The sequence below is a fragment of the Chelon labrosus genome, assembly GCF_963514085.1.
Source record: "Chelon labrosus genome assembly, chromosome: 8".
NCBI lineage: Eukaryota > Metazoa > Chordata > Actinopteri > Mugiliformes > Mugilidae > Chelon > Chelon labrosus.
Window position 1 is genome coordinate 2,361,856 of NC_140358.1, and position 72,089 is coordinate 2,433,944.

Genomic DNA, 72,089 nt, shown 5'->3' on the forward strand with positions numbered 1-72,089 from the left:
CCGACGCTGCAGCGGGTCCTTCATCGGGGCCACCGCCTCCTCCTGGTGGCCCCGTTCTGGCCAGGGAGGCTTTGGTTTCCACTGCTGCGGGAGCTTTGCTGCAGCTCGCCATGGCGTCTCCCAGGGAGGAAAGATCTCCTATCACAGCTGGAGGGCCGGGTTTGGCACCCCGACCCCTGCCGTCTCCAGTTGTGGGCCTGGCTGTTGCAGGGCCCGACACGCTGCTGAGCGCTTGCACTGAGCCTGTTCGACGAACCATCTCGCATGCTCGTGCATCGTCCACCCGTCTCCAGTATGAGAGCAAGTGGAGGAGATTCTCTGCCTGGTGCGCTGACAGGGGGGAGGACCCCACTTCTTGTCCAGTGGCCACCGTTCTGGACTTTCTTCAGTCTCTCCTGGACGACGGCCGAGCACCTTCCACTTTGAAGGTGTACGTGGCAGCGATTTCTTGGCAGCATAACCTGATAGACAATGCTACCGTAGGGAGCCAGCGGTTGGTGTCCCTATTTCTGAGGGGGGCATTGAGGCTGCGGCCCTCTGTGTCCCCCAGGGTTCCAGCGTGGGACCTCTCCCTGGTGCTGGAGGCTCTGTCTTCTTCACCCTTTGAACCTCTCGCCCGGGCTGACCTCAAGTGGCTATCATTAAAGACAGCCTTTCTTCTGGCTATCACCTCAGCGAAACGGGTGGGGGAGTTACATGCTTTGTCTGTCAGCGAGTCCTGCCTGCGTTGGGGGCCTGAGGGGTCAGGGGTGACCCTGTGGCCTAATGTTGCGTTTCTGCCGAAGACCTTGCCCCGTGACCATGTCAACCGTCCTATCCGCCTGGCGCGATTTGATCCCCCAGTGGCTGATGATGGGCTGCGTGTTTTATGTCCTGTGCGGGCCCTGGTTGCCTATATCAGTGCCACTGCACATGTGCGGCAGACAGAACAGTTGTTTGTTTGCTATGGGGGGCATAACAGGGGTTGTGCCCTCTCCAAACAGCGCCTTTCCCATTGGATTGTGGACACCATCTCTTGTGCTTACAGGGTCAACGGTCGAGCGTTGCCGGCGGGGGTCAGATGCCACTCCACTCGTGGTGTCTCCACGTCCTGGGCTGCCCTGAGGGGCGTACCCCTGGATGACATCTGTGCAGCAGCTTCTTGGTCTTCGCCCGGTACTTTTCATCGATATTACCGGCTTAATGTGGCCGCTCCCCACCCGCTGGGCGTGGTTCTTTGCCCTGGGTCTTCGACCTCTCGTTAGTAGGTGGGTTGTGGGATTCTTCATGACACTGTTGGTATATGTCATCCAGTGCTTAAAGCACCGCCTCTGGCGGTCAGGAGGGACGAAATAGAACGAAAGTTACGATGTAACTACGGTTCTATGAGTCCCGGATGACCGCCAGAGCGCTCTGTCACTCAGAATCCTTGCGCGCTCACGTGAAGATTTTGGGAGCCGATCACCTGCTGACACCGGAAGATATAGCCTCCCGGGGGTCATGCAGGGGTCACAGGTGACGTTGTTGTTATTCGTACTCGACATGCGCTAGCGCGAGCGGAGTTATCCAGTGCTTAAAGCACCGCCTCTGGCGGTCATCCGGGACTCATAGAACCGTAGTTACATCGTAACTTTCGTTATTTATATTACAATTCCTAGCATCCCTCCTTTCGCTTGTTGCTGGCTTGGCTTCTCGCTCCTCTGCTCGAGTCCGGACGAAATAAAAAAAGTTAAAGGGAATTGCGATCAGATTCTCTTCCTCAGTGTCAGGCTGAACGTGACTTCTAATTGGCTGCCTACTCACTACGTGCCCTAGGATACATTAGTTTTATATGCTGCCTCCAGGTACAGTCAGGTTATTCAGACATTTAACAACAAACAAAATAAACCAATTTCTGTCTCTTTTTAACATTCGGGTTATTTGCGCAGTGTATTCAGAACATAAAGTCACTTTTTAATAATTTCCTTAATGGAAAATGAAAACTGAGGGTTTTCTTATTAATTTTGTCTGTTGACCTGGTTTTACACCTGGGTTACACATATATAATCAGACTTTACCAAGTCTAAGACATTAGGTCAAAGTTGAACTTCCCTAGCCAAAGAGCTGTGAAGTTCTTCAAATGCACTGTAGTGCACATCCAGTTTCCACTCTGGTAATAAAAGCTGACTCTAGCATGCACACTGTTTCTTCCTCTCTTCTTACTTCGTCTAATTTTAGCTGATTCTTAGTTCTAACTGTAAACAATCACCCAGTTTTAATCAAATCTATGTTTTCAGAGATTCCTCTGCCAGTGTAGCTTGTGTTAGAAAGTAAGTTTGAGTTTTAGTCCACAACACACACAACAGACCAGAGGCCCAACAACAGCTGTTTGCTTGACGAACTCTGCTCAGAAGTCTGATCTTAGCCTGACAAATGCATGGAGAGAAGGCCCAGAGAGAGCTGTACACCGGCTCAATACAACAGCGGCGGTTCTGAAGAGAATCCAGCGTGTAACTATGAGTAAATGGAAAGAAAATTGTCGACCTTATTCTGAATTTCCACAATCAGTTGATTAGTTTTCCCCTCATTCCATTCCGTTAGTAACTTAAAAGGACAGGCCTAGTTTTCCATCACCGAGTGATTAATTTATTTTTATTGTATGCGAAAGAACTTTTTAATTTATGAATTCTTTATTTAATAATCTGCTGTGACCATGTATAGCTTGTGTAGACCTTAGTAAATTAGTACCTCAGTATATAACAGAGTCTTGATATTTGGTGTTCCTTTAATACAGATGATGGAGGCCACTTAAACTGATGAAGAACCTAACAACAACAGATAGTGATTGTGCTACACTGAGGACAGGATATGATTGGCCTTGCTTAGGATAAAGAGTAGAAGCTGTGTAAGATAGATCGTCTAGCTCTTCCTCAAGAAAATACACCTATAAACTTTTAAAACTAGTATTTTCCTTTCGTATCTTCTGTGCGCAACTAGAAATGTAAAAACAACATAATGTGATGTTAGGGATTTAATTAGAGACTGGAAAAGATTCATTGTAGTCAAGATTACTATAATAAGTGATTAGAAAGGCAAGTTGTCATTGATTCATTTAATAGTTTTTTCACTAAAATTGAAAGACTGTTTAATTTTTTTAGTTCAAACTCTTACCAGAAATCTCCACTTCAGTAGCACTTTATATACCAAACCCTCCATTTATTTTTAAAGATATACTGAAAATTGAATTTCCCTTATTAAAAAAAAAAAAAAAATACCCTCTGTAACAATGTTTGGATATATTCTGTAAATGTATGGATATATTCTAGTCTGTCAAACAAAATGAAACAGTCATCTTATAACCTGGCTTTGTCCAGTGGTCAAATTTCTCTTTTGGAAATGCATACAAACTAGCAAATTACTCAGTTACATAATACCTTATTTGCATATGTATATCCATTCAGTTTCAGCAAACTCGTAAAGTAATCAAATAATATATGTTAGTTCAGATTTCTGTTCACCTGAAGGGTCTTGCCCTAAATTGTTCAGTCATTTGACACAGTGGTGAATGCTTTTCCAAGTTAAGAAAAAAAAAAGAAAAAAAAAGAAAAAGTGCCTCAGCTTTGTAAATTCTCCTGGTTCAATGAGCCAGACAAGCCTTCTGGCGGCAAGTTGCTGCCACTGTCTATGCTATTTATGCTAAGCTACCATAACCATGTCATGACTTCAGCTCTGTAGTTAACACAGATATGAGGCTAAGATTTAATCATCTCTCAACTGCAGAGAAAGCATAACATACCCAAAATGTTAGTGAGAAATGTAGTGTAGTTTCTTGTATATTTCCATTTAGATGCATGTTAATCTGGGCTATGTAGGAATTAAAAATGGACAAGTATTGATGAAGGATATACAATTAGTTCCATTTATGTATAGAAACTGTGCATTTATTAAAAACTTTCTCAAAACCCATTGTTAAGACGTACCCTGGTGTGACTACAGGGTGTTATGCATCTTGCTATTGTCTGCAAATTCTATAATACATCGCTGTAATTCTGATCCCAAACACAATATTCATAATAAATGAATACATTTGAGAGATATGGTAGGAGATAAACATGTGACTTATACTTTAACACTTGGCTTACACTTAACAGTTTGGCTCAGGCTTGGGCAAAACAATTAGTATTTGTCCAACGCACACTCTGAAGCAAATTGATGGTATCAGTTAGATGAGCCAGCGACAACAAACAATCAAAGCAACACACACACACAGTGCACATCAGTATAAACACCTTATCTCCTTCTGGGCTTCGGGCAGATTTTATCACTCAGCGATTTTGGGAGACTATCTCGTTCATCACACTGCTCATTGGCGTCTTTAAAGACCATTTGCTTCACAAATGAGAGCTGTCTGACAGCAGCAAGATCACATTTGTATGCAACAAATTATCGACACAAGTACAGGCTGCTTTGCCAGCTAACGTGTAGGATTACATGATTACAAGCTACGTGAGTGTTTGTGTGCATGTGCGCGTGATTGTGTGAATGAGTGGGTGTGAGTATGTATGCGCATGAAAGGACTTGGCGTCATCACGTACTGCTGTTAGCTGCTGACTGATTCGTCTGACTTCTTATCTGTTTTTGTAAATGTTAACTTCTCTCTCATGTTACTCATGAGGTGACAAATGAAGCTCAGCGTGAGTCCAGTCAGGAAGACTATCTCTGTCGTCAATCATTCGCAACTCTCTTCCAGTTTCCGGTTTATTCATTCAGATTTTGCGACAATCTCGATCAGCCAATCATGTCTCTGCAGTCAAATTTTAAGATATTTCTCCTCTGCTGCTGTCAGATGTCATTTCAGTTAGAATGCTACCATCTGCTTACGTTCTACTGACTTGTGTCACAGATGTCTAAACTGATGTATGACCGCGATCAGGTCAGACATGCTGCAGGAGGCGGTAGTCACATTGTCAGAAGACCATTCGTGCTTTCCCTCCTTCGTATTGGAAAAGATTCAGCTACTTTTGCCAGCTACCCCATAGTTTTGGGGTATAAATGGACAATAAAAGTAGGTTACATAACCCTGGCCAACTGAATGGAAACCACTGATGCCCGTCTCTGTAAACTGAGTTATGTTTACTGTCCGCCTTATCTCTGACCTAGCCTGGCTCCGCCTGCCCACGTACTTCCGCTCATTTGCATTCCCTACAGTACTCCGTCTGGAATAGCTTGATCCGCTAACGTTTACTCCGGCCAACTGGTTGGCGAACCAATCAGCGAACAGAGGGCGGGTCTGAGAGTGATTACGTTTCAGTTGCGCGCCGAGTTTGAAATGTTTACACGAACGGAGACGGATATACTCGAAGCCATTCGCTCCGTTGTGGATATGCTTCCTGGCATTACAGCACTTTTATTCCAATTTCGCGTCCTTAATTGCAATTGATGGTAGAGTAGCGATTTGTTTACTTGTTGCGTTCTTGAAAGCGGAAGTACGAGGCAGCAGAGCCTGAAGGCTCCGGCGCATAACATACGTCATTACCAAACGTTAGTGATTGGTTAAAGGAACTCCGATGATTTTAAACCTCAAACTGTGCCCTCCCACCAGGAAATAAACGTTTGCCAATGGAGCTAGGCCAGACTCTCTGCGAAGTCAGAGAGTCTGGTATCCAGGCTATCTCTGACCATCTTCACAACCAAGAGCTGCATGATTCAAGCATTCTTCACGCTCAGTCAGTCCACTCAAACCCACTGAGAAGTTTTTTGGGGTTTTTTGCATCAGGTTTTCTAGCTGTCATACACCAATCAGGCGTAACATTATGACCACCTTCCTAATATTGTGCAGGTCTCCCTTGTGGCTCCATCAGAGAATGGACATGGTCCTTCTGAGGGTGTCCTTTGGTGTAACAGAATGTTGTTAGTGGGGGCTTTTGGGTCCTATGGGTTGACGGGAGGGGAATCTGTGGATCATCCCACAGATACTTGGGGATCTAGTGAATTTGGAGGCCAGGTCAACACCTGCATCTTTTTTGAGTTGAATCTCAAACAAACAAGGCTACGATATCTTGAACTCTTATTATTTTCATGTAGCATTTTCTACTTACCACAACTACCACTTTCTCCACCAACTATGCCATTACAAAGTCAATCCTGAATACCTCCACATCAAGACACTAACAAACATCCCTCTATTCAAAATGTTAAATATATAGCATCATAATTGCCATTTCAGCATTGCGTTTTTTTATTCAGTCTTATTATGTAAAAAAAAAAAAATGTTCTAAAAATGGGCTAAACACATTGTTCTTCTCCAGTTAGGGGTTTCATTCAAGCCTCATCATCCTACAGAACATTTATGGATGAGCCCAGCCTTTTCACTTTCATTGTGCTACTTTTGTGATATCAGTATGAGCAGGAGAAGCTCTATGGTCTTCTTGTATGAAGAGTCATTTCCCTTTATACATTCTCAGAAAGCCTACCAGCTTGCAGAGTCGTCAAGGGCAAATTTTGCTCACGTTTGGCAACTTCTCAGTCGGCCTGTGTTGCCATTCTTTGATGTCGGCTTTGCTGTCTGTACTTTTAAACAGTTGGTCATGCTAACGTTTGCTACTGCATCATCCAACAAAAAAAAAAAAAAAAAGCATTTGCGTAATCTCATCCCCCATCTCTCTGAGGTAAAGGCATCACTCATGCGCAATGACAGTCCTCATCTAAACTTCAGGCAGATTCAACTAACATCTTGTTTGTTCAAAACCTTTTTTATTTAGGCGGTTTAGAGAAGATGTCATTTAAATGTGATTCACCAATAACAGCCACTTTGCAGTGCATTCCTGGTAGGAAACAGTTTGTAAATCCACCCATCCATTACACTTATGGTTCCAGTATTTTCGCTGACATTGTAATACCATGGTTTAATCCTCATTTGTAGAGCATTAGTATAGGACAGGGGGGCTGCTGCGAGAAGGGGGAGGGTACGGTGACGCCATCACTGGTGTTATTAATAATTAAATATAGTGCAAAAAACTGCTGAAACCAAATGCAGGACACACACTAGGCCCAAGGCAGTATGAATATCGAAAGTCAGTTTTGAAATGACGTTAAATAGAAGGCTCTGCAGCGACTTGGCAGGATAAATCTAAACAGAGTCCAAATAAAAGGTAATCTAAAATGGGTGTCAAACTAGAGAATGAGTCAACGGTGGATAGCCATTTGAATAGGAATATAGGAAAATAGAACAAAATAACAAAAAATAATCCAAATCCTAGATAATCCTGAAAAAGAATGAGCCAAAACTACAAGGAACAAGGAGTCGCATGGAGAATGCATAACATAACAGATAACATATGGGGAGACGACAAAAAGTTCACATCCTGATGTATCTATAGTTATAATTATCTGTTTTTATTCACAGTGTGTTTCTGCTTACTGTTATCTTATTATTTTACACACTGCTGCATCAAAAGGTAAGGGCTGAATTAAGTCAGTGTGGTGTGTAACACCTGTTCCTCCACTCTCCATTTCTCTCCTTGACTGTGTCCTATACTAAGCAGGCCCTCATCTTCTAACCCTCGTCTTCTTTGATATCTCTATTGAGAGAAAGATTTTAATTTTTTTTTTTTTTTTATTGTGCACATTATTTAATAAAATCTTCATTGTTCACCTCAGAACAAAGTCTCTCCTGATTGAAATAATTTTACACTTGTAGAGTTCGGACAGGCCTGTGCTCTTCATATGTGGTGAATAACATTTGTGTGTTTGTGCATCCAGACATGGTTTGTTAAGGACCTCTAAGTCCTCTACCACTAAGGACCACTGTGCCAAATTGCCATGAAATATTGTAATTAGACTGTGCAATATATTTATCTTTCATTTATCTTTTTATACAAAAGGTTTTGTATATTTATTCTATTTTTGTATATATTGTTTTGTCAGTATTCCTGCTATGCTCTGAGCCATTGCACTGAAATTTCATTTTGATGTAAATCTAAATGACAAATAAGTCTTTCTTATCCCATAATCCCTTAAATTATATACTGAGAGCAGGAATTCAAGTGTCTAGTCTATATGAGCTACTGTGACTTATCCTCCAATAGGGAGACACCAAAACAATGCATATTGAGGACACTAGTGCAAGGAACCGCTAAAAAAAAAAAAAAAAAAGTTTTTTTAAATCAATAATTTTCAAAGTCATTTTCCCAGTCTGACTGAAAATAAACACAGAATCAATAAGGTTTGTTTACCTGCATAACGATTCTGCAAATTGAGCAGCTAAATCCTACAATTGTAGGCTACCTGGCATTAGAAACAACCTCTACATGTTATTATAAACTGTAAACACTGGTTCGCACAAATAATTAGAAGGAAATGTGTCATCATTAAGGTCAAGCAGCAGACATGTTCTCTACGTGCTTATGTGTACAGTTGCCGCCCCAGTTTGATCATGTCAGCATTTAGATTGACTTATTTTTAAACCCTTGTAAATCACCAGAAACTGCCCATTTTTGATAAAAAGTTTACTCTTACTGTACCATCTATTGCCCCAACTACCATGATGAGACATTTATAGATTCAGTGATGGCCTCTTGACCCAACCTTAACAGACACACACACAACTCAATCAACTTTGAGACTGACCCAATTCTGGACAGATCAGACTTTAAACACTGCTAATATTATAGATCCTTGGAGACCGGCACAACTGACAAAAAGAAAACATTCCTTTTTCTCTAATCTCTTGCACAATTCTTATTCTAAAATAATGTGTTCAAAGATGTTACTTGTATAGATTATAACGTAATTGTTTTATCTGACCATGCTCCTCTTAAACTACACTTAACCTTCCCTAATAGGCATATATCCAGAATCTGGTGAGCAGACAACAGTTTACTGCCTGACGGAACACATTTATGAAATCCCAAATAGCCTTTTATTATCAAAATAACTAAGCCCTGAACATCTAAAGATATACTGTTGAAAACATTTTTTGAATCCTATATCCAGGGCCAAATCATTTCCCATCTTGCACATGAGTGCATGAGAACAAAAAGACAAAAGACTAAAGATAAGATAAATCATAAATATGCATCATCTCCTACTCCTGAACCACTTGTGAAGAGAATATGCAAATTGGGTTTAACCTTCGCTCTTAATCAGAGACTACTGAATTAATAAACCACTCTAGACTAAACATTATGACGATGGAGACAAAACGGAACAATTTCCCGCATCAAGTCTAATAACTGAAATTTACATGGGTTTTAGCTGTGTGACAACAGATAATTCAGAAATTAATTATTAATTCAAAAATGTTATGTGAAGTTGACCAACAAGAGGAGCTAAGTGTATGGATGTATTTATTTTTTTTCCTTTTGATACTCAGAACAGCAGCACAGTGGTAAGGTGGGCTGCACTGATGCCTCACAGCAAGAAGGTTCCGGGTTCGTATCCATGGGCTGACTGGGCCTTTCTGTGTGGAGTTTGCATGTTCTCTCTGTGTCTGCGTGGGTTCTCTCCAGCTTCCTCCCACCTTCCAAAAACATGCTCATTAGGTTCATTGGTGATTCTAAATTGGCCTTAAGTGTGCATGTGAGTGTGAATAGTTGTCTGTCTCTCTGATGGTGTACCCCTCCTCTCGCCCGATGACAGCTGGGATGGGCTCCAGCCCCCCGCGACCCTTCACAGGACAAGCGGTTACAGAAGATGAATGTATGAATGAATGAATGATACTCAGAACAAACCTTCCTTTCCTGAAGTAAATAAAAACTGTTTAGGGCACCAGACACGTTTGAAAGACAGACAAGTTTATATCTGTTTACCACAGAAATTGCTGATGGTAAGATATTTAAAACAACCTATAACTTTAGAAGAAGTTACTTTGGCAATACATGGCCAGCACCCAGTCAAGATGGGTTCAAACCTGAATTTTACAAGACATTCAGCACAGAAATCACTCTCCTTCTAAGTATGCTTAATGTGGCATCACAAGTCATCCTCACAATTACATTTCACCAGACAGCAATTTCTTTATTACATCAAAAATAGATTTAAACCCCCTAAATCCAGCTTCATATTGATGGTTAGACAACTTAATGTTCATAGATACTAAGATTCTAGCTGAAGAATAGGCATTAGATTGGAAGGTATAACAATAGTTCATGGGGATCAGAAAGGATTTATTAAAAACAGACAAATGTAGTTGCAGACTATTTAATATCATATATTCCTCAAACTTCAATACCCATGCTGAAATACTTACATCCATAGATGCATAGAAAGCCTTTGAAGATTAAGCTTCTATATGACTCTCCAATGGCCTCAGTACAAATAAATAAGCTTAGGTCTGACCTCTCCAATTTAATGCGATTTACTAGACAGGGCTGTCCTGCTATCCCCACTGCTGCTGGGAATAGCATTAGCAACTGAACCTGTGCCATTTTTATTTTTTTTTTACAAACCTTGCATGACTGCATACGGGTCTCTAGAGGAACGGGGAGCACAGCATCTTGTTGTATGTAGATGATTTATTACTGTCCATTTCCAGTGTCTTTCCAAGTCCTTGCAATAACTTCTGTATGAAAATCATTTGGATTAATATGAGGATATAAAGTTAATATTAGTGAAAGTATATTGTTCCCAATTGAATACCCTTTGTGATGATTAATGATTTGAAAATCTGTTCAAACACTTAGAAGACAGTGTCTCAAAAACATCTTTGTAAGTAGTCCAACTCTGACCTTTTTTGTATACTGAGTCTATATTAGCCAACCAGTCCAGGATGGATATCAGATTACTGGAGAAATATTTTTTCACTAAGTCTAAAATTTTGTATAGCCACCTTTGATTGAGATACTTGGCAATTCTGGGACTTCCTAGATCTTACACAAAACAATGAGTGTGAAACCGGATATACTGTGGTATCATTTGTTAGCCTGCTGGCATGAAGATAGATCTTACTCAACTGGAAACAGAAAACTGAACCAACACACTCAAACCTAATGAATGAGGTCATTAACTACTTGGAGTGAGAGAAGCTCAATGTGTGAAGGTTCAGATATGTTTTGTTATAAGTTACAAAAAGCGAAGTTAAAAAAAACAAAACATCAAGTACAAGTTGTTTTACTACTACAGTTCTATTTTTACTTAATTTCAGTTCAGTTAAATTGCCTTTATATAGCTTCAATGACAAGCCTGAGAAAACCCAGAGGCTGCGACAGGGCAAGGACATACGCATTTTTACATGAAGAAGCTTTGAGCAGAAGCCACTTCAAATCACTGTTGTGCCATCTGCAAACCTAATGATGGTTTCAGAAGTATACGCAGGCAAAGAGCCACAGGAGAAGAGGATATAGAGAAAGAGGCTCAAAACACAGCCTTCTGGGACTCAGTTTAAATACATTACCGTGAACACCTCCCTCTAATTTATGTGATAAATCATGAAAATCTCTTACAGATTAATTGACAGTGAAAAAAACCCTAATGACAATTTATCTGTGCTTTGCACTTGGCATCCCTACATTGTCATTAAAGTGTTTTGTCTATTAATTGTGACAATATAACAGGTCAAAATTTTATATATTACATACTGTACACTCACTTACCAGTTCATTAGGTACACTAGTGAAAACAAATGCATTCTGATATAACAGTCCTGCACTAAATTCCTATTCATGACTGTCTTAATGTTCTGCAAAAAAAAAAAAAAAAAAACTCTTTGTCAAGATGAATAACAGTAGCAAATCTTCACACTGGAGAAGCCACAATCTGGTTCTGACTTCTATATTTTGCAATTCATGCTTAGAAGACTAAATTACAATAATTAACTAGATGATCGCAAGCGATGATAAAGGGGTCCATGCCCTGGCAAAGTCGTCCCCGAGCGGGACGCAGAGGCACGAGTCACCAGTGGCGCCACCAATTGCCCATATTGCTCAAAACTTGGTGGACTTGGTGGGCTTGTATTATTGTCAAATTTCAAGCAGTTTACTGTGGTGGTTTGTGAGATATAAACATGTAATATTTTACATATTGTGTATGTAAAACATTGTGCAGACGCCCATCAAGTTGCGTGACATTACGTCTACAGGGGGCGCTACAGGTGACACGGAAACATTTCGTATGACTTTAAGGCCTATAACTTTTGAAAGATTCACCCAAACCTTATGAACACACACAGTATTTTACAGATTGTGTATGCCAAATTTCATCACGTTAGCTATTGCAGTTTTCGAGAAATTGAAATGTTGCTTTTGTAGCGCCCCCTACAGACCAAGGGTCACCAAAGTTGGGGTGCTTGTACAGAATCATATTATTATCAATGATATGAAGTTTGATTAAGTTTGGGTATATACTTCACAAAATATTAGCTTTGGATTTATACTGTGGCACGCCGTAAAAATGAATTAGCCATTAACTTTGTAATCAATAACCCTGCTAAAGTTCTTTTGAAGAATTTTAATTACCTTTGTCTATAGGGAGAAAGAATTCTGTTTCTAGGGTACACGGTTCTCGAGATGACCCCTAATAACAGGGCCGTAGGTGTGCATGTGAGCGTGAGTGGTTGTCTGTCTCTCTTAGCCCTCTCTGTGATAGACTGGCGACCTGTCCAGGGTGGAACCGCCTCTTGTCCGATGACAGCTGGGATAGGCTCCAGCCCCCCACGACCCTTCACAGGACAAGCGGTTACAGAAAATGAATGAATGAATGAAAAACAAACAGCTATTTGGATCAGCCTACCAGTGCTGTTGAAGTCAATAGTTTAAACTAGCACATACAGCCTCCTGTCTTTGTTTGCAGAAGGACACTAATGTGTTGTTTTTTGTTTTTTTTGGTTGTTGTTGCTTTGTTGACTGTGGCTCGTTTATCTAAAATGAATGCCAAACAGACATTTCAGTCCCTGAGCAACACTACGAGAACACTGATGGTAACACAAGCTGACTAGATCATCTTTTTAAACCTCTTAGCCAGAAAACAAGGAAACAAGTGCGTGCAAAGTGACTATCAAACCAAGAAAAAGCTTGTCATTATGTCCTAATCGCCTATACCCTCCAGACTTACACTGGGCGCTAAGTGACGGAAATGTCCAAGTTCAGAAACATAAATCCTGACCTATGCCAATCCTAGGCTGCATACTGCAGGAAATGAGAGAAAGCTTGATGGGTTAAGAGCGTGTGGTATTGCACCCACAGTTCAATACCTGTGTTAGATCCCCAGTGTGCATTATTCAATTATCTCTCATTGTTTGAGCTAGCCCCTGTGGTACAGATTTTAAATACATTTTTAAATTGTTCTTGAGTATTCAGCTTACTTAATTCCTATTGGTACTTATTTATTCTTATGCTTTTGTACTCCAGTTACTTGTTACGGTTCTGTCCCCTCTGCTGAAGATAATCTTCTCTTATTTGCCATGTATTTTGTATGATACTGTCCTACAGTCACATCTTCACTCCATATTCTTCTCCCACATTTCCTCCCTCCCTACATCATCTTCCTCCTCCGCTCCCTGATGGCAGTATTTTACATTCAAGCTGTGATGTTCTTCTCATTTCCATATTCCATTTTTTCTTTGCTGGAAGTGGTAAATGCTTGGTTTCCTGGAAATGTGTTGAAAGCCATAAACAGAGATGACATTAAGTATTTTTTTTTTTTGTTTCATGTTTATTTATTTATTGTTAGTTTGTTGTTGTTGTGTAGCCGCAGTGTTGCAGTGGGGTGCTTGTGCTAGATACAGACAGCGAAGCGGTAACTTTGCTTTGAGAAAGATCTGTACAACTGGTTGCAGCTAACAGAGTCATCATTATCATATTTATAGCAAGTTATAACCAGCTTAACCAACATTAGATCTTACAAATGCAGCAGATACAGCAGGTCACTGGTTTCAATCACCTCCTGGGAACCATGGTGGGATATCATTTCATTTGTTTTAATTCATTTGATTTCAGTACATTTCAACTGATTAAGGACAAGACATAAGGATGGGACTCAGTACTTACCCATATGGAATCCAAAGATAGAAATACATATCAGTGTCCCAACATCATGTAGTGCTCTCTTTGGTACAAACAGATATGACATCCATCAGAGCTTTTGCAGCTTCTGCTGGACCATGACACAATCAACAGCTTTTGTGTAAGTTAACAAAGAGTACATACAGTGTAGTTTTGCCCTTATCATTTGTACGCAATGAATAGCTGTGACAGTGCTATGTGTAGCTCTGAAACCGGAATGATGCGGACTTAACACTAAATTTCTTGAATGATTAGAGCTAATTAATAATCAATGACTGTATGAGCATTAGCAAGACAGGACAGTTTGGAAATTGAGTAGTAATAGTTTTTAGGATAATGTTTTTATCACCGTCCTTCTGGAGTGGTACTATATGAACAGATTTCCAACCCAAGAGACCAGTAGATGGAGAAATGTGTTATTTTTAAAGCCACTGAGTCCATTAAATTGCTGATCAAAATAAGGGCTTTTTAAGAGCAAATCCGTAAAATGTCTTGTTTGATTCATCCTATGTCATAATTGTTTTTTGTTTTTTTTGTTTGTTTTTGAGGATGATGTGCATTTATTTCTGAGTTGCACAAAGTCAGATAAAGGGCTGTTTCACCAGTGCATATAGCTAGAGCCCAGGCTTTGTCTCTTGATTTGAACATCATTTATAGTTTTTTTTGTTTGTTTGTTTGTTTGTTTTTTTTTTTTAAAAAAAAGGTGAATGCTTATCAATGATAGTTAATAAGGAATTCATTAAATATTTCAATGTTGATTCTACATTTGGTATTTCAGAAGTGCCATGCATTTTTGGACATGTTTACCAAGTTACAGTATAGTATAGGCATTCAACTTTAACTCTGAGATTTAAAAGCTTTGTCTATTTTTATACAGTCCCATATTTTCGAGGGATTCATTCATTCATTCATTCATCTTCTGTACCCGCTTATTCCTGTTAAGGGTCGCGGGGGTCTGCTGGAGCCTATCCCAGCTGTCTATTTTCAAGCGATGAAACGTAATTTGTTGTATGCTCATTCAGATCGACATTATTCTAAGGCCCTGCATTAATATGCATAAATATGATCTGATAGCGAGTGGCCAGCTTAGAGCGTGAACAAACCCAAGATGCACTGAGGATGTACTTGAGAACACTCAGACCACATTAAGAGGTGATCTGGGCCACTTGTGACCACATTACTTAAGCAGTGTGGACACAATGTATCCTATCCACGTTGACAGACCACCTACTGAACTGATGTTCTCTGTATAAGCTGAGTTTTTCCACATTCATTCAGAAAAAACAAACAACCAGTATTTTGAATGATCAGCAGGATAGACAAAAGCACCGTTAGCGTTGTATGTTCATTATTAACAAGAGCATTTTAAGATAATTTATCCTTGTAGCTGTTAACTAAAGAAAAAAACAATTCAATTTTTTTACTCTAAAAAAAGCTATGTGTATATCTGCCATACAAACTGAGTGAGCAAATTGTGTTAAAATGTTTGTACCTCTTTCTTGATGGAAGTATATTGCAACTTTTGCTGTATTTCTTTCATTAGCTTTGACTATGACAACCCAGTGTTCCCACAGGGATCGATAGAGTTTAGCTTGATCCTATAATGATGACAAAGTGAGTGAGCAAATTGTTCAAAATCGTTTCTCTCAGTGTCCATTTTATGGTTTTTATAGACACTGTAATCAAATGTGACAGAAATAGATGAAGCTCCACAGCGGAATCAAAGTATCCTACAGAATAACACCCCAACATTACACTTCAAAGCAAATATTGTGTAACTTTCAAGTTGGTCTGGCTTCCAGGTTACCAATTTCCTTTTGTCCCTTGAAAATGAGAGTGTTACACCCTTTCTCCAATTTGTGTGTGAATACCCTCAAAGCTGCGAATCTCCACTTAAGTCCATATTCATTAAATAGCTTGTATTTGTTCTGGTGAACAGTTAAAATAATAAAGATGTGTCAGTGTCCATAAATAAATATATGGACCTAATTGTATATTTCTGTCAGCAGTTGCCTCATGTTGGGCGAATCTAATCTATCACTGCTGATTTTGAAGGTTCCTTCAGATTAGGTCTTTTTACATAATTCATTGTGAGTGAGATTGTATCTTTTACACCATTAGAATCATAAGACAACTCACTGAGGTTAAAGTCACTCAGAACTAGCATCCCTGAGTTATTGTACTGATTAATTGCATAATTAATGGTGTATACTTAAAAGTAATGTTCAGTGAGTGACAGCACAAAGCGCACAGAACTGATCACTGATTTGTATCATCACTCCTATTCTCGTCTACTCTGCCTTGTTTTTGATTGGAGCACATTGCAATTTTTGCCATATTTTTTCATTAGCTTTGACTATGACAACCCAATTTTCCCACAGAGATCAATAGAGTTTAGCTTGATCCTATAATGATGACAAATTGAGTGAGCAAATTGTTCTAAATCATCTGTCTGAGTACCCATTTTATGAATTTTATAGACACTGTAATCGAATGTGACAGAAATGGATGGAGCTCCACAGCGGAAGCAAAGTATCCTACGGAATAACACCCTGGCGTTACAATTTAAAGCAAATACTTTGTAATGTAATTTAATGCTATCAAATCCGACCTGATACAAAGATCTAACAGGAAAGAGCAGTGCACGAAAACAGAGGGGTGATGGGAAATCAGTCTGTGCGTGTGTGTGTGTTCTTGAGTGCACACTAAGACATTCAGGAAATACAGTAAAAGCAAGGGTCAGGCTACAATTGTCCATTCCATCTGGCTGAGTCATCCATTCAGTCATCTATATATCCATCCAGACCTTTCACTATCCAAACTTTTAGATTTGTTTTAAGTTCACATCTGCACAAAAGTCTTTTATGAATTTAACCTATCTGAGCAATCTGTGTCTCCCAGCTTTAACAGCCAAATCTGAATGTCACTCAGTCAGGAGTCAATGCGATCTGTACCATTTGGGCAACTTCTTAAGAAAAACATCCAACCAGCTTGTTCAAGGTTCAGAGAACTGATTTCCTCCTCTCTCCCTTTCTCCCTGTGATATAAAATTGCTTGCCTTAAGCCCTTCTCTGGAAAAGGAAATTATTAAAGCCCAAAAATATGCATCAACTCAGAAGACTCTTATGCAACTGAAACTATTAGCAGGTTTCTTTACTTCCTCTGACTGTAGACAACTTAAGTACTAAGGGATTTCTACTTGCTTAGGGGTTATGCCATAATATTGTAGCATCCTATTTTAGCTATCTGTGGGCCTTAATTTGTGCTTTGTCTTATGTCAGTGTTTTTGCTTTTTACATGCTTTATTTGAGTTCTTTGTTTTAATTCATTTGATCTTTATCTGAGGTATTTTTTTTTTCTTTTCATTAATTTTCAGACTGATCTGATCACAGCGTGGAGATGATGAAGGTTGTGAGAACTTATTCTTAAATGAGATCTATTGTGCTCATTTCAAGTATTCTCCATTTTCATTCTGTGACTCCACTGGAGTAGCTTTGCATATTTCACAGTGCAAAAACAATGCTCATTTATCTCATACTGCTTGCTCACTTCAGCCTTTGAAAATGGGTAATATAATCCTTAAGGCCCTCACTTTAAGCCCCCTTTTTCATCTGATTGGAAGGCTTTTCCAAAGCCTTTGCTTACTTATGATCTTACCATAGTGGAGGTTTTGAAAGCAAACTGTAAACCTAATAAGTTACATTATTTTTCATTCTTGGTATGAAATGGCAACTTTCCAAATCCATCTGTACCTGTTAGTGCCTAAATCAATACTGGAAAATGAGATTGGACAGCACAAATACCCGTAGCGACAAAGCAATTTTACACACTCATTACCTGTTTATTGTGTGACATAATGGTTATGTGTATGCTATGCTATGTTAACATGTGCAGAAATGTACAGCTGAAACCAGAACTTTATATATAAAAAGATACATAACCTTTTTTTCTCACTGTGTGACATTAAATCAGACTAAACTTTTTAGTTTTAGGTCAGTTAGGATTACCAAAATTATTTCTAAGCTAAATGTCAGAATAATAAGCGAGGGGATTAACCTGTATGACTTGGGTCAGTCGTTTTGGGTATCCTTCCCAAGCGTTCTCACAATAGTTTGCTTGAATTTTTGCCCATTCTTCCTGACTGAACTGGTGTAACTAAATCGGGATTGGAGACCGCCTTACTTGCACATGCCTTTTTCAGCTCTGCCCACAATATTCTATAGGCTTGAGATCAGGAATTTGCGATGGCCACTAAAAAATGTTGACTTGTTGTCTTGTCTTTAAGTCATTTTGTGACTAATTTGCCAGTATGCCTCAGGTAATTTTCAATTTGGAAGTTTTAACTTCCTGGCTGATGTCTGGAGATGTTGCCTTAATATTTCTACATAATGTTCTTTCCTCATGATGCCATTTATTTTGTGAAGTGCACAATTCCCTCCTGCGGCAAAACACCCCCACAACAGGATGCTGCCACCCCCGTACTTCACAGCTGGAATGGTATTCTAATGTCGCAGTTTCAAAAAAACAAAAAAAAAAAAAAATAAATAAAAACGCCTCCTCCATTCCAAGCCTGGTTGCATCACTCCGGGTCTCACGGTGGTCTTTATTTTCCCCATTTCATGTTCCCTGAACATATATTTTTTGTCCTTTGTTTTCGTTGTGTTTTTATTTGTGTGTGCATTGTGTATGTGCATAACACACTAATCATCCATATCCATTGTTTATATTTATACCATGTTCTTTCTATATGTTACTAACTGTATGTTTTTATCTTTCATGAATTTATTTATTCATTTACTTGCACCCCCTCCCGGATGACCAGTTTCAATCTGCACCCACACAACACAGCGCACCCTTACACACACACAGATTACATGACCTCTAATGTTTTGTAGATGTCTTGTACCAACTGTTCTGACCCTGTCTTGTTAGTGTTTCTGTTGCTTGTGTTCATAAAATGAAATAAAAATTATATTTTATCAACACTTACACTTGGCTCTTGGGCTCCCCGTGCTACAAAAGCATACGTGTGTGTGTGCGTGTGTGTGTGTCTTAGCTAAGCACCACCGAAGGAAAGAGTTTTTGTTCTGCTTTCTTCTTTTCCTCCAGAGATAAAAGGAGGACGAGAGCGAAAGCCAGAGAGAGAAAGGAAAGCGTTTGAATGTAATGCTGTTATTAAGAGTCAGGAAAAAGACAGGAGTAGAGGCAAGAGGGAGGAGGAGGAATGTGTTTAATCTCTGTAGCTCACTTTCCATATATTATGTGCATCTGTAAATTTAACAATGTTAAAAAGAGTACATAGCAGGTCACACAATGGATTTATTGAACTTCTTTTTCGCTATGGATGAATAACAGACTGTGTTGACTATATGACCAAATACAGTGTTTTTTTTATGATGTGAAATGTAAATCAGCGTACTGTCCATCATATCATATCAACTCTGTTGTTTCCAATGGATTTCTCACAAAGTGCTAAACAATGTGGCATACTAAATTCGACAATGGTCCTGAAACAACATCAGTCAGTTTATTTAAAGAGAAAAGGTGCCTGTGTCCATTGCAGTTTGTCATATTTGTGTGTAGTTTTGGCTATATTCCATGCACAAATTCAAAATATACATGAAAACAACTGTAGTGAAACTCCTAATACCAACAGAGCTGCTATATGAAGAAGCAGTTACAAGATGCAAGTACAATTTAATGAGAAGCGACTTAATTCAATGTGCACCATAGAGATTTTATTTATTAGGTGCACAATAAAAAAAAAAGTGAAATCAAATGTCTGTCATTAGATTTGAGGGAGAGAATGTAAGGCTCTGTTAGTATAGGAAACCCCATTGGGTCTGGACACTGGTGATGGTGATGAGGGAAGAAGAAGAGAAGAATGCTCAAGTGGACTCAGATGAGCTTGATCTGGGCCCTGAATGTGGACACTGGCGTTGGATAGGCTGAAGGAGGGTTTCCAGCATTTCAACTGAAATGGCATCTGACAGCAGCAGAGGAGAACATTTTTATATAGGTTTGGCAGCAATGACATGATTGGTTAATCGACACTCTGGCAGAATCTGGATGGATGGGCTGAGAACTCCCATCATCATCTGATTAGAAGTGTGAGAGGAAACAGAGAATTGAGAATGAACAATGATAAAACTAGTCTGATCTTACACTGGGCTTCATTAAATGACTGAGTGGCTTAAACCCATTGGCTATGGGATATAATCTTAAGATAATGTATTTAACATTACTTAAATTTTCTGTAATATAAAAACTTGTTTGATGTGTACAATATACACTGTGTTCATGAATGTCTCTCTTGACCTCAGAAATATTTTGACAAAATAATCTTGTAAGTAAGCAGCAAGGCTTTTGGGGTGATGGTGAAAAGAAATGAGTACCTGCCAACAGTAGCCTGAGGAGGGACACATCATGAACTGGCAACAGGGTTTTGGACATGGTTGAACAAATCTGAACGACAGTATCTCACACTTTGAGTTTAGGTTCTATCTCTAACATCTTAGTGCCACAGGACAACTTCAGATAGATAGACTGAGAGATAGATGACAGGTGGTCGATGGTCCTGATGAAGTGTCATGTTGTACTTTTGCAAACTGGATATGAAAAGACCGAAAAACTGTTTGCTGGTAGAGGTAGTGAAAATGTAGTAAGAGGAAAAACACCAGGCATTGATAATAGTTCTGTAATTGGTGGGAATAGCAGTGAGACCACTGGTTGGGTGTATGCTTGTTCTCTAACATCCGCTCTGTATTTAGGTATCATCCCACCCTTGCTTCTGACAACAGTCCACCTACATAGTGCCCCTCCCCAAGAAAAACAAAACGACATCACCCTCATTTCAGTGTCCTGTCCCACGTCAAAGAGGCCTTCCCGGACACATTAGACCACCTGTGATTTACAAATCGTTGCAACTGTTCTACTGACACAGGTGTCCTTGTTTTCGAGGTGTGAAAGGGCTGTATGCATGGCTGCATTAACTAAGTTTGGATGCTGTTCATAGACTACAGTTCAGCATTTAACTCCGTCATCCCAAGCAAATTGGCTGAAAAGCTCCTCACCCTTGGACTGTACACCCTCTTCACCTACGACTGCATTCCCTCCCAGAGCAATAAATCCCTCATCAAGTTTGCTGATGACACAACAGTCATCAGGCTGATCACTGGTGGACAGGAGGCAGCCTACAGGGAAGAGGTGGCTCAACTGGTGTCCTGGTGCCATGAAAATAATCTCTCCTTAACCCTCGTGCTACCTTTGGGGTCTCCGGGACCCCAAGCGAATGGACAGACAGAGAGAGATTATGCAAGAGGGTAGCACGAGGGATAAACGCTGAGAAGATTAAGGAGATGAAGGACCCATGTAAATAGTAAATGGCCTTGTTTTTATATAGCGCTTTTCTACCTATTGGTACTCAAACACTTTACAGTCAGAGATGCATCTACCCGCTCTACCTACTGAGCCACAGCCGCCCAGATGTGACATCAGCAGGACTCAGGTGGAGAGGGTGACCTTCAAACTCCTTAGGACCCACGTCACCTGAATCTCACCTGGACTCACAATACACGGCAGATTGTCAAGAAGGCTCCTCAGAGACTCTTCTTCCTAAGGAAGCTGAGGAAGTTTGGATTATCGTCTGAACCCCTCAGTAATGCACAGTGGAGAGGCTGACAGACTGACAAAATGTGATATGGGTGCTGCACCATTCAGTACAGGAAGGCTCTCCAGCGTGTCATTAAACTGGCACAATTCATCTGTGGAGCAGCCTCCCCACCACTATTTACAACACCCGGGTCACAAAGAGGGCACTCAACATCATCAAGGACCACACCCACCCACAACACACACTGTTCAGACTCTTGCCGTCTGGCAGACGCTACAGGAGAGCAAGGACAACCAGACTAAAAAACAGTTTCTATCCACAGGCCATCAGGCTACTGAATGACTGCAGCTTTGAACATTTAAATATATATCATCTCATTGCCACATCTGCACACATCAGTCACATTATGTGACATTTGCACACATCTTTTGCATGGATGTACAACGTAAACAATATGTGCACATTCTGAATGTCTTACCACTTGTGGGTATTGCACAACTAATTGGACCTTATGTACTGACTATACTCTATCATTTTGTACAAAGTTCTGACTTATTTTATTTATTTATTTTCTACGCTTACAGTAAAGTTTACTTAAATTTAGTGTGAAGGAAATACCAATGTAAGAATTTCTTTGGTCATTGTAACCTTTGCTGAATCTTGAATCATTATACTTTTTCGGAGCACTGAAACTGAAGTTAAGATTAAATAAAATGGATCACACATGTTCCATAGAATAAAGTACCTATCTATCTATCTATCTAGTAAGTACATTTTCATTCACCGGTCTCATGAAAAACTTGAATTACACAGAGTAGCACACCACTGCATGCTACGACTCATCCCATTGGAAGCTTTTCATCTATAGTTTCACAGCATTCTATTCAAAAGTTCAGAATATGGGCTGGGAGTTCCTGAGTTTTTTCTGGCCTTTGCTATGCCTCAGCTCAGCTCAGAGAGGTGCGCGGTCTGCTTCTGACCCATCTGGTTGGGAAAAAAGTAAAAGTATAGTTCTCGCTGAGCAAGTGTGGCCAAAACAAAGCAAAACAAGAGACAATGGCATGCCAGTAAAACAAAAGTTTATTTTAACTTACTAAACATACCAAATATACCAAATTAAAGGCCAGTATATGAAACATGGCAGTCAGTAAAATCAGTGGTGTGTGATGTGCATGAGTGACTGGTATGTGTGCTAATGTTGTACAGTGCAGGAAACATAAAGATAACTTTAAAGAGCAGAATAAAAACAATAACGTGAAGTGTCTGGGGACAGGAGCAGAGGGAGACTGATTATGCAGGCAGGACCCATTTAACCTCCCCAGGTGTTCCAGATGGCACCAATCAGCTACTTGCAGAACGGACAAACACAGGTTACTCCCAGATCATACCCCAAGAGGACACCAGTGGTCACCACAGTACCAACACTTCTAAAACTCACCGACCGTGATCGTATACTGCATGTTTAAACATGCACAAATTAAATGTAGAAATGACAGCTTGTTGTGTCAGGGAGAGTTATATGTAAATATTCATTGGCAAACAAAAGCTATTCACTGTGATTTTGCACAAATGATTTGGAAATAAAAAGTCAACTGGAAAATACTGAATGGTTAAATGCATTACTGTTTTCTCTAATGCAGTGTACACTTTCACTTCACACCCTTTCAGTCCTTTCAGGTGACTCATATTTGTCATCCTTGTCTTTTCTTGATTGTATAACACATAGCTTGAGTCATTATTTTGTGTTGTTTTTTAATTGTTACTCTTAATTTAAAACACACATTTGTAAGTTATGCACATGTAATTGCGATACTATTTGCTCAATATATCATACTGTAGAACAATCTGGTAACATGACACATGTGGAGAGGGCTCAAGACCATCACAGACTGCAAGGGAAGGAGCTGCAGCATCGGGGGTGGTTTCTGCTTCTCTACCAGAGGAGCTGAACTCCTTCTATGCACGCTTTGAAAACAACAACCAGCTGGAGGTTTTGCTGGAACAGGACAATTGCTTTGAGAGGACACTCAAAGCTCACATCTCTTCCTCCCTGCCCACTACACATGACCCTCTACAGTTTGCCTACAGACGGACGATGCAGTATCATTTGCACTGCACACGGCCCTCTCCCACCTGGATCAGAGGAACACATAGGTGTGAAAGTTATTCATCGAATTCAGCTCTGCCTTCAGTTGCACAGTCCCATCCAAACTTGTCATGAAGCTCAAGGACCTAAACATCAGCTGAGAGCAGGGGTCGCGTTAACCGAATATTTTCCGTCATTGACCGTTTTTTTTTTTACATATGACGGAAAAATCTGAAGGCCGTCCGTCATTTTGACAGATTGCAATTCACACCCCTGACCTCCTGGTGGTGGTTTGCGTTCCAAACATCACAGAACTTTTGTCGGTGCACGATTTCCTGGTACACTGATTACACTGATGCACACGTTAGAGCTCGGCTAACCATAGACAGAGAATGTCTAATAAGGGGAGAACTTCCACTCTCAGTGAACTTCCGGCTTCTGAACTGGTTGCAGTTCCACTCTGGTTCCATATGAGGGCGCTCTCAGGACGAGTGCAGAATGAATGGAGGTCTATGGAGCATACCCCTCAAAATCCACTTTTCTCAGGATATAATTTTTTGTGCAGTAATTTGAATATTGTATTTGAAAGGAGATGCAAAGAAATTACACATTGTTGGGTGTTAGATTTTTTAGAGTCACTTATTTGCTTTAAAAAGTATTTTAAAATGTCAATGACGTCATACACATCGTACGACCAGATACTGCTTTACGGCAATCCTTCAGTCACTGCTTTGGTGCTTTCGCGCTCTGCACTTTCTTTTCTCTCGAGGCATGGACAACACAGCTGACACAGGTAAATACACGTGCTAGAAGAGTTTTTGTTTTGTTGTTTTAAAAGTTGTTACGTTGAAAAAAAAAAACTTAGGCGAAAAAGTCCGCCTTAACATTCTAGTCCCGCTTCGGATGCCACGATGCCGTCAAGCGAGATCTGGTCGTAATCAGTCCTTCACTGACCAATCAGCATTCATTAGCACAATGCTAGCGTGTTATGGGCAACAACAACTCAACCTGTAAAAAAACGAAAGGACATAAGTTCTCGTTCATTCAACTTTTGACCGATAACCCATGTTGAACTTGCAAAACCTACAATCAAATCTGAGATTTCTCAGCGACAATTGGGTGAAAGAGACACATTTAGCCGTTTAGCTCCATAGACTCCCATTCATGTTGCACTCATGGCGATCGCCCCCAGTGGAAATCTGGTGGAACTGCAACCAAAATTCGTTACAATGGGACTTAATAGAGAGTGGCAAGGCTCTCCGTAGACGGGCTCTGCCATAGACCAGGGATTCCCAAAGTGTGGTGAGCGCACCCCTGGAGGTGCGTGAACTGCCTCTAGGGGGTGGGCGAGATGCAAAATGCAATGGCGGAGAAGAAGTTATCTTCTTCTACGCACCGTATATGCGCAAATAACTGAGCCAGCTGCGCTGCACTTGAAAATCGTCAGATGGATAATTTTTTTTTATCTGTTCCTGAGCTTATGCTCTTTGTTATTTATGTTGTGGGTCGTGTGTAACTTTATTACAATTTAATTTAAATTACTGGCGTTCTAATCTTATTTCCATAACCGCTGTGTTATGATGACACGGTTGTGTTAGCTCCACGGTCATTTAAAGTTGCTGCAATTTTTGTTTAATGCGGCTGAAAATATTAGCCATATTTTCCCCAACTTATCTGCTTTCTGCCTCTCTGAGCCTGTCATCCATCCACAAATTTGCTCTAAAAAGTGAAGCTTGTGCGTAACTTTGTTTCATTATATTGAAAATGTTACAGTGTTTCAGTTTAATTCAAATGCGAGAGCGCGTTGTTGTGATCATGATTATTTTGTTATATGTGTGTTCTGGTAACTTGAGCATGATTAATGCTGCCTCTAATATAGATATGAAAAAGCTTGTTGCGTTTTTTTTTTTTTTAAGTGTGGGGGATTGGGGGTGCGTCAGCGCGGTTTGGATATAGAAGGAGGCGGCCAAAAAAGTTTGGGAACTGCTGCCATAGACCATATACAATATGTCTATGCAGCTAACGGCTACCAAAATGGAATTTGCATACCACCGAAGCACTTCAACCCTACGGTACCGTCTAAGAGCTGTTAGCGCTAGCAGTCCCGTTCCGAGTAGACCTACGGACAAGACTTGTCGACAAAACTTTATTTTTTATTTTTTTTGGTTACCATTTAAAGTAAATACTGTTCTGAAAAAAAGTACTTAAAGTTAATGAAACTTTAATGAAAAGGAAATGCTATTGAATATGTCTTTATTATCATTAAAAAAATAATAATTAAAGTGACGGGTAAAAATAGATTATGACGGAATTTTTATGACCTTGTCAGTCAAAATGACCGACAACGAAAAAGTCTAGCGCAACCTCTGGTTGAGAGAGTCAGCTGCTGGTAATAATGCCGCTTTGTTACAGAGTATTTGACAATAAAGAATCTTGAATGTTGGTTAGTGATTGTGGTCCGCTGTGGTTTAAAAAAAAAAGTCTAGCTTTAGTGGAGAAATTATTTCACAAGACATGCCTGTCAGAGTTCTTTAAAAGGGTCTACAGTGAGTGTCTATTAATTGTCAAACGGCAGACACAGGCTCCGTCTTCACCGGCTCCGTCTTCAAACTCGCCTCTGTGTCCATCCCTCGTCTCCTGTCTCCCAGTAGACTGAGTAGAGGCTATAGGAGTTGCTTAGGTTGAGAGTAGGCAGCAGTGCTTAGGGCGAAAATTAGTAGACAGTTAAATTCCTACTATTCTCCTACTGTGAGGATGAAGCCTCATTTATCACATCCCACATAATGGCAGACCTTTCACCTTTCTGTTACTCATAGCTCTGCCGGGAGACATGGGAAAAAATAGAGATATTTGCCAAGCCACTGAGCAAACCAGTCTAATTTGATTTTTTGCAGATTCAATTAAACGTTTCATGTTAATGTCTTCCTCTGCCACTGTTCAAAAAGTCATCTGACATAAATTTTATGTGCTGAGATTATGACTATGCTGTCATCCTGATGGAAAAACAGAAGGGGAATGAAAAAAAGAAAATGGCTCAATTTCACGGGGGACTCAGCTCTGTGATGGTGAAACATCTATTTTCCTTCATTACTCTCTGCATCTCAGTTTTTCGCTAAACAGTGGTAATGTCATCATGCATTCTTTCCTTTCAGCGGTCCGATAAAAAAGGTTTCAAACTCAATAAATGGTTTAATACATCAATGTGGAGGGAGGACATGTTCCCTTTCAAATTTTATGGAAATTTCATTTTGTCTGTATAGCTTCAGGAGAAAATTAGATGTGCATATGCTTAAACACCAGCTGCCATGATTGGGTAAGGGCCAGGTCTACCTCAACATGCTTCACTATGCTTCATGTAGATATTAATTTTACAAGCACCGCTACAACTACAGTGACAGATAACTGACAACTACAGGAATATGCAGAAAAAAAAAAAAGTTACAAAACAAAAGAAAATCTTCACCTGTAGTAGATCCAACCATCCCATGTACATATACTTATTTAGAAGCTTAATTAACAGACTCTTGCATGATACGCCATTCTTCTATCAGCAGCTTAACATTGCAGCGAAGGGGAGGCACCCCTTCCTCCTCTCTGGACTTGTAACTGGGTATATGGCTTAAGGACCGGTTGTCCTTTGACAATGTACATTCATCGGTTTGTATATCCGCTGACTTATTTTCATTGTTAAAGTATTATGGTTGTTGGCTCGCTGAGAAGAAAAAAGAGAGAGCGAGAGATGTCCTGAGAGGGTGAGGGTTCTCGACCTTGTTGCACTGTCTTGGGTTGCACACCTCTTTAATGTCACATGGAGATTGCAGACTATATCTGTGGAGTGGCAGGCCAGGTTGGTGGTTCCCATTTTTAAAAAGTAGGACCCAATGGTGTGCTTTAATTTATTTTGGTATCATACTGCTTATCCTCTCTGGACAAACTTATTCCTTGGGTGCTGTAAAGGAGATTCTGACCAATTGCTGAACCTCGAATTCAAGAGGAGCAATTGGGTTTTTGTCCTGCCTGTGGAACAGAGGATTAGTTCTTTACCTTTGAGTTGCTGAGGGGATCATGCAATTGACCTTTGGCTAAGCCCCGCCCTAGAATGTAGATTGACCAATCACAGCCAAGAGAGCTCCCACAGGGGTCCGACACTTTTTCCACAGCGCTCCATTGACTTTAACGCAGGCGTCTCATATTTTCGGTCTCGGCAGGCTATACTGTCGGTATATATCCAGCATCCAGGGTATGGATAAGCCCAATGATGTGCGCGCAAAACCCTGTGGAGCTAACCAAAACATCACCGTTACAGCTTAAGTTGCATAGTTGTTGATACGCTAGCACACGCTGAAGAAATACAACGTTATACGTGCGTAACGTTAGTCCGTTTGCTTCGTAATAGCGATTATAGAAGTGAATAGAGACGTACCCAGCTTTGCATGAACAGTGTTGCTCCTTGATATTGATACCAGGGCCTTATAGATAACCAGAAAACCACGGCCCAGAAGAGAATGTCGGACGTAGCAACAGTAACTAAGGGGGGCGGGGCTTAGCCAAAGGTCAATTTGACAATCCACTGGGGAACTAGGGGAGCTAGCCAGAGGAGGCGTCTTGCACTTTTATATTGCATACTGCACTTCATTGCTCTGACTGTTTAATTCTGTTTAATGTCCTTAGTTTATAGTCACAAATGTCTTCTAGGTCTCACAATGTGCTATCCAAGTTGTGTTAATGTTGCTTTCTAATCCTCTATATAATGCCAATTAAGTTCATCCTGACTGCAACACTTCCACCTACTCTGATGTGGTTGTTTTTTTGTTTGTTTTTTTCTTACAAATACATTATATTTCCAAAAGTCGGACATGTAAAATGAACTGTAGTGCATAATCTAATCAATCTTTCCATGATCAGTCCATTAACTATTTTCCTTATATATTTAAAGGACCATAACAGCCATTGTTTTGTGTTTGTGGCAAGTTTCCATTAAATTATATGGGAAAGACAACCAAAAATAAAAAGTACTGCCTGACTGATGAAAAGATCCGGCAAAGTGAAAATGGTGTACTGATGTGTAGTGGTGCCAATGGCAGTCACACGAGTGCATCCACAGATGTGTGTGTTAGATAGATAGAGACATGGGTCCTGACAGATGGATGGATGGCAGGGTGACAGTCAACAGATGGAGGCTCTGATGGATTGCATCCACATTAAAAGTGAAAGAGGAGCCGGTGCCCTCAGTCAAAATGCACGAGACGCAGCAGCTCTGCGGGCCTTGTAGCGCTCCCATTTCATCTGCTGCCTTATTAGCATGGCTGTTTATCAGAAGCGCTGTGCAAAAGAGCGGTGAATGTGTCAAAACATCAAGTTTGTATATTGACATCACCCCCCAATCCCCATGAATCATATCTTTGTCTTGATCTCATGTTTCTCTCTCATTTCTTTTCTGTTTCTTCACTCCACATCTGAGACCTAAAACAGATATTTCCATTAATTTTACTTAGAGGTGATTGGTTTTGCGGCCAAAACAGATCTACCTGTACAGGGAATGCATGTACATTAGTGTGTATATGCTGCATTAAATGTGCAAGAATATAGGTGCAGCAAAAGATAAAGTAAAATAAATAAATAAAAGCAAAAAACATGCACAACAACTGAACTTAAAGACTGGGTTAGAAATCACTGTCTTGGATTTATAAATTCTTAATCTCTGCACATGAGCAACAACAAGAAAAACAACAGCACATGTGCCATTAGCTTCACTGAAGAGCAAGTTGGTGGGAGCCAATAGGTGGCTGCCTACCACTGACCCTCAGTTTGAATTTTTTCAATCAAATTCCCTCAAGGACCAAATGAAGCTATTCACATTTGGGTTGATGGCCAGCACCCTCCCCGTCTTCTTGCACACTCCATGACCGAACCCAAACTTGGTTGTCAACTGAGTTCTCAATCAGTGTTGCCAACTTGGCGACTTTCTCGCTAAATCCAATCGACTTTCAAATCCTCTTGGCGACTTTTTTTTTTTGTCAAAAGCGACTAGCGACAAATCTAGCGACTTTTTCTGGTGTTATTGGAGACTTTTCTGGTTCTTGGAGACTCTGATGTGAAAGCACATATCAGTTTTCAGTTACTGTCCTCAACAACCAGCGGGTGCTGCCGTGAGCCCCTCTCCCGTGCCAAAGCACTCACAGGCGGTTAGTCTCACAGTAGCCCCGCGCAGCAGCAGTCAGAGCAGAGAGGAGACCCACGCCACTCCGCGTCCAGAATGCGAACGAATGGCGCATGCGCAAAGCTGCCGCTGATCGTGCCCTCGTTTACAACACACATTTACAGAGCGGGATGTAAATGTTTCTTCACTGTCACACTAAAATAAATAATAAAATAATAATCCGTTTAGATTGTTAATTTTGTCAAGTTAAAACCGTTTATACAAAAAATGTTAAAAATGTTCTAGTTATGGCAAAAAATGCATGTTTTACTGTGACTTGTTGTAGGCTCCTAAGTGGAGCATAAGGTTAGAAACTAAACCAAACTTAAGAAAACAAACAAAAAAAACTTAAGTAACTCTGCCAGAGCGTCTCTTTAGAGTCACTTTGCCAATACCAAGCCCGGATAAAGGAGGAGCATTAATAATACAGGACAAAATTAATTTATGTGTGGCTAGGCAAAGCATTAGTCATGAAATTATTTTGAGAGGTGATGGCCTATTTCAATGGCAAAATAAAAAAACAAAAAAACAACCAAGAATCAACAGAAGAATGTTCATTTGTAGTTCTAAACATATTTAGTTTTTTTTTACTCCTTGTTATTCACGTTATTCCTCTCTCCTACAGCGTCCATCACAATTACATCCAAATGGCAAATTATGCAAATTAGCCGATGACGTCATTTAGCGACTTCTAGCGACTTTTAGGACAACCAATAGCTACTTTCCTTACTGAGGAGTTGGCAACACTGTTCTCAATATAGTCTCCAATCTAGCACAGTTCGGTCCCTGCATGATCCCCAGGTTTCTCCCTATCCTTGACTTCACATGGCCTGTTGTTATTGCATGAAACTTAAGCCTAAGAGAAGTCATAGCTCAAACAATGAGGTACTAACAACAGGGTCATATTTGATCTTGTTGGTCACCACCTGTTTCTGTAAAAAATTCCTCCAAAAGCCTCCAATACATTGATAGCCGTATCAGACGATGATCTTGCTTTGCAAAGCTCCTTTCTCCTGACAGATACCATCCTCAGTTTTGCAGCTGAATTCATCCATATTCTTCTAATCATCAAGCAGAGGTAAGAAAATTTAATCCTGCCGAAATAAAGGAAAGTATTTTTCCCTGCATAGTACCACCAACTACATTGGACCAGATAATAATTTATGCTTCCTTTGACCAGATTTAAGAGGACTGGCAACTCCTGAAACAGCCCAGTCTGCCTAATCACTCCGGACACTCTCTCTTCTTCCTACTGGCATCAGGCTGCCGTTCCCGCTGTCTGAGGACAAAAACTTAGAGGCTGAAGAAGAGTTTTTATCCCCATGCCATTCATCTGCTCAACTCTGAGCCTTAACTGGACTTTCAAGTATCACTGCATTACTATACCTTGCACTTTGCTGACACAGCTGCAATATTAAATGTATCATTAAACAAGAGCTACCCCCTTTTAAGTTTTATATTACAGTTTATATTTTATTTTATTTAATTTTGTCTCAGTTATATATTTATACTTATATTTTTAACTTGTGTGCTGTGTGGAATTATTACTGTTTTTTTTTGTTTTGTTTTTTACACCTAGATAAATCTGAGTGTGCTTAATATAGCTGAAAGTCTTCTTGGCTTATATTTTTAAGATTTAAGAGTGATGTTTTTCAAGTACTTACTTTGGTCAGGCACCGTATCCTGCTCTACACCTTGCACATCAGGAAAAATCCCATCAGGCAATGTGTGCAGCTCATATTGTTGGCTGTCAGGTGCAGTGTGACTTCTAGTTTCGTGACAAGAAAATGTATAGGTTCTATCTCAGTGGCATGAGAAGGTAGCCTGGATACCAGACTCTCTGACTTCGCAGAGAGTCTGGCCTAGCTCCATTGGCAAACGTTTATTTCCTGGTGGGAGGGCACAGTTTGAGGTTTAAAATCATCGGAGTTCCTTTAACCAATCACTAACGTTTGGTAATGACGTATATTATGCGCCGGAGCCTTCAGGCTCTGCTGCCTCGTACTTCCGCTTTCAAGAACGCAACAAGTAAACAAATCGCTACTCTACCATCCCCCATTGCAATTAAGGACGCAAAATTGGAATAAAAGTGCTGTAATGCCAGGAAGCATATCCACAACGGAGCGAATGGCTTCGAGTATATCCGTCTCCGTTCGTGTAAACATTTCAAACTCGGCGCGCAACTGAAACGCAATCGCTCTCAGACCCGCCCTCTGTTCGCTGATTGGTTCGCCAACCAGTTGGCCGGAGTAAACGTTAGCGGATCAAGCTATTCCAGACGGAGTACTGTAGGGAATGCAAATGAGCGGAAGTACGTAGGCAGGCAAAGCCAGGCTAATGAGAAGGTTGACCTAACCTGGAAGTAAAAGTTCTGGTCACCTTTATCCATCCCTCAATCCATCGTCATCCGCTTATCTGAGGTTGGGTTGCAATGGCAACAAGCTGAGCCGGGAATTCCAGACATCCCTCTTATGAGCAAGGCATTCCAACTCTTCCTGGTGGATCCCTAGAGATATATTCCCTCCTGCAACTCCAGCTGACTGTGCCCAGCAAACCTCTACAGGGAGGTACCCAGGAGGTTTTCTCACCAGATGCACACACCACGATAAGTGGTCCCTTTCAGTATGGCCCCTTTCTACTCCAATTACCTTGCGGATGTCCAAGCTCCTCACCCTATCTTGAAGGCTGAGCATTGCAAACCTACAGAGGGATCTCATTTGAGCTACAACCCTCTCATTCCTCAAGAAGAACTCCCCCAACTACATCTACTCGGTATTGTTCGGGATTCTTTGCTTCCAGAGGGGTCACCTTTATACTATCCCTAATATGCCATTTCAAGTGTCCCCACAGACTTAAAAAACTGTGCCCTGACATTTGCAACCTCCAACCTGGCATGATAATCTAGCATTCTATCTTGGTTTTGATTCATAAGAGACTTAAAAGACAAAGCTCTTAAAAATGCAAGGGCAACTAGGTATACCACATGCAAAACAGTAGCCACTTTCCTGTGCACTTTTTGATGTATGTTAAAAGTGTTTAGAAGAGAGACACACACAAAGTAGGATAAAACCTGTTAGAATATGGACACATTGTGTGAGAAAGTAATGGTTAAAAAATGTCATTGTTATAAAGGGTTAAGTTTAAAAACCTTAAATACATAGGATGCAAAGTCTAATGGTCTCACATGTACAGTTTCAAGTATTGTGTGGCATTGAGTCTTAGGACAGAGTGACTAGGTTACCAGTGCTACATTTGTATTTGGCTTATCATGTTGCCCTGCTTCTAGAATGGCCTTTTCTTCATTTGTTTGTACTTCATACTTTTTTTCTGTTATTGCATTTAGTACATTTTCTGTGTATGTTATGTAAAGCACTTGTTTTAAAAAGTGCTATATAAATCAAGTAAAAATATTGCTGTTTACAGTTATCTGTCACTGACAACTTCTCACACAGAGCTAGAGAATAATTTTTCATATATTATGTCACATCACAATCACTGCTAAATTATGCAGAATGCATTGTTTATCTTGGAATGAATTTGCAGATTGTCCTTTCTTTAAGTTTGTAGCCTACATGGCCCTAGCTCTCTTTGCAAGGGTTTGAAACAACCTACTGTATGTGGCTGCTGTTAAAGGTAACTAAGAAATCTTGAGGCAACCCATTAATTACCGACACATCGGCCTCCCATGGCTCTGAAAAACCAGGCTGTGAGGGATGGAGAGAGAGACACAGAGAAGGGTGAGGAGAAAAGGTAGGAGCAGCGTCCCAGCACGGGACACAGGAATCATTGCTCCAGGTTCTTTTCAGCTCAGACTCTCAGCTTATGTCTTTAACTGTGCCAACAGACCTCAGAATACAGTACATCAGATGGTTATGTTTTTTATGAATGGTGTCACAATGAAAACATCACAGCCAGCTGCACCAGTGACAAGTGTATAGTAGGAAAGAAAAATCACTTCGATCTCAAAGTGCAGGCCTACTTGTGGTTCCTAGAATTTCAAAAAGTAGAATGGGAGGTAGAGCTTTCAGCTATCAAGCGCCTCTCATGTGAAACCAGCTCCCAGTTTGGGTTCGGGAGACAGACACCCTCTCTATTTTTAAGGTCAGGCTTAAGACATTCCTTTTTGATCAAGCTTATAATTAGGGCTGGACTGAACCATCCCTTAGTTATGCTGCAATAGGCCTAGGCTGCTGGGGGACGATACACTGAGCACATCCTCTACTCTCTTCTCTCTCGCAACAAGCTCCTATCCTCCATTTTCTTTCCTCTGGCACTGGGCTCTTGTCCTCTAATTTATTATCTAATTTCTTATATATTACTAGTCATGCAAATCTGTGCTATTACTGTATAGCATGTTTATTGCTGTGTGTCCCTCTCTCCCCTCCTCCTCCATCCTGTTGTGAGTATCTCTGGCCTGGAGTTGTGTGTTTCCTGTGGACCTCTATACTACATCTGTTGTCGTGGTCTCATCAGCCTGCCCAGTCTTCATGGCCTCCTGCAGTTATCCACTCCTACCTGAATGAACAATTCTCCAACCTGCCTATGATTCCTCTTACATTCTCAAACTGTCATGTAACGCCATCAGCTAGATCTTGTATTTGTATTCTACATGTTCGCTTTAGATGTATCTATAACAGATGTATATTTACCTTGTTCCTCCTGCTGTGCTCTTCTCTCTTTTCTGTCTCTACCCGTCCAGCTTTGGGCAGATGGTGTAAAGCGTTTTGAGACAATTTGTATCATTATTGACGCTATATAAATACAACTGAATTTAATTGAATTGAACAAATTCAGAAACTACTATTAATGTGACTTATTGAGGTATCTGAAAGGGAATGAAAACTTCGTTGATTTTATGTTTTTAAGTTGATCTCTAACTTGGGCTCAGTTCAAAGATAAGTTAAATGGACATGCACATGAATTATGTGCAACAGGTGATGTGCATTGTCAGATGGTAAATGAGTTTTAATAAAAATAGGTTTGATTGTTTTTTTAAGATGCACCAATTGAGTTGAATGAACTTTGGCATATACCGTATTTTCCGGACTATAAGGCGCACCTGAATATAAGCCGCACCAGCTAAATTTTGGGGAAACTACAGATTGTTCCATATATAAGCCGCACCCGACTATAAACCGCTGGTGTTTTAATGTTTAATTACCGTAAGGGTTTCTTCTACCACGGAGGGGATTGTCGGGACAGAAATGACTGTTTGGAAACGCAAAGCGTCCCATTTATTTACATTTGACAAACACAATAAATCTTTCAATCAATCAACGATCAAGCTTTCACATCTTTGACATTACAAACAGCATTCGTGCAGTGCACAAATAATACAACGGTGCGCTCCTAGCGCACTTCCTGCAGTCATAGTACCGTAGTAGTGCAGTATAACAAAAAACAAAGCTTACAACGCTTGACGAGGCAATAACGTTAAATGGCTAAATTTAATTTGTTTGTAAAATTGCTTGCCTGTAACACGGCAGTAAAAGTGCAGTAACCCGGCTGCTCAACAAAATAACCAGCATCTTTTTCGAAAACAGCCAACACAGTAAAGGTTCAGTAACACGGCCGTTTACTGTATCAAAATAACCAGCCTACTATACCAGAAAAGTCAGTTCTTAATCCTCGTGTCATCGTCTATGACATGATAGTGCGCCCCTGGTGACCGTTAGCTGTAAAAATCCATCCGCCGTTGTATAAGCCGCAGGGTCCAAAGCAAGTGACAAAAGTAGCGGCTTATAGTCCGGAATTTACGGTAATTCAAGATCCTGATTCAGAAAGTGGAAAGTTCTTCTGCTTCTGTGCATTAAGAACTCTGCTCCATTTATGTGAAATGGAACAAAGTAAAGCACTATAGTCCAGTCACAACCAGGCGGACTGCCGAAATGCAACAAACTGCAGTCCGTATTCTGTCGGTAGTCTGAACGCAATGTGTCCTGGGTCGCTGTATGTTCATTGTGGAGGTACCAGTTTGTAGTAGGCTTCTCCACCACGTTTCTATTGCTGTGTGGTCGACCAGCTTGCTGTATACTCAGAATGGATAACCGTTTACCAGTCAGCTACATTGGCCAAAGTTCACTTTGGTCAGTTACTTCAGTTAGAGGAACTGACAGCAATTATTTGTGCTTGTGATCCATCTGAGTCCACCAGTAGAGAGGCTTCACTCACACCTCCCTCCATATCTACAACTTCACCCAGACCATCCTCCACATTAGCAGCTTCACTCTATGTACAGCACTTTGTTTCAGCTGTGGTTGCTTTAAAAGTGCTTTATAAATAAAGTTGAGTTGAATTGAGTTGAGTTCACCCAGACCGCACACGACAGAGTTTCACCCAGCCACTACAGTGGGCCAGCTTCATGGATGAGCATGAGAACAAACCAGCGTTTACTCATTTCTAGTACACCATGCTACCGATGTTGCTCTCAGGAAAACTGTGCTGCACTTTGTATATTTTTATATGCACACACAAACATATGGAAATATTTAATAAATATTATTTCATGTTAAAACCCCACCTATGTGCCTATTTGATGTTCCCATGCTTTTTTTTTTTATTGTACACCGTTGTTGACTGTTTTATTGCTAGACCGCAGTTTATTTTTTTTTTATTATTATTATTATTTTTTTCATTTAACAAACAACAATGACATTTTTCAGCTGTATGAACTATTCAGTGAGAGCCCATCTGACATTCATGGGGCACTAGAATATGTCTGGTTCCGATCAGTTCCGCTGGTTCATTCTGTTCCTTCTTCCACTGTCGAGTTGCATTTCACCACATACTATAAAAAAAAAAATATATACGGTCCAACCTACTGTATTAACAGTATGGAATTTCCCGTATTTGATTATCACAGGTGTTTTTCATTGACTGTTTTCCGTTTTTCGGGTTTGCGCATTGCATTGTGGGTACAAATAGAAGGCGGGACACTGCCCACACTCGGATAGATAGGGCTACTCCAAATATAGACATGAGCGTGTTGGCCCCACTGACTGTATAGAGAGCCGAAGTCCCGCCCCTCTACTTCCGGGTTATGGGACCTATCTTTCGAAAAAATATGAACGGCAGTCTATGGCGAGATCATAATTATTTTCTGGTCCCGATCGAATTGTGGCATGAATTTCACATATGATGTGTGTGGATTTAAAAGATAATTTTTCACGTCAAGAGATAAATTATTTGACGTAAATAAGCTGAACAACATTAGGTTTTGTATGAGATCGCTTAGTGAACTACATCTCTCGTCTGAGAACTATGGCTGTCTCCTTGTTGAGCTTTACCGTCTTCTTCCAGGACGAAGGCAGAAGCATCAAATGAGGTGAAAATCATTATAAATCGGGTCATGTCGAGAGCTGTAGTTACACGAAGGGAGTTTTGGTCGGTTCTGTACGCGCCAGCATGCGGGACTTGTAGTTCGTTTAATTACGTATTTTCCATAGCATTTTACTGAACTATCTTGCGACAAACTGTGACATTCTTGACATGTAAAATCATTTTTTATTCTGAAAAACAACATATGTATAATCCAAGGCACAAGTCGATCGGGACCAGAAAATAATTTATCTTTCGCCATAGACTGCCGTTCATATTTTTTCGAAAGATAGGTCCCATAACCCGGAAGTAGAGGGGGCGGGACTTCGGCTCTCTATATACTAGGTTGGCCCGTCAACGTCGCCGCCATATTGGAGGAGGCAGCTCTGTTCCGCGAACCAATACGAGTCAATGGAGTGAACTTTATTAAGCGTCTTCTGCAAAGTGCTGTAAGTTAATGCCTCTCATTTACACATTCACACACGGACGTATATATATGTCTATGGTTGAAACCATAGTAAAAATACGGTCCAATCTACTGTATTAACAGTAGGCCTATGGAATTTCCAAATATATGTCTGGTTGAAACCGAATGGTTGAAACCCGCCCACCCAACTCTCCGCTACTGTGTTATCTCAGGCTACCGAGCTAGGCTAATCGCTATCCGAGGTGCTAGCAGCCTTCTAGCCAACACGGCAAAGCGCTCCAACTACCCCTTTTTCCTCACCCGTCTTCCCGGCACCCAGCTCACCTTGCTTGAGGTAAGTTCACCCAAGCCATGTAACACTCGAAATAATGATTTATGTCTTAATTTCAGTTATACTATACAAATAAATAAATGTAGTAACTTGGTTAAATATGTATTTTGTCGAGTGTTGCAGAAGTTTGTCAAGTTATTGTAAAACATTTACTCAATACACGTCTACAGAATTTTACCAAAGAACCGAATCGAATGACTTCACATTTAAACTTTTAAGTTATATTTTTATTATTGAATTCATATTTTACATAACTTTAGTGGATTGGATGTGCCTTGAATATGTTTATTATTGTTAATAAACAACATTACGTGTGCTGGTTGCTGTTGAAAGTGCCATGGCTCGGAAGCCATGGCTACCCTTGATGTCTTCTCCATGCCAGCTACACATAGCAGGATCTCTAAGTAATAAGAATAAGAATAAGAAAACCTTTATTTGTCCCACAATGGGGAAATTGCAGTTTGCAACAGCATGCAGAAATGACAGAGATAGAATAGATGATAGATATATTGCACAGACACATATTATGAGTGCTCGTTGTGCAGCCTAACAGCAGCACGAAGGAAAGACCTTCTGAATCTTTCCTTCACACATCGAGGGTGAAGCAGTCTGTCACTGAAGCTGCTCCTCAGCTCCGCCAGGCCACCGTGCAGGGACGGGCGGGACTCATCGTCCAGCATGGAGGACAGTTCAGCCAGAACTCTCCCATCACCCACCTCCCCCACCGAGTCCAAGGGGCAGCCCAGGACTGAGCTGGACTTCCTGATGATCTTATCCAGCTTCTTCCTCTCCCTCTCTGCTATGCCACTGCTCCAGCAGACCATTCCACACAGGATGGCCGACACCACCACAGAGCCTGCAGAGTGCGGCCAGTTCGAACGTCTTATATGGCAGCGATCTCACGTTGCCCATGGTAACAGAGGGGAGAACAGCGCTGAGAAGTGAAGCGTCTCTTCTCTCCTCGAAGTTGTTTTCCTGCTCTGCATCCACGGCGGGTCATACAAAGTATCTCCGTGGGGATCTCATGTCTGTCCCTAGGGAACACTACAGCGCTACGCAGGGCGTTCAGAGGTTCCCTCCTGTAAACAATGCACACGCTGACCGCTCCTTGCATAGTTACGCCATCTTGGATTGGTATTTGACTACTGATATTACAGTGTCTTAAAAGGACAAACAACATTTATTTAAAGACTGTCACTATATGTATTATTTTTTCCATTTAACCCTTCAAATGTGACATAATAGTTAAAACTTATACTTTTTTTCCTTCCATAGATACAGTGTGGATAATTGGTGACAGCTATTTCCAGCCTGGGGCCCAGAGAGCTGCAACCACCGCCGGGTGGTTCGGCAGTGTAAACCTGGTCAGTCAAATGAAAGAAGGCCTGCAACAGCTTCATGACCAACACTCTGGCATGAAGATGTTTTCAGCTTTAACACAAAGGTACCAGTGGAAAACAGTTTCTAATCCAGCAAAGATTGACAAAGCCAGGAAATTTGTCGACAGTGTCATGGCTACATTTGTTGCGTAAATGGTGCCATGATTGAGCACCCTCACATTAGACATGACAGTCCTGGGTTATTTTTGGCAGATGTAGTTCATTTCACACTTTTTCCGTTTTTCGGGTTTATGCGTTGCGTTGTGGGTACAAGGAGAAGGCGGGACACTGCTAGCAATCAGGCTCCTCTGACCACAGGGTTACACGACATCAAGGCACACTGCAAATTGTGGACTTTGCTCAGGTGGGAGTGAGTTATCGCACTTCTGTGGGGAAACAATATTCATTCATTCAGTCATCTTCTGAAACTGCTTGTCCTGTGAAGGGTTGTGGGGGGGCTGGAGTCTATCCCAGCTGTCATTGGGCAAGAAGCGGGGTACACCCTGGACAGGTCTCCAGTCTATCGCAGGGCTAACACAGACAGACAGACAACCATTCACACTCACACCTACAGCCAATTTAGAATCACCAGTTAACCTAACCAGCATGTCTTTGGACAGTGGGAGGTAGCTGGAGTACCCGGAAAGAACCCACACAGACACAGAGAGAACATGCAAACTCCACACAGAAAGGCCCAGTTGGCCCATGGATTCGAACGCGGAAAATTCTTGCTGTGAGGCATCAGTGCTAACCACCATTCCCTAGATTAACAGTTGATAAATAAATAAATAAATTTGTGAAGAGAAAAGTTTATTCTTTATATATGCATTTCTTAGAATTTGTTTTGTTGCACAGAAAGCTCGACAAACATTTTTAATCTGTGTCAAAATGTTCATATTTTTGAAGAATACAGTGTTCAGTGATCATTACATAAATTCTACTATTAGTGTGGTTTAACTGTTTAGATGACATGACTTCCTTTCAAGTCATGAGATAGGCAGCAGACGAATACTGTTCAATTTAATTAACAATTTGTCATCCCACTCCTCCCCTCTAGGTTATCGCAGCTGAGGTGACACAGGTGTACCACACAGTCAGACACAACTTCAGCTACAGCAGTGCTGACTGTGCACATAAACTGAATCAAAAGATTCTACCGGATTCAAAAATTGTAAAAAAAAAAAAAAAGGACTATAGGGAGAACAAAGGCAGAGGCAGTGGTTTAAGATGTCCTTGCTCCAAAGGCCGTGGGTGATGTTCTCAAGGCCCTAACATCAGATAAACCCCTCCCATTCTCCATTCAGATGGATGCATCAAAAAATGGCAACAGGAAGATGTTTCCCCTTGCTGTTCAATACTTCAGTCCACAACGCGGGGTCCCCAACAAAACCCTGGATTTCCTTGGAAATGCAGATGAGTGCATCTTGAAGAAGAAACAAAAAGATCTGCTGCGAGGAAACTGCCATGCCCACATTGTGCACAACACAGTGAAGCATGCTCTTGACCAGCTCACTGTAGATGTGGAAAATGTTGTGCTGAACGTCTATGGCTTCTTTTCCACATCTGCTAAACAAAGAGAATCACTCAAAGAGCTTTGTAGATTTTGTGATGTTGAGTTCCAGGAAATTCTACGACATGTGACAACCAGGTGGCTCTCCCCTAATCCAGCCATCATCCGATTAATGCGAACCTGGTCTGCCCTGAAATCTTACTTCATTAGCCTGGGGGAGGAGTGTCCCAAACAACTGCGAGCTTTGTTAAAGCTCAGTGAGGACTCAACTGAGGAAGATGGAGACATTGTGGAGGTTTACCTCCTCTTCTGCAGTAACATCCTATCTCTCTTTGAGGAAGTTATAAAGAAGCTGGAGAGTGATGAAACCACCTGTGTTGAGTTATATTCCATCATGGATAACTTCTTTGGCTACTTAACTAAAGTGAAGCTGCAGCGTCCATCCGCGTGATGCAGACATGGCAAGGGCAGATTTTACTGCATTTCTCAACACAGCACTCATATGTTGATAAATGGTTCAACTTTTCAAAAGACAACTGGCTCTTCTTATTACAATCTCTCTGCACCATGGCACCTTGACCTTTAGTGACATTGAGAGGGTGACCACCAAGCTCAACCTCATCCATAAAGTCATCATGGATGAACTTATGATGAGTGCTCCACAGCAAAACCCATTCTGATGAGGCTCAAAGAAGATGCTGAAGATGAATGGAAGTCCAAAGGTGTGGCTGCCAGGTGGGTGGCTCTCTTTCAAGTAGCTGACCTGCCTAACGTGCTGTCTATCATCTGCCACATCCTGAGCATCCCAGCATCCACTGGATATGTGGAAAGGATATTTTCCAGACTGGCCAACAAATGGAGTGACTGCAGGAACAGTTGCTCCATGGAGCTCATGAGAAGTGAGCTCCTGATCACTCTCAACTTTGAGCAGTCCTGTTCAGACTTTTACAACAGCGCTTTAAAAGACAATGAGTTACTCAATGCTGCAAGGAGTAACAAGAAGTACACCTGGAGTAAGTGAGAAGTAACAGTTCTTGTTAAACCCAAGACTGTTGAGGGAACACACTAAAAACTCCAGGGTTAAAGTCAACCCAACTTGTGTTGTTTTTAACCCAACCAATGGGTCAAATAAGGACCAGCCCAAATCTGGGTTGTGTTAACCCAAAAACTTGAGTTACTCATTTTAACCCATAATCTGTGTTAAAAAGTCTACCCAAAACGTGAGTTACACCTACTATCATTCTGGGTTATTGTAACCAAATGTAACCCAAGTTATGGGTTGTATTCATTTAGCCCATTCTACACATAATTTGAGTTATACCAACTATTATTCTGGGTTATCATTTACTCAATGTAACCCAAGTTATGGGTTGTATTCATTTAGCCCATTCTACACATAACTTGAGTTATACCAACTATTATTCTGGGTCATCATTAGTCAAGGTAACCCAAGTTATGGGTTGTATTCATTTAGCCCATTCTACACATAACTTGAGTTGTAGCAACCATTTTTATGGGTCATCATAGTCAAATGTAACCCAAGTTATGGGTTGTATTCATTTAGCCCACTCTACACATAACTTGAGTTATACCAGCTATTATTCTGGGTTATTGTAGTTAAATGTAACCCAAGTTATAGGTTGTATTCATTCAACCCACTCTACACATAACTTAAGTTATACCAACTAGGATTCTGGGTTATTTGAGTCCATAAAGTTGGTTACACATGTATACTCCACTTAAACCTTATTTAGAAAACAGAATTACATGATGTATTGCATTACGCTCTGTACTAATTAGAATATATAAAAATAAACAGATGGAAATGTTTGCAAAAATTTATTTGCATAGTTTGGTTGTATGTGCCTATTAGCGGACACAACATTGTACAAGATTGTAGCAAACAGTGTACCAAACAGTGTACAAAAGCTGATAAAGGTCTGTCTTGATACATACACACATGTCACATAACTATCAAGATTTTATTGACACTAAACATTTGGTCCAAAACGGACACTCCTGGGGCAGAAGTTAAGATGTTGGGCAATTGACAATTGCAGTGCGAAAGAATTTAGACACTTTGGACTCTGGTCCCTCGATGTTAAAAACAAGATGCTGGAGCAGCTGCCATGCACTAGAACACTCACTTGGATAATTGTGGTCAAAGACATAAAATGCCTTAAAGCAAACGTCAACTGCTCCAAGGAGTGTGTTCTGTGGGAGTGCCTGACCTGCCAATATAAGGAAACACTGTGTGGCACATTTGTGGGATTCCCCGAGCGCCAGTACACTGGGGAAGGTCCTTGCTCCAACCTGCTTCAGGTACTCCACCAAGTTTGTCCCAATCTAAGACAGGCACAAGGAAGAGAGAAAGAAAGATATTACAAGCGAATATTTGTGTCATAAGAGGGGTGGTGGTGGGGTCGCTGCTTCATGTCTCTCAGATAAGGGTTTCTGGCCTGAAAACCATTTATAATAAAATGGTATGGCAACATTTGCCCTCTCAAGAGTTATGTGTCAGAGTAAATCAATGTCATGCATAAACCTGGACACAAGACATTCAGTAACTGGGATTTCATGAGCATAATAAGAACATTATACAGTAGTTATAAAAAAAACAAAAGCTAAAATGTTTCCACGGACGAGGCCACGCCTTGCCATAGACACATCTGTCCTTGTACAGATATGTTGGTGAGACCTGGTGTGGAGTGAATTCATAAGTCTAATCTAGTATGTGAAATTGTACTTACAGGCTTGAGGTCGATGAAGGCTGCCTGGGACTCAATTATTGTAGTCCGCACAGTTTTTTTGTTGACCCTCCGTGTGACAGTCGGCATCATAAGAGGTAGCAGCCTGAGGGCCAGTTCCCCTTTGGCATCTGTAGATTAAAGATATTCTATGCTTCAGTATGGTATGGCTTTAATTGGGTTAAGTTAGACAAAACACAACTGTGGTAAAAAAAAAAAAATCCATCAAATATTAACAGTTGATTGTTGTTCTTTTTTCTGATTTCAAACTCTTAACTCCCATTTACCCATGTTGGAGAAAAGCCAGACAACAACAAAGGAAACTAATTCTGAAACATTTCCCAGAAAAATAGCTCATACTTACCAGCTGTCATGTCGTCTATTGGAATTTTAGCAAGTTTCCCCTCTTCCTTGGCCAGATGAAGAACCCTCTCAGCGTACAGGGGCAACCATGTTTCAAACAGCTTTGGTGCAGCTTCCCCATACAGCACCAAGAAATCCTGTGATATCTAAAAAAAAAAAAAATATATATATATATATATATATATATATATATATATACATATATACATATATACATATATATTAATTTAATGCGATGGCTACCATCGTACTAGCAGGGAGGTGAGATATGTAATGTATTTTCATTGTATGCATGGATTACAGCAAAGTAAATTCTAAAGACTTAACAGGTTTTGTATTTTTTGAAAAACTGAACATGCCAGAGGGCTGAGATTTTCTTTTATGAAATATTTACAACCAGAATTTTAAATATTCTTTAATCTATTCTTATAGTAACTAAAACCGAAAGCAGGCAATCTACAAGCCTACAACACGTCGCAGCGCGCCATACATGACACGCTGCCACAGAAGTCATATTTAGTAATATGAGATCCAAAACACTGAAATCCTGGAGACTGAGAACTTTAACACATGTGTGTATGCGATATGCATCAGTGGACCCATACCATGCGTGGATCGGTGAGGTGAGGGTACTCGTGGATAACCAGGTGCATGTCCTTCGTCCCACCGTCCCGTATCCACTTGGCTCTGTACACCGCAGTGGCCTTCATGTACTCCATGACCATCGAGTGTGGCTCCGTGTTGGATTTCAGCCATTCTATCTGTTGCTGTGACCGCTCTTCTGGATCACTCGATTCTACAGAAAAACAAACACAAAAAAAAACCCAACAATAACAACAACTAAAAGTAAACATACATTTGTACCCCCTTGATTAAAGTTGGCACTGTTATAGCCAATACATAGCTGCACTTTGTGGAACAGGTGCAACTATGGTGACTTTGAAAACACTTTCAATACCCAAGGGTAAGTGTAAATTCATAGTATGTTAAAGACCGACAGTAATGGGGGAGAGAGATGGGAGGGGGAACACGCAGCAAAAGTTGGTGGGCTCGGCAGTCGAACCCGCAACGCCACCAGGTTGCACAGGGCGTACTGTATGCATATCACATAATCACAGTGCACCTTAATCGAACCCGTAATGCTGAGCGCCAAGCAGAAAATCTATGTAATCTCATAGGGCATCTTGGACCAAGTCGATTAGCACTATTTCTTCACTTTCTTCACTGCCAAGTCAAGAACACCCAAGAGAAACATACTAATCTAATGCAGTAGAATTTGTGACATTTTCAATCCTTGAAAAACACTTTGAAATGTTTAAGACTCAAAACTAGTTAAGAGAAATTGGGAGCTTTTGTTACCTGGTATGAATGGTCTTGCTGGACCTTCTTCAGATATCGCACCACGTGACCCAGACCCACTGGACTTCTTCCGGACATTTCTAAGGCGTTCTTCTAGATATCCAGTAGCTGGATAGTAGATGGTTTTGCCATCTCTCGTCACTTTTCGGCTTTTAGTTAACCACATTTCCTGGAAATAAAGAAAGAGACCGTTCCTTATCCCAGAGGAAAATGTAGATGCCTCCCCTCTCCTATTAGAACGCCGTAGCATATACAAAATTCTCAGAATGAAATAACAGAGTGGTGGACTCACATAGCCACTGGGAGATCCGTCATGCAACGATGGAAAGGTCTGAATCAAGGACTCTGCCAGGGACTCTTTTATGTGCATGGCCGGCCTGTAAACATAGAACATATTCATTAATACAATACCTGCGGGGACACAATAGGGAAACTATACTAACACTACAAATGTAACCCCCCAAATATGAAACAGCAGAGAAAAGGCAGATCTTCAAGTATAGCACTCAATTTATTCAGTTATAATAAAGATGGCATGCTACTTGCATATCCGATCTGTGATGCGCGTCCGAGAGTCATGTACGCACAGCGAGGACGCACAGAGCGCCGTCCTCTGTCCTATTGGCTGAAGGCAACACCGAAGCCCCTCCACCAATGAGGAGAGGCTCTCCACCCTCATTAAGAGGTGGTCGAATACAGAGATAAGCAAATTTGCCTTTTCTCGAGAAGGGGAGAGAGATGGAACTCCATTTATGGTCAGCACACTTTGTCTTAAAGGGTACTAACAAAATATATAGATTTTGGATTTTTATGTGCATTTAATGCAATCACTGACTATAACTTTAAAAATAGGCAATCTGAAAGCTCACATGTTAGTGGATTTCTCCAGAGTGTGGATGCTAGGGTTTTATGTTTTGACATACCTATCTCCACACTTTTCTATCAGAGTTGACACCAGAATCTGCACAAGTGAAATTCGCTGCCTTCTTGTAAGGACACCCTTTTGATCCAGGCTGTTCACAATGTCTTCACCACTAGAAGCCAGAACCCCCCGGATATCCTGAGGAAAAAATAGCAGAGAAAAACAAGAACAGCTGTTAAGAAGTCAAGTTATGGTTAAAAGGTGAATATTTGATGTTCCAAAAAAGTATGCATATTCATTTACTAGCAAAGTTGGGAGGGTGTGGTAGTAGAGTTCAGAACATACAGTGACTGTAGACTAAGGCCCCAGCTACATGGAGACGATTTCAGGTGAATCCACAGGTGTTTTGATGATCTACAAGCCCACAACACCTGGTGTTGCGAGGCGTGGTGGGCTTGTAGATCATCAAAACACCTGTGGATTTGTCTCCGTGTAGACAAGGCCTAATATTTTCCCATCTGCCTCTGTTTTATCTGTAGTCTGGTGACTCTGGTCATGAAGGCAGCTTCATGAGTCCCAGACGTCCATTCCCTCAACAATATCAACAGCAACACCACCACCACTTACAAAAGTAGGTGCGCATTGCCTCAGATTCAATGTGAAAACCGGCTCTTCTGATTCCTCCATGGGGGATGGAGTGGAGACATCACCCGTAGAGGATGGGGGGGAATTATCAGTTGGTTCGGCGCATGGTGGAGCAGCATTTGAAGCCTTCAGGGAAATACACATGAAGAAATAGCAGTTAGATGTGGTAAAGAGGTTGATTTTGTACTACACTCATGAGTTATTCTTGTCTGAAGTGAACAGTGCATCATATTCCAAGTTGAGATGACTAGTGTCATGGGTTAGACTAATTGTTGGTGACCAGTGTGTTCATTGGCCCATGTCAAGTGTCATATAACCCGAATAAATGATGCATCCTTGTGATCAGAGTGATGGTCTTCTTGCACTGTACCTGAACCATGCACCTGATATACTGATTCCAGGGCTTAAAGCAAAAATAAATCCCAAGACTGAAATGTGATTTTCATCGCCTTAGATTTTAACCATTATTTCATGATTTAACTATTGGAAAATAGCAGACATACAAGCTCAGAGGACATCCATAGAATCGGGTAAAAATATTCAGATTTGCACAAAAATAGCAGATCTACAAGCTCGCAGCACGGCACTCTGTGCTGCGCTGTGAGCTTGTATATCTGCTATTTTTCAATATTTAAGGCATGAAAAGAATGGTTGTTGTACAGGTTTAAGCCCTGTAATCCCCTCAAGTACAAATGTGAGTGTGCTTGCTATTAGGGCTGGGACGATATGCTTTTCTCACGATTCGATTCTTCTACGATTTTTTGTATGTCGATTCGATTTAAATTGCGATTCTACAATACTGCAGATTATCTCGATTTTTAGCCTGCTTTTGTAACTCCAGTGAAACAGCTGAATTAATATGATTTCAGGAACCATATTTCCACAAAAATTACACATCACAAGTCAGTTTTTATGTTCTGCCCATGATTCTGCCCAGTAACTGAGGCTAGGATAGCCTGATGCATCAGCCGCTTATTTCATTACATTTCAAAAAGCGTCTAAACACCAGCCGTAGAGATTCGTTTGCTTCCGGGAGGCGGTTGCTTCCGTTTGCTTCGACTAATCGCTGCTGCTTGGCGATGACGTATGCTATGCGCCGGAAGCCGGGTGGTTTAGCATTGTAGTCTGTCCAAAAACGTCTTTGCCCTCCAAAAAATTCGTCAAACATGCTTCTTGTTCTGGCTTTAAGTCTTCAATATCCGGAATAGTTTCAAGCACAGAGCGTATAGCTTCGCCGACATCCATCTCGTCAACTGTTTACCGCAGTTTGGGAACTACACCGGTATTTAAGTTTGGGCGCTTCAGTTCAACGTCATCGCCCGTCATCGCCACATCTGCTCGCTGATTGGTCCGTCCGCTCTGGCGGACGGAGCAAACCGAAACGCATTGCTAGTGTCCTGACTACATTGTTGAGGCAAATGAAATTTGCCGGAACCAGTAGGCGGCGCTAGCCTGGCTAAGGCTAGGAGGCTGCATTGAAATAAAAACATTTTGCCCCCTGCTGGAGAAAAGTGGTAAAAGTAAAAGTAGAGTAAAAATCGATTTTTAAACAAAAAAAATCGATTTAAATTGTTAAGCAAAAAATCGCGACACATATGTGAATCGATTTTTTTCCCACCCCTACTTGCTATATCTCTTTATACCACGTCAAAGTGTCACAGTGGAGTGGTTAGTTGAAAAACAGTTGAGAAGATAACACAAGATTGTACACAACAAGATTACTCACACTTCCAATTCCATACTTACATTTTTTCCTCTCTCTGGTCCGGTTTCCCATGATTGATGGGAAGAAAAAAAGTGGTCCAGTTTCCCTTGATTGGAAAGAAAAAGAAAAAGAAAAACAAAAAAGAAAAAACTTGTCCTGATTGTCTTGCATTCTAATTTTTGTACGACAGGAATACTAACTGTTATACAAGTGGGGGTATTTACAAGTGAGGGTATCTACAATCTGCAGTGGGAGTTCAGATCCCTAACTGCTGTCTAAAAAAGCCTGTAACGCAGAGAGATGCACAATGTGGCATCATTCTCTCTGTATGACTGCACTGCGTGCAGTGGGTGGTGATCAAGAAGCTCATTCACATCAATTGCTTCAATATTGTGTGTGGCACTGACACTGTAGGCAAACAGATGCTTCACAAATGCAATTGTTTCCCACCTCTGCACAACAAGTTTGATTTTGGAAGTGCCTGGTTCTTCAAGAATCAAAATGGCCTTTATAAGGCCAAACTGAGGCTCTCCATCCTGATCATTGGACATAAATACAGTCATGCCTGGTCTATATTCAGTTCCTTTAACTGTGACCCTCGTTGCAACATAGAGTTCACTGAAAAGGGGAATTCCTGTCAGACCACTTTGGATATCTTTATAGCCTTCAAGATTGGCCAGAAAGGTTGTGTATCCTGGACCTATTTCTGTGTTTTCCCTTAACACAGACCCACAAATGAAACCATGGCACTGCATTATCTGATGTCTATGTGCCATCGTTTTGCAAATGTTGCGGAAGTTGCAAGTGACATGACTGACACGTTTGAAGAAGCCATGTTTGCCTTCAAAACGCATTGCCCACAACTGTTTCAGGGGTCCGAGTTTTCTAATTACTCTTGGATAATGGAGCATAAAATGATGTTTTGGAAGCAGATGCATTTGAGGATAGAGTTCCAGGAAAAGTGTGTGATGTTCAGCAATGATTGCATTCAGATACCATGTTGCTGCGTGAGTTACAGATGGGGAGAAGATAATCTCCATGCACATGAGCAACAGTATGAGAAGCTCCCATTCCTTGTGATCAGTGGGGATGAGATCACCCAACATTATAGGAAGTAGCCTCAGCAAGCACCACATCTGGGCTGCAGACTGATGCATGGCACCGTAAACGTTCTTTAAGTCAGTTTTGCTTATTACGGAGGGCTTGTTTCCCACATCGCAAAAGCCATAATCAAAACTTGTGATGCGGTAGTTCAGCTGGTCTAGCGTGATAAGCTTTTGTTCTATGAGCTTGTTCAACAGAAGCTTGACTTCCAAAGCAGATATTCCTTCAAGAATATCATGCATCACATCAACAGCAATATTGTCTGTCACATGATAAAAAGACAGGCTATTGAGGACACTGTCTCTCTTCAGGCCTGTCAGAGAGGCGTCGTTGGTCTGCACATCTGCCTCGTGAGTGTCAATGTCACGAAACAGCGTAGGATCTTCCTGTGTCTGTCTTCTCAAAACATCTTTGTGCACTCTGCACAACCGACACGGATGGTTTCCCACAAAAGACTCAATGTAGCCGAGGATGCCATTCATGCCCAAATTGTCTCCCACTATCTGCAAAAGTGTAAATTTCACAACACCTTGATAGTTCTGGGTGTTGACTGTGATGCCATCCGTCTCAAGACACCTTATTTCTTCCACAATAGGCCGCAAGACATCATCTATGCTATATGCATTCTTTAGGTCATCTGAATTGTATACAGCTAACAAAAAGTGGGATTGCAAGCTGGACAGGAGGTGCGGTGGCAAACTCTTCAAAATGAAATATATGAATCCTAGCTTGTGGACACCAGTTTTAGACCCCAGTGGATTAACTGTTTCACAGTCATCATTATACAGGAGCAGTGGGATGGACACCTCATTCAAAAAGAGTGGGTGAGCTTTACACAACTCTCCATCAAAAACGTCCTCAAGAGTATCCCTCTCTTTCCGCTGCCATTCCAACATTACATCTAAAATGCCAGGAATTTCTAGTAACTTAGCTAGAAGTGGCTTGAGTGGAATGCGGTGATAGGTGTCACGAACAGTAACCTGACGTACATTGCCAGTGGCAGAGTCCCTCTGTTGAACATAGGAAACGCCTGGAAGCGCCTGCTCAATCGGCTGAATGTAGTTCCCTGTTTCTGTGAAGTATTTTATTTGTTTGTAGTCCGTCTCCAACCCTTTGAAAGGCTCAGCTGCTTCCACAAACTCCTGGCTGAGTTCCTCTACTAGTGGGCTCTGATCATGTCCAAGCTGACTAAACAGTGACATTGTTTTTGTCTGTAGTCTGCCCACAATATCTCCTATTAAACTAGCGGTGTGTTGAACCACATAGTTAACATTTGAAAATGTCTGGGAAGACTTAGACCTAAGATGAGCTAAAAAAAGGGCAGCTCTCTCTGTGATCCCTTCTTGCTCTAGTTCATCCCATTCTACTTCCGCTTCTTCTGCCTGTTCGACGTCAACTTGTTGTACGAGCTCTTCAGCATTGGAAACGCTGGCAGTCTGATTTGGTAAATCAACAGGCTGGGCCGGGGCCTGGTTTTCTATATGCTCGCGCTGTATGTGCCTTCTATAGCATCTCATGAAAGAAAATGTTCTGCCACAACCATTTTCACAACACTGGAAATATGTTGAGGAATTATTTACATTGTGTGCTGTGCGAAAATGTAAAAACAGACACTTCCATTCCCCAATAATAAGTCGTTTACATTTAAAGCACACGTGTGCCATGACTAATCAATGTTGTACACTCCTTAGCTTAATGCCGACTTACATATTCCCTAAAAAGCTTCAGGAATTTTAGCTGGGGGCCAATTTTGGGGATCAGGTGTCTTATTGTTTCCTCGTCTAAAAGGGGAAAGGACTCCTCGTCAATATCTTGTTCTGAAAGACAAAACAAAACACAACACAAAATAAAGACTTTACAATTTTTACAGTGATCCAATTTTAAATAATGCTTGCAATTTCAATGGCAGCATGTGGTTTCTAATTAACACATTTTTTTCTACAAAATAAGAATTGCATCTACAATTATGCCAGCAATTAAGATAAAAATGAAATGCTTGTAGATGTTATTTCTCATCATTATGCATATTCTTCCTCAGACTTTTCAGACTGCTGCCCTCAAAATAATTATTTGACCTGGGGACAATGTTGTTCCATACAATCAGATCCTTCTGTTTGAATTGGCTTGGATGCATAAGCTTGCAATAGTTTGTCTAGATTAAAGATATTTAGTTAGCAATTCATGGAAAGGTCAAAGTGCTCACCTTTAAAACTGTCAACTAGGTCGGGAAAATTCCACTCGATTAGCTTCTCTCTGACGAAGCTGTCCATGGGGTTCACCTGAAACAAATAATGTATAAACATTCAGAGTGTAATTGGGGGGGGGGGGGGGGGCAGGGTATTTTCCTAAATAATTGTGGTCCCAGAGAAATAAATGCCATTAAATGGGGTTGACTGAGTCTCCACCTCTCGTTTCGGGTGGATTGTGTTCAGCTCTCAGCGTTTCTATCGTTCATCAAACCTCTGTGAAAGTGATCGAAACACATCGTAGTCATGGTGAAAGTTGTTTGTGTGGACGGCTGCTCTGCAGTGAGAACAGAGCCTCTAGTGGCCGTGTGTAGAATGCAACTCGCGCACGCGGCGCGTTAAGGCCCCTACACACCGAACGTGGTTTGCGCGGCGGTTACCGCGCGGCGTCGCGGTGGATTCCGCAAGGTTCCGCGGTGAGCGGGCGCAGACGCGCGCAGAGCAGGGCGGCGGTGCGGCGCGCGAGCGCGAGTTTTTCCAAGCGACAGAGCCGGAATTATTTGCGCGCTTGGATCCGTCCGAAGTGTAGCGATGTTTTCAGCAACGCAGCTCTCTCCACGCCTGCCCCTTCCTGGTGAGATCGCGGTACACCCGCACACGGATGTCCCAAAGTTCGGGACGCTGCGCGATCATTGGCTGTGTCCGAAACCACTCCCTAACCACTATATAGTGCACTATATAGTGACCACGCCATTTTGTAGTGGTGTCCGAATGTTTAGTGTCCACCGGTGTCCACTATATAGTGCACTACATCTATCCCACAATTCACCGCGAAATGTAGTGACCATCCGATGGTCACTCACCGGAGCAAGATATCCCATCATGCATTGCCAGAGGTTCTCTTGGCGCGGAGAGTAAATTAAATACGGCAAACGGACGGGAGACTGTGTACAAATGTTAGTATTCTATATTTTATTTTATTAAATATTTCGAACCAAAAGACTCTAATTTAATAAAAATGCAGTAGTAGATGGACAAATATTATGTGAGACAACGTTATTGTGGTACGTTTTAATTAAGCGACAGCGATGACGTAATTACCGGCGCCAAGAGAAGTGTCCGAAAGTGTCCGATTTTTTTTCTGTTGAGTTCACTATGTAGTGCACTACATTTATTTCCCTATGTAGGGAGTAAGGAATGAGTGAGTGATTTCGGACACAGCCATTGTGATGAGTTTATCCTCCATCTTTGCGCTTTGTGTCGCTGTTCAGCAGCCTGCACTCACGTGATCCCTTTTTCCAAACGGGCCTCTCCTATTGGACGCGCGAGGATGACGTCACAGTGCGCCGCGCCCGAATTGAAAAATTTTCAATTCGAGCGATGTATATTACAGGCCTTACAGGCCTAAGTGCACTAACGTCGCGGTTTACAGTTCATAAGTTGCATTATTACATCCGAGAAAAACGGGGAATCGGGGGTAGTGGGGGAAATGTACCCCAAGCAATGCAACAATATGTTAGCTGTGGCAAGCAGCTAGCTAGACGCTAGCTAATGTGCTAGCCTAGCCCCATGAGATGTTTATTCAACTCGACAAACAAGACATATGTCTCTGCAAGATTATACAAACTACTTACCTTGTATTATATTCGATACAATTCTGGCGTGTGTTTGGTCTCTGTCGTGTCGTGTCGTTGTAGCTCGCTCTGATGTCTGATCTGGCTGCTGCTGCTGGGCGGGAGTGTGACTCAGGCAGCGCGCGCTTGCAGGAGACGGAGGAGGTACTCCGCGCATCCGTTCCAAAGAGGATAAAGTGTGTGTGTGTGGGTGTGGGTGTGTGTGTGTGTGTGTGTGTGTGGGTGTGTGTGTGTGTGTGTGTGTGTGTGTGAGAGAATTGGAACGGATAAAGAGGGCGGGCTCCAGACCGGATCGCACAGTTGTTGTTTTTTCTGGATTAAAACGTTTATATGACATTATTAATATAAATAATAACGATTAAAATAGTGAAGTAATAGTAATAGTAAAAACCTGCATCAATTGCATTATTTACTCCACAAAATAAATATAACCATTATTTTTTATTTTATTTTCATTTATTCATTTATTCATTTATTTATTTATGTTAAATTAAGTTGACAACAGGTTTAATTATTCAATCAGTATATCAGTTCATAACTCTGTAACCAATTAATGGGTTGGTTTCCGGAAAAGAACCCATAAACTTTACCCAAGTCTACCAACTCATAAATTAGGTTATAAAGAAAAACCCCTATAACCCAAGAAATAGTCATTGTTCTGGAGAAATAACACAGAAATTTAACCCAACACAAGTAGCCCAGAAACTGTGTAAGCAAATTAACCCAAGTGTTTTTAGTGTGAAGGAGTAATGTTTTACACTTTATTTTGTTCTCATTGAATAAGCAGATAAGTTTACAAGTGTATTTGGTGTTCTGTTTTTTCCTCCTCTTTTTCTTTCTCTTTTCCCCAGGGTTCAAAGAGAGTCCCTATAGTTGTGCGCTTAAAAAGTTACATTAAGATCTCAATTTATTTTGTTTATATTTTAAAAGTTCATTGGTAAAGATTTCATTTAAGATTTAATTAACAATGCACTTTATGAGAGAATATCTTCATTGTTAATAAAGCATTTCAAGCTCGTAGCTCAAGTATGACTAAGTGCTGTCTTGATCACCCCTTTACTAAAAACACCAGCATAGAATAAAACATACCACTGCTGCAGGCGCCCTGCCCCACAGGAGTCAGGCCCATGGTGGTCATGGCCCAGAGGAGCCATGGTGGTGGGCGTCCATTATTTTAATTTCTGAAAGGTGGCAACCCTATCCTGAACATTTGAGTATTTTGGGGTGATTTTAAGGTAAATATTTATTTTCATGAAGGCAAGTTAGGCTAATGTCCAAATAAATATTTGAATAACGCTAACGGCTAACACTAAAGGACAGCAGAGGGTGAAGATGGAATGAGTAAAAAGTCCAGAAATTCAGATCTTTATGGATGTGTGCAGTGGCAGCCTCCTGTTGAGGGTGGACCAGGACTACACTTTAAACAAGATGAATTGAAAAATGCCTTCAAAACCCATCATCTTCAGGTTGGGCTGCAGTCATCTGTTATTATCTTGGCACTTATTCTATGGATAACTTTTCCACTAATCGAGAAGCACAAAATAATATTAACATCAAATATTTAAAACAAAAATTGTAGTAGTAAATTGTTAATTGATTGATTCGATTAACTGTTGTCTCTCTATTTTCAGGAATCAACTATTCAAAAACTGATGGCCGATACATATGCCATCCAGCGTGAAACTATCAACAAAGGAAGCAGTGTAAACACCATAATGGAAGAGTGGCCATTCCTTTTTGAAGCTGTTCATCCCTTTTGAGGCAAGGAAGTTTTGTTTGGACTGGGAGGGTAGATGTGTTTTTTTTACCAAAATTAGGAAAATGATATGCATATAAACCCCAGATAATGATCATAAGATTATTATATGGATTCAGTGTTTCTCACAGACTTAGGAATCTTACTGTAGGTGGTGGAGGAATCACACACTTACGAATAATAAAAAAAAAAGATTAATTTCCCTTCACTTTTGATGTCCCTTTACAGTATATAGGCAACTGTCTGTTTTTTCTAGATAGTAAATTATAAGTTAAAAATCACTCTCTACACTCTGCTTCTCTCTACTACTGCTGTTGTAACTTGTACCATTATTACTATTACTATTACTATTACTATTACTTCTACTACTAAACCTGGTACTGTTGTCTCTGTGTACATAGGAAACAGTTCATCACATACACATTTTCAGAGACAAGCAGATGGGGCTCTGGTTTGAAACTCACTCTATAGAGCTGTGGGTGTCATGTGACTTTTTTTGTTGACACCGCCATGTTGGCGGGAAAACTCTGAGGATTATATATCACGGTCCCTTATCATGTCCCAAGTGTGCTTTTTTCGAGCATTGAAACAGCCGGCGTGGACAATGTTCCTGACCTGCAGTATCCAGATATATATAACTACCTCATTAACTTTCCTTCGTCCTACTCCAGAGAGTTACTGAAAGCATTAAAGAATTTTCCTGAGGAGGTTCATGACAGTAACAAGTTACTGTTTAATCCCGAATTTCTTTCTCATTGTGAGTACTTTTAGTGCTGAATGAGCAACACCCCTTTGTAATCCACGTTATAAACATTAGCCTAACCTGCCTTTATGAAAAGAAATATTTACCTTAAAATCACCCCAAAATACTCAAATGTTCAGGAAGTCCTCTCCTTGAGCTTGGTCTAGTTCATTTTCTGACAGGAGGTACTGTTTTGTCATCTCATTGTTCATGTTCATCACATTCAGTGTACATTTTGCTTTTATCTTCACTAAAAGGACTCATCTGATGGTGAAGGACTGATGTTGACGAGCCTCCCAGGTACCCGTGCATCATAATCACAGGTTTGTAATCTGTATAATTTTGCGCATCCTAGCAAACTCAAGCTTTTGTTTTTAGTTTTACTGTTGTGGTGCATCGTGGGAGAGTATGGAGCTTGTTGATGGACAAAAATCTTAATGTATGTACAATTTTGAGTCTGAAAAAGTACTTAATATCTTTAAGTAGGTTAGACTATGGAAGACTTATAGTGTCTTTTTGAAGAGTATGCGATATTGTGTTTTCTTGAATTAATTTTATTTTTCTTATATATGCATTTTAAGGTGACCGGCATTTCAAAATAACTGTCGATCAGGAAGTCGTCAATGACCACATAACATCCCCCATTGTGGCCCTGAGCTACACTTTCTTCATGTTTTATGTCTGCAACATAAAATACCCAAAGGAGATGTCAACTACGTTGGGTAAGTATAACAGAATTATAGTTTTGCAATAGTTGTGCTGACCTCAGCCTTATTTCTCCACCAAATGACTACCAGACGACAAATGACCACTTGCAGCATTTCTCCCAGCGGTAGCCTACATCCAATTCCTGCTGGCAGCCCACTTTTTTTTTTTTTTTTTCTTTTCTTTTTTTTTTACATGGATTTGTTCGATTGTTTTCCACCATAGATAAATACAAATCTAATCATATACGATACAATATTCACAGCATTGTGGGATAAAACAGTTATTATCCCCATCATTTTGTAGTATATTACTGATAAGACATGACCGAAACACGGTGTTGTGATTCAGCTGCTTCACTTTCACCTACGGGGTGTTAGCTGCTCAGGGCCCATCACCGCCCGGCAGCGGAGGAAGAGCTGAGGCTCAGTCGTCTGGCTTGGTCCAATCATCTCAGGAAACACTGTGTCATGCTCCGCTGCGGCAGTTAGAGAGAGATGTTCATGTGTTTGAGTAGTTCTGCCTGTATAGTGATTGACACTGGGACTCTAGGGTTGTGGGTTTGATTCTGATATTGACCGTGTATGGCCATGTATGATGAAGTCACAGATTGAAGTCTTATTATTTTGTTCTCTTCTTCATCTGTTATTAATCAGGCCTTCTGTGTACATTTGAGGGGGATTTTGAAAATTCTTCAATGTATTTCTATTCGATACATTTCATTTTTTTCACATAATGTAGACTTCAAAGTTCTGGAGTATAAGATTATTTATCCATCTCAACCTTGTCTGCATGTTACTCTGTATTACAGTTCAATTCATTTAAATGCATGTGTAACTAAAATACTTTTACATTTCCTTAGAATTTTCCTGGGAATAAATCCTGACCAAGGGTCCAAGGCAGAGAAGATACTAGCAGCAAAGCAACAACACATACCACCAAGGTTGCTGAAGTTCCTGTCTGACCTTAACACTTTTAAGAACCAATGGAAAATTTGGCATTTCTCTCTTACACACACAGTGATTTTTTTCTGCATTGGCATAGTTGAACTTTGTTGTTTTTAGAGTTACTTGTTACCTCAAATGCACTTGAATAACTTGAAAAGGAAAAAGAAAATTGTTCAATTTGTACATATGGTGGTGCCCAAGGTCACCGTACAAGTAAAACCGGGTTTAAAATACATAACAGACATCAAAAGCAATTAACAAACTACAAGTATAAGACATGCATTGTGTTTCCTGTAGGAGGAATGCATCAGTTATTTCAGTTCTGCTCAGCTCATTTAACACTGTTCGCTTCCTGTTCTTAATTGCTCCATGACAAGCAGAGAGAACAAAGAGAGGAAAAACACACCCATTTTTATTGTTGTTCTTTATGCATTTGAAAAGTCTTGACCCTGCTTTTCTTGCTGAGTTTAGTTAGTATCTTTTTAAGTGTAAACCTTTTTCATTTGTTCAGCTGGTCCTATACTACCCGTTTGCTAATTATAAATCCAGTCAGTGAATCACATATTTTCACTGCTTGTTTACCATACATTTCATCCAGGAAATGATTGATTTCCTGTAATGAATGCTGCTGTGAATCATCATGTACCACAATATCAGAGAACTGTGACACAGAATTGCCTTTAATGTTGTTGTCGTCCTCATTTTCAGTATTCACTGTGTTCAGCTCACCTCCTGCAACACTTTGTCTGAGTGTCTGTCTCCGCCTCTCCATCTTCTGTTTGTTTATATGTTAACTTTACTTTTTTCACCATCTATCCCTGTCTCTCAGTTGTTTCTTAGCTATTTTCCTTGGCATTCTCCTGCACGGTACATTGGCATTGTCATTGGCAGTGCTACCTGTGGTCTGCTGGTCACATGTGCTGCTGCCAGCAGTCCGCTCTTTGTGCAGGCAGGATAAACGTTTATGGCCGACGTCGCCACACTCAAAAGATTTTGTATATCCAGAGGTAGTATAGAATGTATAGAAACCATTTTGATACTTTACTCTGGACGTCACTTCTAAACACTTTGCAGGATCATTCAAATACATGAAGCCTGCAGTTTGGCGTCTGTGCACCCAAGACAAACTGTTCTGTATCCACTGGAAAACTTTACACTTGAGAGATGCAGGCTGTACCAAACTGGGCCACCTGATGAAGATGGCAGCAACATCCACGGACGCCTTTAGACGGAATGCCAACATCACATCTACCAGGCTTATAGTCAGAGTGGTGAAAGAGCTCTATGGGGCCCTGCCACAACCCCTAAGAGTGTTTGCAGAAAATTGTATTCTGACCAGTGGGATGATGAGTGTGAGTACAGCTTTCCACAACTTTACAATCGGCCCAGCTGTGGAGGAGTGGCAGGAGAGAGTAGGTCAGCTGCTATGATTCACAACCTTCACCTCAAAGGTTGTTTCAGGCAATAGAAAAAGAAGCCTCGCAAACCTGTGTGAAGGTTTTGAACTTGCGCTCTGTGGCGGGGACTAAAGGAGTAGAGGGGGTCGGTTCCTGAATCACCCCGCTAATGATTTGAATCTTCGTACTGAGTCGGGAATCATGAGTTCGAGGTCTCCATTAACCCGGATCCTATGAGCCTGCTGCTAAGTACACAAAGCGAGTTAGCGGACGCCCCCGGAAACACTGCGGACTCCGATGATTTGACTGAATCGGTTCACTGACTCAGTTAAATATTGCAATAAACAAGTGGTTAAACACACTGGTGTTCATTATGTGGCTGATATATTTTATGCACATGCAAAAATCCTGCATTTTTGTTCAGTTTGGTTATTTTTGTATTTTTATATAGCTATTATATAGCTATTGAAAATATTTCATTCTTAGTCTATCTAGTCTCAGTTGTTCAACTTTTAACATCATTTCTATTGTAGGTGTGGGGGAGGTGGGGTCCAACAACACTGACTCAAGTGACCTTATTGACCCAGATCACTTTAGTGAGTGACTCCAACTAACCGGGGTCCATAAAATGTACAGAGTTTAACCACCACTACAAAGGAGTTGAGATGGTCTGAGTGTTTTAGCACAGATGTTTCCCCAAAAGGCAGCTGACGGTCTCACAGACCTCCAATGGAGGATTGTAAATGGGGCAAAAGCTACAAACAGATACAGAGCACACCTGGATTCAAACTTGGGAGAGGAGTGTATTTTTTGTAGACCGACTAAACTTTGGCACATTTGTGCAATGTCCTCAACTAAATGCACTTTTTGAATCTGGATTCAGGGTTTGGAGAGATTATTATTTTTTTTTTTTCCTTTTACTTGTTTTTAGCTATACACTGGTGAATTTATTATTTGATTCTGCTAAGTTAGCCATTTGGCCCAAATGCTGAAATCGGGCTAAGAGAGCCAGCACTGTGGAGCCGGTATTAGAGGGACCGTTAAAGACCCAGGGAGGAGCACTCTTATTGCAGGATGGTGGACAACACATAGGACATCAGACCTAAATGGACCTGTCAAGTGTATTTTATGTTCTTTGGGGGAGAATAAAGAGTTGGTTGTTAACCCTAACTGTAACCCTACTGTTCTGATAGGTTGACTGTTTTTTAGTGATGGTACATATTGTGCAGAGGCTTCGGGGCGTGTGTCGAGAAATCCAGGAAGTCTTTTATGAAGTGTGTATTGAGGCTTGCTGTTCATGTTGGAGTTTCGCCAATTTGTCTGTTTTCTTGGAGCCTTGCTAAAAGGAGGAGAGGTACCCCTGTATGGCAACTAGTGATGGCTAATCAAGGCTTTATTGCTTTATTCAAAAAAGGTTCTTTCCTCAAAACCATACATCCACTACATGGTTTTATGGTTTCAAGCTGTGTGTAAATAAAATAAAAATAGCTCATAGCTTGTGGTGTTCCATTTTTTTTTATTTATTTTTTTTAATGTTAGTAAAAAAAAATCATTCTTGTGCATTGTAATGGCTTTGGAATGATTTATGTTTCATTGTAATGGGTCAATAAAGGGATCTTGAAAACCAAAACCTCTGTTTTCGATCTTCATAGTTATCTGCTACAGCCTGCAGTTTGACCCAGAACATGGCTTTGCCCGTCTGTTCTTCATCATTGACAGAAAGCACATTTCTCCTTTGCGACAGGTAGCATCATCCACCAAACCTCCACAGCCCTAGCCTTCACTGTCAACTGCTTAACAAAGGAAACATTATTAATGTGCATAGAGCTATGGATGTCTCTGAGGTAGTGGCTGTACTACCTGCTTACACTGACTTTTTTTTTCCCCCTTTATATTTCTTATCTCTCAGTGGTCACTCTCTCATGAGACTGATGTGTCCATTCTTTCTAGGCTTCTCTAAGATAGTAGATTAAATGTGTATTGTTTGATTGGATATTTATTGTAGGTTTGATCAATATTGCTCCTGGTGTAGTAATTGTATTGATTCTACTGAGAGATTTTTTAATCAGTAGTTTTCTTAGTCCATCAGCTATCAGCTAACAACTATCAACCCCCACACTCATGTCACGCTCATTCAAAGACAGAAACAATCTACTGGAAGCTGCAGTCCATGATGTTTCCATGTTTCCAGCCTTTTATCATCATTGTGGTCTGCTGTCAGGGCTGTAATATCCCTGCTGCTGATGTTTTGCTAATTATCTGATGTGGTTAAAAAGAAATTTGTATAAAGTCATTCTGTGGTTTAAAAGACAGGTTCAGACTTAAAAGATGACATAATTCATGCAATTTGTACCTTGAAAGTGAGTTAATGGTTGCTCTAATTGTCCTCAGACAAAGGACAAAGAGAAAGACGGTGATATGTATACACGTGGGGTGAGTGGTTGACGAGACACAGGTGAAACAAGTGAGGGAGGAGCACACAAGGAGAAACCAATCATACAATCAAAGGGGGGGAAACATGGGATGTAAAGCAAGAAACACCAGAAACACCAAGGAAGAAACTTCATTCATTCATTCATTCATCTTCTGTAACTGCTTGTCCTGTGAAGGGTCGGGGGGGGGGGGGGTGCTGGAGCCTATCCCAGCTGTCATCGGGCGATGTCTATCGCAGGGCTAACACAGAGAGACAGACATCAAGGACTTGGTCACTTTGAGTTTGTGACTTTCACTGTGGCAGCAGTGACCACAGGCATCAGGATTTACAGCTCTGTCAGCAACAGGCTTCATAATCTTCTCCCACCCACAGCTCTGTTTTTCTCTAACTACTGTAGTTCCTACGACATTCATTAGCATTCAGCACTGCTGATTCTCTACTTCTCAATTTCAATTTCACTTTTTTATTTCGACGCAACTCTTAAATTAATTTTATTTATAAATGAAATGTAATCTTCAATGCATCTGCTGCACAAAGAAATATTTTGTGTGTGCATTTATGAATGTACACATACGCTTTATTTGAAATATATATATATATATTTAATTAAGTCATTCAGCTGAACAGCTGTTTCGACTGACATATTTCCCCCCAGGAGTATGCACTATAATGGTATTAAATCACATACTGGTTGAAGTGCAATCAAAATAAAACAAATTGGGGCTAGTGAAATGTCTCCAGTACTGTGACAAGTGCAGTGGTAGATCAGAAGTCAAGAGAGAGATTAATAACTATAACTGAAGTAAATTAGAGGGAAGAAAAGAGAATGACAGTGAAACAGAGAGTGAAGAGAAGGATAAAAGAAACAGGTGGGATAGACTCATGTTACAACTGTAGTTGTTATGTCTATGAGTTGTGTTGCTGTTCTGCTTTTTATTAGGTATAATAGGTGTGTGCCATGACCAGGAAGTGATTGGTGGGAAGATCCCTGTCCTGCCTTGTGATTGGCTGCCACAGGGAGCCACCTGTGTATATAAGAGGCCAATATGGCGGCCGCTGCTGGCAGCAGGCATTCCTCATCTCCCTCCTGTCCCAACTGGCCACAGCTTTTGCTCGTTTGTTTATTAGTTCTGTTAGTTTCCTTTGAGTAGTAGGGCTGGACAGGGGTGGAGCAGCAATTTTAAAAGTGGGGGGGTTCTAGGGGTAGCACCTGAACACCGCAACCGCCCTTGGCCCCTGTTTCAGTCTCCAAAACTAATGCAATGCATTTCTGGATTTTCTTCATCAGGATATGCAAATAATGCCTGGACTTCCCTTCCTCATCCCACATAAAGAACTCAATGTTAATATTCCTGAACATGGAAGTGTTGAAATATTTTATGTAAACTTAAAACAAACCTCTACAGCCTTGATTTTGATGAGGAAACATTCCTTTCTTTTGTTGTTCTTTTATCTGCTTTTTATTAATTATTTCACATATATTTTGTTGTTCTAATCTGTTTTAACTATACTTTCATCCTAGCCTTTATCGTACTCTATATTATTATTTTATTCCTCTTATTATTTAAGATTTTAATAGTTTTATTACATTTCATTGTTTTCATTTCTATTCTTTTCTAGTTTCTGAGAGCAGTAACAGGGATGAGTTGATGTAGGGGATTTTCTTCATTGAAAAGAAAGTCTTAAGCTCTAACAAATACCTTTACGTTACGTAAATGAACACCTACATGGCATTAATGCAAGAATATGTACTACTATACAATTGAATTAGTGGATTTTTGGATTGACAGATTTCTGTTTCCCTCCTGTCACCTAATTACATGACAACTTGAGTGGAAATATAAGTCAATCTTCTGCTGCCTTTCCTTTTTGGCATTCATAACAAAAAGAATAATGCTTGCAAAACTTTGCATTAACTTTGTTTGCCACCTGGCTTGCTTAATAGTTTCGTTATTTACAGAGAAAATTCGACATTATTAACTTGTTAAATTACCGTTTCATTCCTCTGCTCTGTTCGCTGTCTGCTGCTGCGAGTGACGGGCCGGGACTAGTGGGTTTGGTCAAATGACTGTGATTGGCTGGATGGCTGTCAATCAATCTAACTGTCTGGGGGACTGAGGTGCGCTCCATTTCAGTACGCTGGTACACAGCCAGGGCGGGCAAACGGTTTAATACCTTACCAAAAAGTGGGGGGGGGGATGAAATCAGCTTGTTGAAAAAGTGGGGGTGTTACAACACCCCCATCCCCCACGGGTGTGACGCCCATGGGGCTGGACTGCCAGCTTTGTTACCTTCTTTTCTCCTGTTTACTTAGTTAGGTGCGTTTTTTTATCATTTGTTTGTGTTTAGGTTATCTGATTTATTTCTAGGTAGGATTGTTTTGTTTGCTATTTTGGCCTTAGTCCCCCCCGAAGTTACCATCCACTCACTTTTAATTTGTTTCATTTTTGTAAATAAATGACCTTTCTTTATATTGGAACAGTTTGTGTCTTGGTGTCCTAGACACCCCTAGACGGGGCATAACAACTCATGACTTCTGTTTGTTTTATTCAATTTCACCCAGTGACAGTAGACAAATTGATTTTATATTTTTGTTAATGTGTGTGCATTTACATTAAGAAAGGCATCTGTATTCTTTATAATTCATGTTTTTAATATATTAGACTGAGGAACAATGAGGTTTGGCTGACAAAACTGGTTTAGCTTAATTGTCAATTATTCACCTCCACAGTGAGACAACAGGGGAAACAATTAAAGCTTCCCTCATTTTGCATCCGTTGTAAGTAAAGGTATGTCAGTTTGTGGCTTCCTATCACTACTGTGCAGCTCCCACTGATCCTGCCACTTTCACCTTACAAGTAACTGTGGAGTTAGCCTTGAAGCAGCATTAGCATAGTGAGTAAAGTTCAAGCAATTAAAAGGAGAGAGGGCTCAAGATTGTGCACAAAGCAAATAGCTTTGGCCTTCGTGTGACTCCTTAAAAAACCTGAATAAACACACTCAGAGAGTGACCTCCTTTATATATGTATCTTTAAAAGCTCAGTGATGAATACATTTTGAGTGCGGCCAAACGCAAGCTGGATTGAGGGATTGGAGTGGGAAGGGGGACTTTGTGATTGACCTATTATGCTCCCAAAGTACAGTTCAGTTTTGATGAATGGGAGGAAAGCAGTGGGGAATAAAGGTGTAGCGTGTAGTTTTGTTGGGATGGGTCAGGGACTGGGTTAGGACATGAGAAGGCTGTTGCTACAAAATACATATATGATAAAGTATGTGTGTATGTGTGCATGCGCATACTTACAGGTCCATGCGGCATTATTTGTGGAGTGAGAGTCAATCTGAGCTGAAAGCCTTGAGCTATTGATCGGTTCCTGGAAGACCATCATTCACTCCTTTTACATCCAACTCCAACTGCATCCCACCAGATCTCTGTCGTGACAGAGCAGTCCTGTAACTGACTGTAGAGGAGTGCACAGAGACGCACTTCCATACACAGAGGCACGTCCACGCACACACAGACGCACACTCACATGAACGGTACATTCGTTCTGATTGACCGTTATTCATTCTGAGTAGGTTACCAAGAGTGCACACTTAGTAATTCAACAGTGAAAACACATCATAGGTCTGTCATTGTGAGTTTACTTACGTCTTGTGTGTGTGCACGTGTGTTCCAGAGTTCAAACAGAGGTGGCTGATCCAAATTATGGTAATGCTCTTTTTTTTATATGGAACATGTTCTCTGCATGTTATTGAGGGGTAACGGTGTGACAAGAAATAGAGTTGAGCATAAAATAGTTTTGTTTTTGTTTATGAAATGATTAATGGTTGTGTTAGTGAGAAAACAAATTTGTTGTAATAGTGTCTGAATTAATCAGCCTGGTGGGACAGAGCACATTCTTATACACACTTGAAAGCAGCACTGTTGGGCAAATTTGACATTTCACCAGAAACATACATTCGTCAGCATTCGTCCAGCGCAATACTCCGAGGACAAAATGGAGATACCTTCATTTGTGTCCTTTCTCCAGACGTAAGGACTCGGGAAAAGGAGCGTGAGCCGATGGACAGTTTGGCAGCTGCCGAGCTGGCCCCGCAGTATGTGAACGCATGGACAGGAGGACCAGCCTGCCCAGCAGCAGTGGACATCGATCTGAGTTTTCAGACCTGAAAAGGCAGAGTCCAGAGTCCGGGACTTGCTTTGTTATTACTGCCAGCAACCAGGCCACAAAGCTTCGGTGTGTCATATCTATAAGATGAAAGTCACAGGCTCCTGTTATGCATCTCTAAATGACCAGGACATCACAAAGAACAAGGGAGAACCTACACAACTGTGGCCAGCATGTGACTACATTGTTAGATATTGGCAGTTTCGTTTATCTAGCAAAGAAATGCATTGTGCCAGCAGGCAGCATGGACTACAGTAACAAGATGGACATTATCTGTGTGTATGGGGATAGCCATTTCTAGCCTTTTGCGTAAACGTTCATCATCAGTGAGCAAGTCTTTTTACTGAGTGTTGGGGTGATGAAGAACTTGCTAGTGTTCTTCTGAGTATGACTTTCCTGTTTTAATGGACAAAATGAAATGAATGTGGGGAAAATGTCAGCGATTGTGCAGCATGCCATGTAATCACTCGAGACCAAGAAAAAAGCCAGTGTCCAACCACTCCCAGACTTAGATGATCGTCTGTGGGGGCTTTTTTGAGTTAAAAAAGCAAGATGAGACAGTGAAATCTTTGTTTGCTAAAGTAATACCTGAAGCAGATGTCAGCCATGTTCAGAATATTTCACTGTTGAGAATGATGTCTTGTACATGATTGTCTTAAGTTGTTTTGCCGGTAGTTGATGAGATGTATTTGGCACACACAGTTCCTTGGGCAGAAATAAAACTTATATGTGAGTCAGTTCGTGCTTTTATTGGCCCCACGTGTACACTGACATTCAACATTATTGCTCTATATCTTACACATGCAAAAAATGTGTGCTCCTCGAAAGTTAGATATGGTTCGCCTACAGCCACTCTCCATCATCTCTAAATCATTCCATAAGGTTCCCATAGCCATTGTTCAATGGCCATCATTCCTGTTTGCCTAGTGGGAATTTCCCCAGGCATCTGCCAAGTTCTCCCCCTGTATGTCTGAGATGTGCGGGGCCCATTGGACTTTCTTTGCAAGAAATGGCAGGACTCTACCACCAATCCCAATGGTGGAGCGGTGGTACAGTTAATTGTGTAGATGAGGGACAACGCAGAAATAAACCTTTAGAAGGCTCAAAAGTCAAAGAAAACTTGGTATGACCAGCAGGCCCGGCAACAGTGGTCCCCAGACCAAAACAGGAGAAAACCAAGAAAGCAATACTGGCTTCTCACCCCTACTTGGCAGGTGGTAAGCATTCAAACTTGGGGTGTACAATATGTTCAGGATATGGAGTGGATCAGCTTTTTGGTTGGTCACAGGAAAAGAGGGAGAGCGACTGGCTTCTCCAACAATGGCCTTTTTAAACTCCACTTCATCAGGTCTTCTCCAATCTCCAATATTCTCCAATATTTTTGCTTATTGCTTACAGTAGTGTAGCCTATGGTAAAAAGCAGTGCAATCAAACAGAAACCACACTGCAAGAAACCGCAGTGGCCAATCACCACAACTACTTGCATCTAGTTGTAAACTTGGTTAATCTGCCCAACTCTACTTTTATTTGCAAAATAAAATTCAAAACCGTTCAGTTGGGCGTGAAACCACCTTTTCCTGCCTTGGCAACACAGCACTACTATTCTACCATACATCCATCTCATCATCCTCCATGATTTTGCACTTCTAAAGGTTTTTAGCTAGTTTTTAAAGTGAATGGGTCTCCATGCTGTGCAGCGACATCATCCTAAATGTGCATTAAAACAGGTGTCAAACGTTCAGACTTAATAACAGAATTATAGACAGAAGGTTGCTGTATGAATTCTGCAGTGTGGTCCACGGAGTATGAAAGTAATAAAAAGAAACAAAAAGAGCAGGATGAGCAGGTGAGTTCAGAAGAGGACTGACAAGTGCTGGTAAGTGCAGGCAAATCAGAGTTCTTTCTCTGATGGAAAGGACCGATTCCATCATCTCAAACTTAAAAGAAAAGAGGCCGCCTCTGTACACTGGCATGCAGCAAAGCATTCCATCTTGTCTGGGCCTGATTGCGGAGCCTAGAATGGTTGCTTCCGTTCAGCTCAATACATGAATGCTCAGATCGGGTGTGAATAGTGTCTTTGTTGACACACTATGAGACATATGGCGCAGCAGCTGAAATGATGAGTCACCATGTCAATCAAATCTGCTGTCAACATTTAGTTCAAATAACAAAGCATGCTCATGTGTACCTTGCCTATACAGTTGTCAAATGAGAGTTCAGATTTTTCTCTGGCTTATTCATAGATTCTATGAGTCAAAACTACCTATTTCTTTTCTAAGATGCAGAATGCTATGGAGCTATGGAAGATATTATTTTGACTCAAGATAAATGAATCCCACTTCAGTAAGTCAAAGTAAATGCCACCGTACTTACCTTCACTAACCACAGAAATGTGACATTAGAGTCTTAAATCAATCCATCGATGAGGAAAACTCACATTAGTGATAATCCATGTTGGACCTTGCCATTGATCATTTTGTTATTTTGAATGCAATCCGAATGCCAAGATTATTTTTTTTATCTGGAGCATCAAAAACTTTTCTTGGATGCTTCTTTTTTCCAGCAGAGGCCATGCCATATTGGTGCTGCTTCCCCGGTCCTCACTGCTATCTCGTCACAACACAGTGAGTGTTACCCATACAAAGATTAATAATATATATTAAAACATCAGATTCATATGAATTATCATCATTCCTATGAATCAACATCCCTGTTTTCAGAATGTAAATTATTATTTACTGGCTATTATCTTAAATGCTTTCTGACGGAGCAATTGTCTGAGTGCTCACATCTGAGAGTAGTAGAAAAGAATAGTTTTTACTTACTTCATATCTTCCTTAAATCTGTCAATTAATTTTGATTGATCTTATTAGGTTTTCATTTTGCATTGTCACTACCAAATAGATTATCATTCATTATTGCATTTAAACAAGGCTCTGTATAACTTCTGCTAGAGAGCTACAACTGTAGAAATTTAAGTTATACAGCAATATCTTTCAAAGTTTGCTAATCTTGCATGGTCATTCAAGAAAAGCTAAAACTGTTGTTGCAAAACCTGTGTTTTATTAGAATAGTATAGCCAGACTCTGTTCTTATCAGAATATGAGTCACACACCATTTGCGTTTCATTATGGGGTGTGTTTCAACTATTACAGAGAAAAAATACCTCCGCAAACAAATCAGGGCCATTATGTTGTAAACAACTTATACTCCGCGGTGCTCTGGTGACGTGGATGGGTACGTTGGGGATGTTCATCTGGCTTCCAGACTAGTGTTTAACTGCTCATAAATTTAATGTCTTGGTTATTATTGAATGTTGCCTTTAGTTGGTGCATAAAAACAATCTAACTAAAAAAAAACAAAAAACTAACTAAATAAATCTAAAAAAAAAAGAAAAGAATCAGCATGTGGTTAATTATTGATGCAATCTTGTTGATGTGAAGACAAGTACCAGTGTCTTTATTTAACTTTATTACTGAAGATTACGGTGTGGAGTATGGACGCTGTGTGTGGTTCTGATCTAGAGGTAGAGATCCATTAGATACAGGTGATGTTAAAATACTCTCCTAGGGCCCAATTGATGTCTGAGTTTATTTGCTGGTCACTGATCAGATTGTCCAGGACGGACGTTAATGCAAGGTCTGAACAGTTTAACAAGTTTTAGTGTCAAAGACCACTGACTCCTTTTGATAATGCTGTTATTCGCTCCCTAATTATGGAGTTTTCTCCATCTCATTCTGGCCTGGGGATGGGCATGGGGAGACTTACTGTATTTTATCTTTTTGTTATACATAAAACCAGCCAGCCTCAAAGATGTGAAGCTGTTACTGGGTGAATATGAGTATTTGTCAAGCAGAAATCCAAAATAGATACATTACAGTATATAGCCTGTGTACATATGTACACCTCCAGATAGATATATACATATGTTCAGAAATACTGACCATCAGTACACTCAGCCCACGAATATTTTGGAGATTGAGGCCAGGTTTCAGGCTGGGTTTTGTAAAGCATCTTGAGACAATTTGTATTGTCATTTACGCTATATAAACAAAACTGAATTGAAGTGAGATCATGGGAAGCCTCTCTTGCACCCACCTCTTTTAATTTAGACAGTTTGCTGCTGTAGTGCAGAACAGTCTGGCTCAACTACACCGCTCAACTTGAATCACCTATCCGCTTTCTTGAATTTAAGGAGTGACACAGACACAAACTAAAGGTTTTATATAATGGCATGTACTGGTGTTCATATTGGCTAAATGGTGAAACTGTGTATATGATATTACTAGAGCCTGTGTTGCAGGGAGAAAGTTCTGTCATGTTATGTTATTAATGTTTTTGTTAATGACAGAGCAACTGAGGGAAAAACATCCACTTTATAGATAAGTTACTTACACAGAATTCTTAAATGGCCTCCACATATAAAGATTATCATGATTTCTAGTGGGAACAAGAATAATTCAGAATAACATAGACCAGTTGGTAATTGTGTACCTGCAGCAAAACAAGAGAGTCTGTGCTAACCTTACAGAGAATTTTTAACTGTGCTCAATGCGTGGGTGATTCTGTTGACCGTCAGTCTAATTGTCTAGTGCCCTAACCTTGCATAAAAATGATAAATAGCATGATAGTTCTCCCAGCGGTTATTTACAAGAGGAGACAACAAACTAACACAAGAAGGTGCAAAGACAAAAAAAAGGTTACCTTCCGGTTTAGTCAGAAAAAAAATACGTTTTTGAGTTTCTTCAAATGATTAGCAAGATAAGCCCTCTACTCATACTATTTAACATCACAGGTCATTAACAAGTACAAAATGTGGGATGACCGTGGAGTCCTATGTGTCAATTCAACTTCCTGTGCGATTCCCGTCCCTCCATTTATCATCTGATGTGACAGCAAGCAACAAAGCTGCCTGCCACCCGAAGCCATAACCCTAACCTACAGAGAAAGAGGCGGAGACAGAAAAAAGTCCTCTCTAAGACAGACTTAAAAGGAGATGCCCCAAGCTTAATGAATATAGTATTAAGAAGTAGGAAGTGCTGTCTAATTATGAGAGCAAACCTTTGCAGATGGCCCCAAGATATTCATTTTAGGATTTAATTTGGCCCATAAAGAGATCATCAAATCTAAACAGGCCTATGGCATAGAAGGTCTTATCCACGCAGCAGGCAGATATGGGCACAACCTTTTCATTCCAGCAATTTCTGGTGATGGATATCAGTCCAGAAAATCAGACTGATCATAGCAAAGCTGGATTTATTACAGATTAACCGCTTTTTGCTTTTTTAGAGTGTACAACCAAACACGATGCACTGTATCCTTATTTCTCATTTGAAACCATACATAATCTCTAGGCATAGGCAATATAGGCAGTTGCCTAGGGCGCAAACTGTTGGAGCAGGTGCAGCTATAAGCCCTCAAAAATAACAAAAACAATAAATAAATTAAAACAATAAATAATAGCAATCATTTGCAGACCTGACTGGCATCATTCCCTTGTGCTCTGTCTTGAAAATAAACATAAATGACATCTCAGGTAGCACTGTGGTTCTTATTAACAGACATCAACAAGGAAAAGAAGAAGATATTGTCATCATGTAAAGGCCACCCAAGCCCTCAGGTGCTGCTTTCAGAAAGCAGAGAACAGAGGAGGCGTAAAAGAAGTCCCAGTGTAGAGGTACGTTGTCTTTTCTAACAATTAAAAAATGCTGTTTGACTTTACATTTGTACTAGCTGGAGGCTAGCAAAGTCGAAATAAAGTTGTCTAATTATTCTACTCGATATTGTAGCTACTGTGTAACCATAGAACTGTAATGCAACCGCTTTTGGTTTTAATAATGTATAATCACAACTAGATAATGATTTATGTTATGTTGAACACATAGTAGTCTGTCTGCTGCAGCTGCAAGTTTTGTACTGTGCAGTAATAGTGCATCTGGTCAGATGTAGATTTAACTGAGAAAATATTAAATGCCTCTAGAAGCTGCTGCAGAGAGGAGCTTCTCTCACATTGTCACCACTCGCTGAGGAATGTTAGTTTAGCCAATTATCTGTGATCTCTGACATCACTGCTAATAACCATAATTTTGCCTAGGAGTTATGAAAACATATACAAAGTGTTAAGAAAAGGTACTGCAATGATAAGCAGATAGACTGAAAGAATAACTCCAAGAAAAAATGTAATCCAAAAGAGAAATAAATCCAGTGATACATCCAAAAGGGAACAAAGGCACACAGATCCAGGACTGGCAGGAACACTCGAAGCTCTGCTAGGGCTAGACCGACTGTCATTTGAGAAATTACCATAACTCAGTAGTAAATTATTATTATTTATCTGAAACCCACAAGCAACTTCGATATTTTTCCAGCATTTGGCTGGTGGTGTATGTACATTTACCAACCTGAATTACTAGCCCGTTGCTCTGTAAGGCTTGTTTTTACAATGATGTTCCTTTCGGAAAGCATGTGGTCTACCCTTGTTCTATTCTAGGTCAAACTTAAGTGGTACAGAGAGAACA

At 40.7% G+C, this 72,089-nt stretch overlaps 1 protein-coding gene across 2 annotated transcripts; it reads right to left on the minus strand.

The window, feature by feature from the left end:
* Positions 1 to 41,888: 41,888 nt before the first annotated feature.
* LOC311491679 (uncharacterized protein) lies at positions 41,889 to 54,126 on the minus strand. 2 transcript variants are annotated; one of them, XM_084549666.1, is made up of 12 exons: positions 53,422 to 54,126; positions 51,805 to 51,880; positions 51,309 to 51,418; positions 48,539 to 48,603; positions 46,775 to 46,918; positions 46,209 to 46,345; positions 45,578 to 45,662; positions 45,286 to 45,454; positions 44,532 to 44,722; positions 43,928 to 44,072; positions 43,567 to 43,694; positions 41,889 to 43,162 (listed from the first exon to the last, which is right to left on the minus strand). In XM_084549666.1, exons 5-12 carry the CDS (start codon positions 46,832 to 46,834, stop codon positions 42,848 to 42,850), a joined length of 1,230 nt encoding a protein of 409 aa, XP_084405792.1. In that variant the 5' UTR covers positions 46,835 to 46,918; positions 48,539 to 48,603; positions 51,309 to 51,418; positions 51,805 to 51,880; positions 53,422 to 54,126; the 3' UTR covers positions 41,889 to 42,847. The 2 variants fall into 2 exon arrangements, with proteins under 2 accessions (XP_084405792.1, XP_084405791.1); XM_084549665.1 differs by lacking the exons at positions 48,539 to 48,603; positions 51,309 to 51,418; positions 51,805 to 51,880; positions 53,422 to 54,126 and having other exon boundaries at positions 46,775 to 47,221.
* Between the last annotated feature and the right edge of the window lie 17,963 nt (positions 54,127 to 72,089).

What these genes read in the sequence shown, in the direction of transcription:
- LOC311491679 (XM_084549665.1), bottom strand. Translation starts at nt 46,936, where the DNA reads ATGTGTATTTCCCTGAAGGCTTCAAATGCTGCTCCACCATGCGCCGAA. An exon ending in AGCAAGACCATTCATACCAG is followed by an intron (nt 44,723 to 45,285) that starts GTAACAAAAGCT and finishes GTTTTTCTGTAG; the next exon opens with AATCGAGTGATCCAGAAGAG. An exon ending in AATAGACGACATGACAGCTG is followed by an intron (nt 43,695 to 43,927) that starts GTAAGTATGAGC and finishes TTTAATCTACAG; the next exon opens with ATGCCAAAGGGGAACTGGCC.